Source organism: Alnus glutinosa, chromosome 5, assembly GCF_958979055.1.
Source record: "Alnus glutinosa chromosome 5, dhAlnGlut1.1, whole genome shotgun sequence".
In the NCBI taxonomy this organism is placed as follows: Eukaryota; Viridiplantae; Streptophyta; class Magnoliopsida; order Fagales; family Betulaceae; genus Alnus; species Alnus glutinosa.
In genome coordinates, this window is record NC_084890.1 from 29,965,247 (window position 1) to 30,020,536 (window position 55,290).

Sequence of the window (55,290 nt, forward strand, 5' to 3'; positions counted from 1 at the left end):
GAACATAAAATAGTAAAAGAAAAAGGGAGATGAGTCGTTAGTGCGTGGAAAGAAATCAAACAAAGAAAAAAAAACAATAAAGTAATGAATAAAAGACAATCAATATTAGTATGGGTGTTAAACAAGGAGCAGGTCTTGTCTTTTATGTAAGCGCACGCCACGCATTAAAAGGAGGCAGAGCCTCTTTTCTCTAGGCTATTACGGAAAAACGGTGGCTTTCTCTCAATTTCTCCTTGGTTCTTCGTATAAAAAAAAAATGCTGATCTACGAAAATCTAGCCATTCGATTTTAGATCCGACTTTGGTAACGTGATCCTCAAAGCTCGATCTACGTTTTGACCGAACGTTTTGAGGTAAATCGCTAAACTCGCATTTTTGGAGGTTTTTGATAAATCTTGTAAAAATGAGTTTACCTTGGCGTTTTCTCTAGATTTTCTGTGGTTTGGAGTTGGTAGGAGCTTCCCGAACATTTGGTCTTTGCTTGACAAATTTTTGGTAAGTTTTTCATAGACATTAGTTTTAAGTATTTTGTTAAAATATTATTTTAATGTGATTAACCTTTAATAAATGCTATGGGATAATAATATTGTGTTTGGGGTAGTGATTTATAAATTATGGTTTAAGTTTGGAAACTCTAATTTGATGGGTTAAATTAATTTAGGGTTTTAGTGTTTAAAATCTAGATTATTAATTTGTGGATTAATTGTGGTTATTGTGATGATTAATCCCAAATTAGTTATGAGTTTTGTAAAAATTAAGTATTTATGAGTTAGGTTCTAATATTAGTAAAGATAAATAATTATGGGTATTTAGTTTAAATAGTATTTGTGAGGTTAACCCTAAGATTTTCTTATGGGTTAATATTATTTTAAATATGGTAGTGTTTTATGTAAAAGTTTAATGAGTATAATTTGAAGGTTGATGATATTAAGAAAATATTAATGAGGAATTATTTAGAGATTAGTGATTATAATTTTAGGGCTAATATTATTATAAAAGTATTAGTGAAAGTAATTTACGGGTTTGTAAAATTAATTACGGATTAGAAAGTAATATTATGAGTAGATAATTAAATGGTAATTTTAATATTTAACCATTAGTAAATACTTGGGGTTAGTATTGTTTGAGTTATAGTTAGGGTATAGGATTTATGGGTAGATGTTTGGAACCCTTAAAATATTATGGGTTTTCCATGGGTTAGCTCTTGAGCAATTTAAGAGCTATATGTGAGTCTAATATTAGAAGTTGTCAATAATGTGCAATGTATTGTTTTTACAGTAATGCATTGCAGGGTGGTGTCTAGGAGACCTAGTGCTTAATATCCGCGCAACCAAGGTGAGTATTCTACTCACTGAGAAGTGTTATTTTCATATATGATGAATTGTAAAATATATATTGTTTTACAACTTGAACCAACTATATGTTGATTATGAACTGTTTTGGATGATTTGAGTATTTTTGAGTATATTGAAATTATGATGATGTTTTGAAGTATAAATATGATATGTGATTTTAGAGTGAGTATAAATTGGAGATTTAAGTTATGCAAATTGTCTAAGAAATGATATGCTGGACTATTTATGTTTGATGAAGAAAGCATGTGTTAAAGTCATGATTATGAAATTAAATGTATAGTATTTGAGCACGAGCATTCAGCATGGCACTAAAAGACCAGGGTTCAATTCCCGGGCATACGTACGACACGCACACACTAGCACTAAAAGACCAGGGTTCAATTCCCGGGCATACGTACGACACGCACACACTAGCACTAAAAGACCAGGGTTCAATTCCCGGGCATACGTACGACATGCACACACTAGCACTAAAAGACCAGGGTTCAATTCCCGGGCATACGATAAGAATAAGACCGGGGTTCAATTCCCTTAGGCAAACGTACGACACGCATGCACAGCATTTGTTTCATGATAATTGAATTGTTTTCATGTTTTTGATATATATGGTAGTTTTACTAGACGTATTAATATGCATAAGAGTCTCAATGGAAAGGAACTTATGTATATTTCTATCGGATGGTTGCATGATTTAAATGCTATTGTTTTCTATAACAGAACTTCTACGTATAATCCTAGTTGCCTAGTATGCTTTAAATGTTTTCTATTAGCCGGTGTTTGCTATATCAGCTATGGGGGTTTTCAAACAAAAGTTTATAAAATTGGTGGCTGTTATAGTGTACTCACGACTAAAAAGGGAAAAGTTGGTTCTTTGCGAAAACTCAGTGAATAGTATACCTCTGAGGTCTTAGTATATTTATGTATGCTAAGGCGGTGGGCTCATAATTCCACCTGTACAGATGCGGCAAACCCCCGCAACCGTGCAGACATTGATGCTTTGGTTGCAGGTTCTGCGGATATAGATAATGACTCGTCCACCTAGCGTATGGGATATTATGATTGGAGCACATCGCGACAGTCATATGTCACAGACTCATGGGTAGTCTGCATTTGGGTATTTTATTTATGGCTCGTGTCATACGTGACATATGTATTTATTGAGCCTGTATTTAGTATGTAATTAGTGTAATATGTTTTATAAGCTTTAATCAGTTAGACATGTAAATGACTCTTGTCGTCGATAACAGTTATATATTAGATGTATTTCCGCTATTGATATGTGTTCCGTTGCACATGAATATTTATATTCCGCTGTGTTAGATGTAACTCTGAATATCAGGTACATGTTATGGAACGTGTACCTATGTTGGCTGAGCGGCAAATAGTCGTGCCACTGTGAAGATCCGTTTATACGTTTTCAAAAAAAAAAAAAAAAAAACGGGTCTTCACACCGGGGGTAACCGCGAGCCACCCTAGTGGTGGCGCTCGCCACCTCTGTGAGCCACTCCCCAAACCTCCTATTTTCTTTTTCTTTTAAAAAAATAAATAAGTTTTTAAATTTATAATTATATAAAAATAATAACAATTTAAGATGATATGGCAAAAATGTTGACCTGACACTAACGAAGGTTGCGAAAATAGGAGGAAAAATCATGGAAGGACTTGTTTCAAATTCGCAAAAAAGTTAAGCATCGAATATTGATTTTTAAAAAGTGATGGATCGAATTCAAATGGTGCTCTGACTCAGGGATTTATTAGATATTTACCTAAAAGAAATATTAAAAAACGAAAAAAAAAAAAATGAACATTTTAAAAACAATAAAATTAAAAATTAAAAAACTAAAAAAAAAAAAAAAAAAAAACAAATTCAAAAAAAAAAAAAGAGTAACTAGTTTTAAATTATTATTTTTTTTTTTTGTTTTTTAATTTTGAAATAATTTTTTATAATTTGATGAAAGGTATTTTTGTCAGACTATTTACAGCAGCTTCCCTTGTTCTGTTCCCTAAATTTTAGTGAAAATTTCAAGAAAATTGCCAAAAGCCACCAACAGCCGCTTCCCTATTTCTTGGGAGTGCTACAATACTTCCTAATGCATTAGGAAGCATGTAGCTTTCCCATTCCTTTATTATATTCATAAAAAAAGTTCTCTCCTTTTACATAAATAATCATAACTAAAATAGTATAAAGAAAGAGTAAAGAAATAATATTTAATTAATATAGAGCGAGGTAAATGGAAGCTATTGTGAGGTATTTTTTGATAAGAAAATAAACAATAGTTTTATTCTCTATATTTAGAGAAAGTGATTGGAAAGCTGCTGTGAATGCTCTTATTAAGGAAACATCGACATTTGTTTGTAGTTTAGGAGAGACATTGACATAATTAATAGTTCATAAAAACTTTGACAATGAAGTAATAGTTTAAAGAATATATATATACTTTTTCCTAAAATAAAATTGAGCCATCAATAAAGCAAGTAGTTGCTAGTTCCTTTCAGAAGTCCAGCATGCTACTGCTTGGAAACAAATGACTGCAAAATGCCAGCGCACCATGCACAAATATACCAGAAGCTCTATCGTATCCGGTATCCCCCACCAAATAAATCCTGCAATTTTATGGTCTACTCGTCGATTCCCGTCTGACAAGAAAAATATTTTGACGGATGTATTCATTACTTCCCCTCCAGACCTTGCATTCCGGCAAGCTTTCTGTACAAGTCAATGGCGTCAACACCCAAACCACCCCACCTCTTTAATCCTAAAATCCCATCGCTTTTTCTTCTTAATTTTCAAATGCTGCGATCTCCTTATATTCCAGTCTCATGACTGCCACACTAATCCCAGTACAACCAGCCTGAATTACTCATGGATAGAACTCGTTTTACAATCCTCTTTTGTGTGACAGTGCTCTTGGTACAAAGTTACATGTGTAGCTCAGCTGATGCAGCAATTCTCAACATTAACAGCGATCAATATGCTCTTCTTGCCTTCAAGACTCATATTTCCTATGACCCTCACAATGTTTTGACGAATAACTGGTCTGCCAGCACCTCTGTCTGCAGCTGGATTGGTATCACTTGTGGTTCCCGCCATCATAGAGTCACCGCCTTGAACCTTTCTTACTTGAGCCTTGTAGGCATCATTCCTCCACACATGGGAAATCTTTCATTTCTTTCTCGGCTAAGCATCCAGAACAATAGTTTTCATGGTTCTATGCCTAACGAGATGGCTGGTCTTTACCGGCTGCAAATTTTAGCCTTGAATTTCAATAAATTCAGTGGAGAAATTCCGTCATGGATGGGGTTGTTAAGTAAACTTCAATATTTCTTGTTACGTGGAAATAGTTTTACAGGTACTATCCCACCATCCTTATCTAACATATCTTCCTTGAAAATAATTGATCTTAGATATAACGAGCTTCCAGGCTCCATACCTTCATCCATTTTCAACATATCCAATTTGCAAGAAATTCATCTCACATATAACAAGCTTTCAGGTCCAATACCCCCCATTACCTTCAACATATCTTCGCTGAAAATCATTAATCTCAAATTTAACAAGCTGTCTGGTAGACTCCAAATGGATATGTTCGATCATCTTCCCAACTTACAAATATTTGATGTGTCTTATAATCAGTTTTATGGCAAACTTCCATTCACTTTGTTTAGGTGCAAACAGCTGCAAATTTTAATGTTTCCGTTCAACAACTTGAGGGGAAGGTTAGCTCCCGAAATCGGGAACTTAACCATGCTTTCATGGTTATTCCTTGGCTACAACAATTTTGAAGGTATGCTTAGTCTTGTTTTAGTCGACTATATGTATGGCATCATTGTTTTTGCAGTGCAGATCTCATACTTCTTGATCGTACGTATTAGATTCAGTACCTTTCGGTTGTCATAAAATTTCTTTTGTTTTTAAGTTAGTATTGGCTTTTTGCAAATAATAATTAAACTATTGTACTTTTATCTAATATTGTGATTTGTTTTCATGAATTTCTATAAATTTGACCACTATTAATAACTATAAGAATGTGTATCATAAAGAGAGAAACGTAAATTAGTTTCCCCCACATCCTCTCCCCTCCCCCAAGTTAATAACACCTTATATATAAACATAAAACGCGAATTCAATCATTTTGGTTCAGAGAGAGTAAGTACTGGGGTAGTGCAGTTACTTGATTAAGGTCTCAAACAACCACTGGGGCCACCTCCATATGTGGTTCATGACGACAGCAAATTAGCAATATTGTCCGAGGAGGTGTTCAACTAGCCATGTGAAACCATGTCCTATATATTGGAATAAGATTCTCTACATCTCAAATAATATGGATATTACTTATTTTTATTTTATTTTTTATTTTATTTTTGATGAATTAAAACTTTCATTGAACTATCTCAACATTCTACAACTCTCCAGTGAAAACTGGATTCAACTCCCTCTTAGGGGGAAAAAACGAATACAACCCTCTGCCCACAACTGCAGAACAGATCATCTATATATACACACAACTATACACTAAAACACCAAAGGAAACAAATTCACATCTGTACAAGATTAGCATTCTGTCTAGACAACTTGAATTTTCCTTTAGCCATAATCCTTGTGCGCACCTCCCACTTCATTTGCTTCACCACAGCCTCTTCTGTCCTAGGAGTGTTGCAATGACAAAGATCATTTCTAAGTTTCCACAGATGATAGACTGAAGCAGCTAAACAAAGCTTACACAAGTTCACCCACAGGCTTCCTCCCGTGAGGCTAGACACACTCCACCTCTCCACTTCCTCCCATTCGATAGCAGGATTGATCATACAATCTGCCATAACCGCCCTCCAAACTCTTCTACTGAAGTTGCACGAGAAGAAGTGCTCAAGACTCTCCTGTTTGCCGTAGTAGAACCTGCAGAGAGTATCCCTTCCATAGCCCCAACCACTCATCTTAACTTTAGTAACAATGGCACCTCTAAAAACCAACTACAACATAAAAGAATGTGAAGGGATTGCCATAGGGAACCAAACTAGATTAAACCAGGGAATAATAGGCTTTTTCTCCCGTAAGAATTCCCATGTTTCAGCACAATAATAAGTCCCTTTTTTTGAACTCCAGATCGGTTGATCAGCTTCGCATATAAGAACCTCAGGAAGCCTACTTTGAATCTGAACAATGCTTTCCGATCTTGCAGCTGGCCAATACCACTGTACATCTCTAATAATAGATGAAACACGAGCCCCCATATTACTTCCTGCATCATACATTGCCCTATGCCCATATTTCGCCAATAAACACCCATCAGGATGCCAACTATCCCACCAAAGAAACACACGACTTTCCTTACCAATGGAGAACCTAATTAATTGCTTAGCTACCACTCTAAGCTTCAGCGATTTCTTCCAACACCAAGAGCAGGAGCTAGGAATGGGGATATGCCAGAAACTTCTCCCCTTCGGCCAGATTGTCTCCACCCAAGCCACCCACAAGGAGCCTGCTCTAGCAAACAGGTTCCAGATATGACTCAACATTGCTGCTCTGTTCCAAACCTCCAATTGTTTAATCCCCAACCCACCTTCCTTCTTGGGAAAACACACATTAGCCTGAGACACTTTAGCCTTAGCCTTAGTATCCTTTCCACACCACAAAAACCTATTTAGCTTTTGTTCAATTAACCGGATAATCTTCATGGGAAGAATGAAGACCCTAGCCCAAAAAACTTGAAGACTAATCAGAACTGAATTAATAAGCTAAAGCCCACCAGCAAATGATAAGTGCCTAGACAACCATGATTCAATACGGGCTGTAATCTTGTCCACAAGCACACTACAATCAGCAGCCAGCAAGCTCTTAGAAATCAAAGGGACTCCCAAATACCTGACAGGAAAAGTGCCCTCATTCATATGCATCATGTTAGTGTACCTACCTCAGAGCCTCACAAGGAAAGTCCATCATTGCCCAAAAAGGCAATTCCCAACCATGTAGCAGCAAACTACTCCAGTAGCACAGCAAAGCTGTCTAGCAGGAATTCTGCCGAGCATCTCTCCAATCTGTCTAGCACAGATCATGGCTTAATCAATCTTGCAGCCGAGCATCACTCCAACATCACAGCCAATATGTCAGGCATGAATCATGGCTCAATTAATCCTAGCACAGCTGATAACATCAACAAGAAAGGAAAGAATCACAGCAGTCTAAGGAAAGTGTTACTGCTGTGATCTCAAGGCTACCTATGACACAGAAGGAAGGAATGCTGTCTATTTCAGTTATGTAATCCCTGCAATCGTGCATGCACATTAATTAGGCACATTAGCTGTATCACTCGATATAGGGAGTCTTCTTCCTATATATATGTATTGTATCACTGCTGTAAATAATCAAGTAATCAGCACAAAGTTCTCTCATATTTTCAAATTCTTTCACATCACCTCCAACATCTTCTTCTTATCTTCCTCATTAACCCCTGCACAAAACAGAGAGCTTTTGGCAGGGTTAGCTTTTACCCCCGAAAGGTCTTCAAACTCCAAAAGCACAGTATGATAGTAAGAGACTTCAGTTCAGCAGTAGCAAAGATGAGTAAATCATCCGCAAAACAAAGGTGATTAAACTTCAAGATATTACTTATTTTATGATCAAAATTTAAAGTTTGTGCGTCTAACGGTATATACGAAGTCAATATTATTATGCTTTGTAAGAAAACTTAAATAATGTAGAATCATGTACACCATTATGGTTTACTTTAAATCCCGACAATGAAATAGCCATACTTATCCGGTGGTATTGTGGGGAGGATAGAGATTGAATTGCATGGCTTCTTTATGGTTTACGATATTTGTTAGCTCGTTATAAGTAGTTGTTGGCTTATTAGAAATATGCTCACTTGTACGCATGATTCATTGAAAGCACTTCCTTTTTCTTTTTTTCTTTTTTTGTGGATAATTAATAATGGATTCTTGTTCATATTGTGGCAGGTGCAATACCAAGTGAAATTGGTAATCTACGAAACCTAAAGATGTTCAGTATTGACTGCAACCGCTTTGTTGGCCCAATTCCATTTGAGTTCTTCAATATATCAACAATAGAACTCATTTCAATGCCTTTGAATAGTCTCTCGGGCCATCTTCCATCAAATATAGTCCTACCGAACCTTCAATCCCTTCTTATTGGGGGAAATGGACTAAGTGGAAAAATTCCTAACTCTTTCTCCAATGCTTCACCACTCATTGAGCTAGAGTTAGCATACAACTTACTATCTGGCTTAATTCCTAAAGCACTTGGTAATTTAAAGCTCCTCGAGTTGCTCAACCTAGCAGGCAATAATTTGACAATTGAAACTCCAAAATCCTGGTTTTACTCCTCTTTGGCAAATCTCAAATATCTCAGAATATTAGACTTGTCAGAAAATCCACTTAATGGGATCCTTCCCGGTTCCGTTGGAAATCTCTCTACTTCTCTTCAACAATTTTCGTTAGGTGATTGCAATATTAAGGGTACCATTCCCAGAGATATTAGCAACTTAAGCAACTTGACTCTTTTGAACCTAACGAACAATGAATTGGTTGGATCCATTCCTAATACATTAGGAAGATTCAACATGCTGGAAGGTTTGTACCTTCAAGGCAATAAACTAGAAGGTCCCATCCCACCCGACCTTTGTTATTTAGAGAGATTGGTTGAATTACACTTAGGTTCTAATGAGCTTTCTGAACCCATTCCTGCATGCTTTGATAATCTGACTTCTCTAAGAGTTCTCCACTTAGCCTTCAACAAATTAACTTCTACTGTTCCCTTGAATTTGTGGACCCTTACATATATGTTGGAGGTCAACTTGTCATCAAATTTTCTAGATGGCTCTCTTTCGTTGGATATTGGAAATATGAAGGTGTTGATCATTTTGGATTTATCAGGAAACAAACTATCCGGTGATATCCCAATAACAATTGGTGGCCTCACAGATCTAGTTAACCTCTCCTTGGCAGACAATCGATTAGAAGGCTCAATTCCGGAATCATTTGGTGGACTGGTAAGCTTGGAATTCTTGGATCTTTCCAAAAATAATTTATTTGGAGAGATTCCCAAGTCCTTAGAAGCACTTTCACACCTCAAGTATCTAAATGTCTCTTTTAATAGACTACGAGGAAAAATTCCTGTAAGAGGACCGTTTGTAAACTTCTCCACTACATCATTTCTGTCGAATGATGGACTTTGTGGTGCTCCCCGATTGCAAGTTCCCCCATGTAAAGAAGGTGTTTCTCGACCAAAAAAGTCTGCAGCAGCACATATACTAAAGTATGCATTACCAACAATTGGGTTAACAATGCTTGTAGTTGCTCTTATCTTAGTTTGGAAAAGAAGCCAAAAAAGGAATGTGAAAATTCCAATGGAGGAAAACTCATTACCACTAGCCACATGGAGAAGAATTTCCCAACAAGAACTTTTACATGCAACAGAATTGTTCAGTGCAAACAACTTACTGGGTAAAGGAAGCTTTGGATCAGTATACCAAGGGACACTCTCAGATGGAATGATTGTTGCAATAAAAGTTTTCGACTTGAAAGTAGAAGGTGCTTTCAAGAGTTTTGATACAGAATGTGAGGTACTACGCAATATTCGTCATCGGAATCTTGTCAAAATCATCAGCACGTGTAGTAACATGGACTTCAAATCTTTTGTATTGGAATACATGCCTAATGGAAATTTAGAGAAATGGTTGTATTCTCAAGACCGTTGTTTGAGTGTGTTACAAAGACTAAATATAATGATCGATGTTGCGTCAGCACTAGAATACCTTCATCAGGGTTATTCGACGCCTATTGTTCATTGTGATTTGAAGCCGAGCAATGTCTTATTAGATGAAGATATGGTCGCACATGTGGCTGATTTTGGAATTGCCAAAATGTTAGGTGATGGAGATTCTATGATGCGAACCATGACTCTCGCTACTATTGGGTATATGGCACCAGGTGATGTTCTTAGCTGACAACTAGAACTTGCATGTTTGTCATTCTACTCTTGAATGCACGGATAACTATAGCCTTTTGGTAGAATATTGATTTTAGCACTTTATATCTTTTGAATATATAATTATGTTATCATGCTTATTTTTTAATGTACACAAACAGAGTATGGATCGGAAGGAATTGTTTCTACAAGAGGCGATGTCTATAGTTATGGTATTTTGCTGATGGAAACTTTCACAAGAAAGAAACCAACCGATGATATGTTTTTTGGAGAAATGAGCTTGAAGCGTTGGGTAGAGGAATCTTCACCCCTTTTAGTAACTAAAGTTGTTGATGCCTATTTATTGAGATCCGAAAGAGACTATGCTTCTATGCAGAATTGTATGTCGTCCATAATGGGATTGGCTTTGCAGTGTTGTGCTGAGTTACATGAGCAGAGGATTAATGCAAAAAGTATTTTAATCACACTCAACAAGATCAAACTGAAGTTTCTACAAGATACTCAAGGAAGAAGCTAGTTAGATAAGAACATCAGGTTTGTGTATAGCTTTTTCATGTTTGTGATTTGAAATAATATAACTCTCTCGAGACCTATAACCAGTCTCTTATAAGAGAACAAGAGAAGAGATTTGTTTATAGCTATTGCTTTGTTATGGTAGATAATAGTAACATTTATAAGTGGTATAGCTAATGATTGTAGTGACCTATAATTAGTTGCCAATGGGTATTCTAAGTTAGTCTCAAAGTGTTAAAGGCAACAAAATCATTAGCTTCTCTCTCGGGACACAAATCATACTTCAAGCGCATTAAATGAAAGGGATGGGCTAGATTTGCATTCTGGCTATAGGGTTTGATTCTAATTGAGTGGAGTCAGAGAGGTTTTGTGGGTTGTTTATATTAGTTTAATTACTATCTAGGACTTCAAGTATAACTTCATTGCTTCACCATTCTTCAGAGTGATTTGTCCCATGATAACTTCACCTATATGTTTATCTAAATGTGAATGAAAAAAATAAGACTATTTTTTTTTTCCAATGAATTTTGTAACATCAATTTTTTATCCTTTCGATGGGAACAATCTGCACATACTAGAGCTTATCCATGAAGAGCAAATAGTGAGACTACTCTTTTACTCTTTGAGGCCGATAGTAATTTTGTATCTGTAGTTACTATATCTGCAGGTTATGCTAACATACTCCATTCCTCATGCCAAAAACTTTTGGCATGCTTGAACATAACAAACAGTCAAAGATGTACATTATTTTTTAGAATCTATACAATATTCTAAAGTCATCATTTGATCTATTAGAAGAAAGATGAAGTTTCTCTAAATCTAAATGATGGACAATTTGTTAGTCAACATTCAGTCATTTTAAGCAAATGAGAATTCAAAGGACTGAGTTTTCCCTTTTCCCTGATTATCTAGCAAAAGGATTAAGCTTCCATCATTCTTAATTAGTTAAAATTATTGCTTTTTGTATGGCAAAGTAGAATTGATTTCTTTGAATATTTGTTACATGTTAGTTTTATAATTAAATTACTTGCTTTCATATTTGAGTTGAATTAACTTTCCAAGAAGCCAGATTTGAAGAAGAGCAGAGAGGAAGGTCAAATCTGTGATTTGAGAACCAAATCCTATTGGTCCTATTTTTGGATATATATGATGCTCCAAAGACTGAAGAAGAAGAGAATGTGCATAGAATCCCTCAAAACGACCTGTATCTAAGCAAATCCCAAGGCTAAGGTGGGGGTTACTACTATGGTCTAAGCTCGTGGGTCTGTCTAAGAGGGAAAGAGAGAGCAATTCTTGTGAACTCTCACGGGTATGAAATTCTTGCCAGATTATTTTGATTGAAGTGGACTCTTTGATTTTTCTATTTGAATTTTTATTTGGAGATTTTTATAGAGGACTTTGCTTTAATTTGACAAAGTGTCTGTTCATTTAGAAACTAATTTTAACCCTTCCTTTGAGTATTATTGTTCAAAATGTCTGTGGTACATTATGATGCCACTATATTATGAATTGATGGGAAGAATTGAAGTTTACAGCCACTATCTCATGAAAGGAGATGATAAGAAATAAAATTCTACATCCTGCCATACAAGTTTTATCTTGCTTGAAGCATATATTTTAAAAGCTATTCATTAATGTCTAATACTAATGTTGAATAGCTTTGGGAATTTATAGCATTTTAGAGATCAATAAGGGGAAAAAAAGCCGAATCCATAATTCCATTTTAGAAATAATTCTCTTACTATTAATACTTTGTTCAGTTCTATTTATTTATTTTAAGATTTATTTGTTACATCCATTTACAAAAAGTCTTGACTTCATTCATAGGAAATATAGGACAGTTGCAAGTGTTCAGTAAGGCTATGTGCCCCATATTTTTCTATTAGAGAAAGTAGATGAACCTGAGTATTGTTGGGGAGATATAAATGTGGCATTCACAACCATATTTGAATCTTACAATATATTAAAATCATTATTTTTCATTAGAAGAAATATGAAGTTTCTACTAAATCTAAAGGATCGATGTACAATCAGGTAGTCAGCATTCAATCATTTGAGCAAATGAGAATGCTGGCTGAATGCTAACTACCTGATTGTCCATCCACGACCATCGCCATCAGTGAATTGCGTGACCCTTAAACCCTTTTATTTTTTTTTAAAAAAATAAATTTAAAAAAGGTAAAATAATTTAAGGGGTATAATTATATTTTTACTATCATTTCTGTTCTATATTTAACACAAAAACTGATGGATTTCTCGAATTTATTATGAATCCAAACTTGGACCTCAAATCTTTTAAATTAAAATCTGAAGTCTTGCAGTAAAATGATCAAAAGCGGGAAAATTCTCATTTGATTTTTCTTTTCTGGCCTTTTGGGTCCTCTAACGTAACAAAAAGAAGCTGCCTGACCCATTTAAGAACCCAGCCCACAGCCAGAGCTGGACTCATATAAAAGTTATATATGAAGCCCATCTAATTACCACGTCGAGTCATTACTCAAAAATTGTTTCCTTCAAATGCTAATACGAATTTCAAGTGAAAGTATATTAATATCATATCAACTATGGATGTAAAAGAATTAATATCGTCGCCACATTTTAGACCAATTAATTAATTTTTTGCGATACTAAAAGTTTCGCCAGTAATTTGCCACTCATGTTCGTCAATCGTTTCTCACTCTTCATCGACCTGGCCGGTAGCATTTTCCTTTCGTATTTTCCCTGCCAAATATTAGTTTTCCTTATGTCCAATTGGTGCTAAGGATACAAAATGTCCCGCTTAAAGTAGTTTACTCATCGGAACCTAATGTTTGGTTTCGATGAAAAAACCTTTTCGTCCTGACTTTGCTAATAACCCTTCGATAAACCTCTTTGTTTGATGGTAAGATTGTTTCTGAACAAGCCTGTTTGTTAACAATCTCGATGTCAAGACGAGCCCACTTGATAATCAGAGCATCTTGGGAACAAGTAGAATTCTTGTCCTACATCAAAAGGTCTTCAAATTGGCAACATCAATGATCGCCCACCCAGAAGTTTCGTAGCAGAAACTTAAGACAAACTGCAACATCGTGGCGAGAATCTTGTAAAATCACCACCAGTTGATCATCACTAGTAGGGTGTACATGCGTATGAATATTAATTGTTTGCATCGGCTATCTATTATCTAGTATTCGCCATCTGCACATGCAGATGCGAATAGCAGTTTTAAGATATGCGAATGCGGCTATTAACCGCATTTGCATACCCTTTATATATAATATATATTTTGTAAATTTTATATATATTATATTTAATAAATTCACCAAAACGACATCGTTTTGGATTAGGTATAAGTTATGTTTACATTGGTTCGGTAAACTATGTTCCTTTCTCGTATAACACTTAGCAAAAAAACAAAAATAATATGAAATCAATGTATTTTCAAAAGATTAGGGCTTTAAAAAAAAATTAAAACAAGCCCATAACACTAAAAAATGACATAAATTATTTTTAAAATCGTTTAAAATAGACAATAATAGGGACTTAAATAAGGGCCAAAGGACTAAAATAGGTCCAAAAGACCCATTACCTAATATGTGAATATCAAATAGTAACTGCAATAACCGTGCAGATGTGGTTGGTAAATATTGTGGATGTGGTTGTGATATCTAAAAGTGATATCCACATTTTACAACTGCGAATATTGTAAATAACTAGTTCCGCATGTACACTCTTACTTATTGGTCCTGAATCTAAACCTTTGGTGCAAGACTACAATGGTTGTTTCAGAGGTGGGTACTATTCTCACCATAACTTTCTAGATTTCCTTCAAAGATTGAACATCTCGATTGACATTGCATTGGAACATCTCCATCTTGGCAATTAATTTCTACACTGTAAATGTCTAGCTTGATAAAGACATGGTTGGACATGGAATATCTCCATCGCTTGATAATTAAATCTCGTCCGGATTTTAGACCCTTTGGAGGTTTTGACAAGTCTTCGATCGTATTCTCACAACAATTTGCTAATTAAATGATTGAACATAGGATTGACATGGCATTGTTGGAATTTTGAATTGAGACCTCAAGTTGTAAGAAATACTGAATATTTCAATCTTGACAACAATGAAGATCGACAGAGTTTCAACCACCGCAAAAATCAATTTCAAAATAAAGAAAGCTGTAAAGGATACTAAGATAGATATTTTGGTAACAAATTTAAAACCTTTTTGAATGAAGAGTTCTTAAAGAAGTAAAATCATTCTGAGGTCCACTAGAAGACGTACGTGTTGCATATTGGAGATAAAGAACAGTTGGGGAACACATACTGTTCTGTTTTTAAAATGTATATACTTCTACAAAAATGATGGAAGATTGAATTCTGAAAGCAGAGTCTAGACAAAAGGAGCTCTTTTCTTGTACAAAAAAGAAAAAAATTATGAGTATCACTAGGTCGAGAGGATTGGTGCATATGTTGCCACGTGTTGTCCATAAAATGACTTCACAAAAAAAAAAAAAAAAAAAAAAAAAAAAAAAAAGAAAAAAGAAAAGAAAAGAGGAAGATCAAACCAATGGCTTTCACTTCCGCAATGACCTTGAGAGAGGGCAAAACGGAACCAAGAAAACGATTAAATTAAACCTGACCGCCCAACGTCTTCGTCCCCCTTCCTTCCAAAACTCGCCCTTAAGCCTGATACTGCTTCAAATAAATGATTCGTTAATATTTAGACGGTTAGAATAGATGAAAAATATATTATATTTTCCGTATATTTTTTATTTGGTTGATATTGTAATATTCTCTATTTACAGGTTAATTGTAATCGAATCATGAGGATTTGATTACCATATTAGTATTTATTCTAAACCTTATAAATAGAGACTTTTGTATTGTAGACAAATCAAGTTAATAAAAGCACAATGTAGTCCTTTGGCTCTATAGACGTAGGTCATAGACCGACTTACGTAAATTCTGTATCTTTTATCTCTTTCTTGCTTCGGTTACTATTACAGTTATTATTCGGTCCAATTTAACATAGACCTTCAGAAAACTCTCCCTTAAGCCTAATACTGCTTCAAATAAATGATTCGTTAATATTTAGACCTTCAGAAAACTGGTGCAAGAATACAATTAATGTGGTAGTATTTCCTTCAAAGATTGAACATCACCTACGGGGGAGGAAGGGTGCTCAATTCTAAACTGCTCTCAAGTTTTTTTGCACAAAGCTCATTTGACAATCAGTATGGGGTAACCTAAACTCTCATCTTGTCCTTCAATCGCAAAAAAATGTCAAGGATGAGCTAGATTTGGATCTTGCTATAGAAAGTTATACAATACAATTAATTCTACTTCAACAGATAAGATGTCTGTTTGTGTTTGTGATTTTAGTAAGTAGGATTTTAGAATATGTAATTTGAAATGCGATTTTTAAAGACATAGTTAATTGTCTGATAAAATTACAGTTTGACCTTTAAAAAAACACCATATATATATATCTTGCATGTGATTTAAAAACGCAAATTTTTTGCATTTCTAAATAACAATTTTTGAGAAAAACGTTATCCTAAACAATTCATTTTTTACGATTTGATTTGAAATCACACTTTTTTTTTTTTTTACGAAATTTCAATACCTAACTTACCCGTAGGCCATTCGCATATTTCCGCTTTGGCTCTTTAGCTCTCTATGTACTCTCTTTTATTTTATTATCTTTTATTATTCTCATCATAGATTTCTACATAATATCATAAGCTTCATTATATTTCAACGCTACGAAATAGTTGACAGCTCAATATTATTTCTTTGGAACGATTGAATGTACGATGCAGAGGTCTGCTTCTAGTCCTTCCATGCCGCAGTGATAGAGGGCTTGCGTTGTGCAAATAATATTTCTCTCCATTATTTCACAATTAAGATGGAAAAGAATCACATCAAAATATCTACTTGATCATTTGGCGCAACATATATAGAGGACTTTCGTAGCAACGACTTGAGCAAAGTGGCAAGTGACTGACAATTTCGACAAAAAACAACTGGGTTGATGTTGGGAGTTTTGGCATGGTCAAAAGGTCTTCAAATTGGCATTTGGCACCATCCAGACATTGAGGAGTTTCCTACTCCCAATTTAGTGCCAGTTGGAGATTTTGATGAAAAGTTCAAATCCAAGACATTTTCAGGGGCCCCAAACGGTACATGGAGACATTTCAAGAAAGATAAATTCCCCTAGCATGACCAATTAATTAGTTGGACCTATTCCAACTATGGGAAGATTGCACAAGCTTCACGCTCTCTATCTTGATGGTAATAGACTAGAAGGTCCCATATATCCCATCTGAACTTTGTCATTTGGAGGGCTTGTATAAAATGTTTTTCAGTGGTAATGAGCTTTCTGGACCTATTCCTACATGGGACACAAATGATAGCAATTGTAGAATTGTAATTTTGGTGCTCGTTACAAATGTATCATGGTATTTTGATATTACCCCAACATAGCATGTACGGGCAGCCTCAGCACTCATTTTTATTCTGGAAAAAATCGCTAATTAACCACCTATGACATAACGATTAGTAGTTTTAGGAGTAAGCAATTATAACTGCGAACCACCTACCCATGTATATGATATATTTTATATATTAAAGTATATACAAAACGAGTAATTTCACCCCAAAGTTTGAACTTTGAAGACATAATATTTAAGAAACCCCCACTCTCGTTCTCTCTCGTATCCCATTCCCCCTGCGCCGCTCATTTCCTCGCATCACTCTCGCCTCCCTATTTCTCTACATCCAACGGTTTGTTAATTAATGCAAAGGCTTGGTAATTTATTACAACTCACAAGTTTAAAAAAAAGGCATACCGTTCGTTGGACAAGCAGAAGGTGTAGCTTCTAATGGTTAGGAACCAAGCATCTTTGTCCATAATGACCATTTTTGTCCATAGTGACCTATGTGATTAAAACGAGGCCGACTCTGAAATCTTACCCCAATTTTTTTTGATTCCCAAAACATCTTTGTCCCCACCAAATCCGGTATTTGTTTTTTTTTTTTTTTTTTTTAAAAAAAAAAAAAAGTCTACATACTTTCAAAATATTGTCAATGTACCCTAAGGTCAAGAAAAGACAAAAATGACTTTATATTTTTTTCAATAAAACAAAAAATCCCTATAAATTAAAAACAAAAATTATTTTTTTAAAAAATATATTAAAACAATTAATTTTTTTAGAAGAAATTTTTAATTTGTTTCTAAAAAAAAAAGAAAGAAGTTTTAATTTTCTTTTTTAAATGAAATTTTTTAATTTCTTATAAAAAACAAAAAAATATGTTTTTTTTGGAAAAAACAAAAAACTTTTTAATTTGTCTTTTAATTTTAAAATTTTGCCACCCTTGATTTTTATGTATATCTAACTATCATCTAAGAGCACTTCCAATGGTTTATATATGTATATCTCAATCTAAAATAGCTAGCCAAAATTCACTTTATCTCGTTTAGTTAATAGGTTTTAAAAGGTACCATACATCCAATTATATATTCTTAACTATATATTCTTTATTTATTATTTTTTTTACTTTCTTCATTATCGCATTTTCTTACTGTCCTTTTTTTCAAATGGTTATATTTGGTCATATTTGTCGATGGACGTTTTGTTAAAACGGTCATTTTTCTAACGCAAATTTTTCAACGGTCATTTTTTTCTCAAACGGTCATTTTTTAACAGTCATATTTTTCAACAGCCGTTTTGTTAAATCTGTCATTTTTCTAAAGTCCTCTTCAGCATCTCCCCCCATCCTGTGCAAGGAACAAACTGGTTCAAGGGAAGGGGATCACCAAGAATCACAACATTCTCATCTTTATCTCCATCACTATGAGACTCGGGTTCCCATTCCAAGTCCAACAACAATTCAGGATCTATAGTGGAGTTCCAATCAACTTCGTCAAGCTAAATGCAACTCAGCCATATCAAACTTGAAACAACAATCTAAACAATATCAAATCAAAAGCCAACCAAACACTATTACTACAAGAATCAAATTTTCAACTAGCACTAAAAAACAAGTTATGGTCACAAATCAAACACAATAACTAGGGTAGCAAATAGAACACCACTTCATTCCCTAACAAGGTATAAAAGAAACTATTAATTTCAGATAATTATTGTCTCGGTTAAATCCATTAATTTCATATGAAATGCTGCTTCCCCAAGTAGGTTCCCCCTGCTAGGGCTTGGCTCCACAGCACCTCAAACAAGTTGGATTGAATCATCAACACCATTTTAAAGCATCATCACCAAAACCATGAAATACAATTGAACCAAGGTTGAAAAACAAAAGCACAACACATTCATTGAGAACAGAACAAAAAAAATCTCAGAATGGACCAGTAAGTTCATATTATGATTTAGCAGCATCAACGAGGTTCTCCCTGAAGACGGTCTTGAAACTAAACTAATCTCAAACCGTGGACAAATCATCATTAACTTCTACTAATTAGCCACCGAAATATGAAATAACACACCAAAATAACATGACAGAATCAAACCCACAAAATCTTACAATGATGGAAACCAATTTCAACACAAAGATCATAAATCATTTGAAGAAAAATGATTTCTAATGGGCTCAGAATATATAACAGCTCTATCAATCAAGAGTTTTCTGAAGCAGAACTGGCATTAAAGCTGTAACTTAATCATCACTGCCAATTTGTACATGCAAATCATATTCATACAAATCAAAGAAAATCATAAACTAGGCATTTTTCTGAAACCAAAGAAAATCATTTAACTTAATAAATCATTAAACTTCTCCATAAATAGCTTCCATATCCCAAATCAAAAGCTAACCAAACACCCAAAGTACAATATCAAAAGCATTTACTACCTTGGCAAATAACCACAAAAATAAACCGAAGCAACTCAAAACTTCTCATCAATTTCAGCTACATACCCAACCAGTTACCATCCTCAAACAAATATCAAGAGCCCCAAAAGTCCCATTGGAATTGGCCATTCGGCGATTAACACAATAACCAATCCAAATAAACACCCATCTGTAATACCTTAGTCCAACATGAATAACCCTAAATAATCATCCCCAATCGTCCATGATTTTTAACACACAACAAAGATCTTTACCAGAATCGCAAACCCAAAATCACCAAAGAAACTCCGAGAGCCTCTGATTTTTGTAAAAATTAACACAAGCAATTCACAAATTTCGATCAATCAAAATAAACTGTGACGACCCGTTTTTTTTTTTTTTTTTTTTTTTTTTTTTTTTTTTTTATACAAACATAAACGAGTCATCGCAGTGGCACGACTAAGTGTCGCTCAGCCAACATAGACACATGTCCCATAACATGTACCTGATATACAGAGTTACATCTACAGCGGAATAAATCATGATACCAATACACATAGCGGAAAAGCATAACTATAAATGAACCTGTTATCTATACATAAGTGAGCCATAACACAAATCTATCTGTTTAAAGTTTAACTACATATTACTAATACAAGAGAATGGCTTATACAAAATAATGTGTGACACACACGTCACAAGCCATATATAAAAGTACCAAAAATGAGGACACCTCAGTCCTATCCCACTACGACTGTCGCTACAGGCTTCAATCGTAGTATCCCAAGTAGTGAGCTACCGGATCATCATCCGCCTCAAGAGTACCTGCAACCACAGGAATATCATCTACACGGTTGTGGTGGTATCCACATCCGCATAGGTGAAATAATGAGTTCACCGCCTTAGCATGAAACATACTAAGACCTCAGTGGTATAAGACTAACTGAGTTTTCACAAAGAACCAACCCTTATTTTATTTTTAGTCGTGCGAGCACTATATTAGCCACAATTTACCAATAGCTAATATAGCAAACACCGACTATTCAGAAATCATTTAAAACATACTATATAGCTGTGAAAACATGTAGAAGTTCCAGACATCCCTCCTTGGAAGTTTCTACATATAAACCCGTCTATAATAATACTTTTCAACGGTCGCTCAGACATATGTGCACACGATCACTCCATCACAGATATCACGTATACACATAGGTCTTAAGCAAAGAACATGGCATCTTACTCTTCCGTACTAGGATAACATCCTTCAACAAAACAGTCGCAACACCATCTCTAATCGTATTTCAGCTTCGTGCCTTGATGCCAGTAGATCATGAGAGCACTAGAGTTAAACTCAATCATGCTAACACGTCTTTCCTGATGAACAAGAACAGTCAACATTCCTACTCATAGACATGCCATTACTCGCACCTGGGTAGTCATGTATCCATGTACTTTCAAGTTCAATGTATGATATTAACACATGACTATTCGATAGAAATATACATAAGATCTTTTTCATGAAGACTCTTATGCATACCAATACGTCTAGTAAAACTACTCATAACATAAAAACAACTCTCACAAAACAATGCTATATATGCTATGCATGAACTGGGGCTAATAATGCTGCTGATACTGATATGCTGCTGATACTGATATGCTGCTGATACTGTTATGCTGCTGATATATTGATATTGCTGGTATGTATGCTCTATACTACATGCTCAATGTTCCGTGCTTGACCAGTATATATTTCATCACTACTGTGTCACGCTGAAATTATGCAATTGTTAAATCACGTCCTTTTAAAACTAAACAAATCCAGCATTTTATCCAACACTTTGAAATCAATCAAAACTTAGTTTCTTTATAAAATCTACACAGTTTCAACATGACATGTTCTTAAACAATTTGCATAATTTAAATCTCAACCGCAGAACTCAACACTTTAAATCTAGTCAATACTTTTCACTCTTGCACTATGTCTTAAACATCATTGATATAGTTTAAACATAATCGAAACTAATAAATCATCTCAAAGCATATACATTTCATCATATGGTTGGTTCAGTTTCATAAACAATATATATATTTTTATCAATCCAATACATATAAAAATATATATTTTCTCAGTGAGTGGAATACCCACCTTGGCTGCATTGGACTCTTGACTCGAACTCTACATTGGAGAATCCGTTGGAAGTATCCAATCCGGACACTATCCTGCAAACGTTGGTATCGTTAGACTATGCTATTGAACCCCATACTTTATTACACATAAACTACCCGCATACTCACACGTCGCATTACTCTATCTCTAGAACTAATTAAGTTCCTTTAACTCTTATTAGGTCAATTCTCGCTTGTAGGTTCATATTTTATCACACTTATTTATCTTTAAGATACTTCTATTATTTTACTTGTCTATTTATTATATTAACAATGTATATTTGATTTATATACATTTATATGTATACACATACAACACTTAAACCTAATCCGATGATACACAAAAGTACTATGTATATATAGATAGGTGAATTAGTTACTAGGTTGCTACATAATTGATTTATATCACATTTATATGTTCTATAAGTCTATTAGCTTATACATATTAACTTAGGGTTATTTGGATAGTTTACATCATTTGTCTCCTATGATATTAGTCTTAGGCTCTAGGTTTATATCTTAATTTATTTCTTATCCTCAAACATCATTGTTATTACATTCAACGCTTTTATCTTTTATTAGCTACTAAACATCTAGGTAGTTTAGGTTATAGAACATAAATCTTATATAATATATCAATTTAACCACTCATTTTAGATTATGTTACAATATATATATACATACTAACGCTTGAGGCATATACATAGATTTTCTATTAAAACCACATAGACACATACATTCTCCAAAACTACACCCTTCTCACCTAAAGCATCTCTAATTAGCCACATACAAACAACCATCAACAATCTAACACAATATCTTATGACCATCCACTTAGGAGCTCTTCCACAATCTCTACAAACTCAAACTTCAAGAAAACATCATCAAATAATCATAACATAAACCATCTCTAATAAACTTCCAAGTCTAACTATCCTTAGGCATCCACCAACATGAAAATCACCCAGAATTCCAACAACAACAATACCCAAACACCAAACAATCATCTATAAACATTAATCTCAACCCTTAACAATTAATCATTAGCCAATTATCGCTAAACTATCAATCCAACCAGATTTGGTTCTACCAAAACATCCATCAAATTAAAATGTCAAACCACTCCAATATCACATTAAAGCCCCAATTGGTTAAACCAATCCCTACAACAATACATCCAAATATCATTTAAACAGAATATCAACAACAAAGCCCCAATTGGGACCTTCCAAAATCAAACTATTTTTGCTTAGCATGAACCCTAACTTACAAGCACAATCAATAACCCATAAAACTCTTAAGATTTCAACCTAAATCAACCCAAAATGCACCACACCAAATCATCCCATTAAAATTACCCTAATCAGCCCATCATCAGAAAACATTCAATAAAAATCACCAAAGACCCATTCAGCCACCTAGAAAATCATCAACAAGCCATAACTAAAATCAATCCCAAATCAGCCCTACAATCTCCAATAAACCCCCATTCATTTTTTTGCAACCAAAAATCTTAAACATTAACCACTGAAAATCAACCCAAATCAAAACCCATAAGATTATTCATCAAAATGAGTAGCTTTCAAAACCCTAGAATTTCATCTCAGCCAAGACCCAATCAAAACTCTAAAAATAAGATACTAATTTCATGCTATTAAACAATGGGTAACTCAAAACACAAAGAAATAGGGTTAGAGATTTTTACCAATTTCTGATTTCCCTTCCATCAGTCAAAACCCACGAAAATCACTGAAAATCGCCACTTCTAGCCTCACCGGCATCATTAGCTCCAACCCACCGACAACCCACTCCAAAAATCGCACCTCACGGCCTCACTCATGGGATGGGCGTGTGTGACGGAGAGAAAATGTGGAAGGGGAAGTGCTGTGCGGGTTTGTGGGTGCGAGAGAAAAACGAGGAGAGGAAGAAGGAAAAGGGGAAGGGTTCTACTGGCTGAGCGTGACCGAAGAGGAAGGAGAAGAGAAGAAGGGAGAGGGAACCGGGTGCTGGAACAGGGGAGGGGCTGCTGTCCACTGAAAGAGAGGAGAGAAAAAGAAAGAAAAGAAGAAAAGAAAAGAGGAAAAAGGGGGGAGATTCGGGTGGTCCACATGAGTCAAGGGGAAAGGATAAGGGGATGTGTAACATTACAAAAATGCCCTCTAGCTTAACTAAGTATAATATTATGAAATGGGCTATAATGGTAACTCAAGGTTTGGATTTAAAAGACATTATTTTATTATTATTTTTTTCTTTCTTTTCTTGGCCTATCATTTACAAGTCTATAGGATAAAATAAACACTTTGTTTATTTTACCACATTAATTAGGCTTATTTTTATTTAATTCTAAAAACCCATTAATAATATTCTACCATTTTCTCTTCACTTTTCTAAATTAAATTCTCAAATGTGATTTTACCACACTAAATGGGCTTACATTAATTTACTTTCTAATAAACTCATTAAATAATTTTTTGGATATTACATAAACAGAGGACAAAGTTCTCATCAACCTGCCTATTTGGCAATTAAAATTTTCTCCATTTGGTAAATTTGCTTTCCCCATAAACTTATCAAACTTTTAATTGGTCTTCTAAATCATAATCGTGAATAAGTTGTGTTGCGATTTATGGGGAAAGCAAATTTACCCGCATGAAACAAAATATTAAGTCTTTACTTTCTTTTTTTTTTTGGTGATTTTTTTGGTAATTGTAAATGGTGCATTTCAATTCAAGGTAGATTTGTCACTCAAAAATGCTTCATTGTCACGTCTCGTGGATTCCGTCAATTTTTATGCCCGAATCTGACTTAGGGTCCTACTCGTAACAAAGTGGTAGTTTAGAAGAGCGAGTTGCAGTGAGTAGTAGTTTAAGGGTATAAATGTAAATGTGGTAATATTTTAATGGAGAAAAATGTAATTCAGAAACTTGAAACAACTAGAGCGTGAAAACTCTAAATAATTAGAGTTGGAAACTCTGATTTGTCCATGCATACTCCAATTCTGTCCGGGTCTATTGAGAGCATTGACTACTTGTAATGAGTCTCCTTCCAAGATGATCTTGTCCATACCCCTGTTGCGGCAAAACTCAGCAGCTCTCAAGGCTGCAAATGCTTTTGCAACCATCGGATTCACCCTTGCTTCCAGCAAAAAACTAGCAGCTGCATGAACCTAGCCGTTAGAGTCTTGCACAATGAACTCGCTAACTAGTATTTATTGGACTATGCAACACAATAATGTAAAGATAAATTAAGGTCTGAAATTCGATTGATTAGCGCTTACGGTTAGCATGAAAAAGTAGAAATATTTAGTCCAAAAGTTGTGAGCATAAATAAATAACTTTCCCTTCAAAATTATGTAGAATATGTCATAATCAACAATTTGATTGTCTCCTTTACTTTCTTTTTTCTCATAAAAAAAACTCATAGACATAATGTTATTGTTCCCAAGTATAATTAATTGCCTATGTGTCTTGAACTGAAAAGCTGAAAGTTTCAACCACAAACCAATGCTAGTAAAATTAGTTATCAAAAAATTACATTTAATAATCCCTTCTAGAAATATATATTTTGTTTGATGCAAAATCCCCATTCACTACACCCTGTTTTTCCAAAAATCTCCAGCTCGTTTTCCTATTTAATTTTTGGTTGTTGCAATCTGCTTATATGTTTCTTCATTTATTCATATTTCTTAAAACACAAACATAATTAACTCTCTCCATGGTTTGTTGTAATTACAAAGCATTGATGGTCATTTTAGTTAGTCGAAAATTGCATCCAGTAAGGCATTCGAGAAATATTTTGTCTAATGTTAAACCCTTTAGCTTGAATAAAATACTCCAAAAACATGTTGCTCTATTCGTGTATATCGATTCACATCTCAAGGCTACGTATGTACTTAAGGATTTATATGGATATAAAAAACAGAGAAGGAAAAGACATGTTTATTAGACATTTGTTCTTTGAAGTTTAGGTTTGTTTAATAGACATTTGTACACTTGTATGTACGAAAATTTTGGGGCACATAATTTTTTTTTTTTTTTTTTTTTTTTCTTTTGAATAATAATGCATGGTTGTCCATATATATTGTGGCAGGTGCAATACCAAGTGAAATTGGTAATCTCCAACACCTTAAGTTATTAGATACTCGTTTCAATAACTTTACAGGTCCAATTCCATTTGAGATATTTAATATCTTAACAATAATAGAAATTGATATGTCTTACAATAACCTCTCAAGGCATCTTCCATCAAATGTAGGCCTCTTCCTTTCAAATCTTTATGGCCTTTATCTTGAAGGAAACAAACTGAGTGGAACAATTCCAAGCTCTATCTCCAATGCATCACAACTGATTTTGGGGCTTAATTTCTAAATCACTTGGTAATTTAAGGCTCCTCGAGCAACTCACCCTATCAGAAAATAATTTGACCCTCGGATCTTCCACTCCAAAATTCAACCTTTTCTCTTCTTTGTCAAAATTGGCATATCTAATAGCTTTAGATTTGTCAAATAATCCACTAAATGGCGTCCTTCCGAGCTCCATTGGAAATCTCTCTACTTCTCTTTAGAAACTTCGCATGGATAATTGCCATATTAAGGGCAGTATTCCTAGAGATATAGGCAATTTAAGCAACTTGATCACTTTGGAGTTACAGAACAATGAGTTGACTGGACCTATTCTAGCTACATTGGGAAGATTGCAAAAGCTTCAAGGTTTGAGACTTTATAATAATAGACTAGACAGTCCCATCCCATCTGATCTTTGCCATTTAGGGAGCTTGTTTGAATTGTTTTTAGGCAATAATGAGCTTTTTGGAGACATTCCTGTATGCATGCATAATATGACTTCTCTAAGATATCTTTACTTAGACTCCAATCGATTAACTTCAATGATTCCATTGAGCTTGTGGAGCCTCACATATATCTTAGTGGTTTACTTGTCATCAAATTCTCTAAATGGCTCTCTCCCATTAGACATTGGAAATTTGAAGGTCTTGAGAGTAGTAGAGTTATCAAGAAATCAATTAGTATCCCAACAACAATTAGTGGTCTCAAAGATATAGCTAATCTCTTGACGGATAATGAATTAATAAAAGGCTTAATTCCTGAATCTTTTGGTGCATTGGGAAGCTTGGAATTCTTGGATCTTTCCTGTAACAATTTGTCCAGAGAGATTCCCATGTCCTTCAAAGCACTATCACACCTCAAATATCTGAATGTTTCTTTCAATAGACTACGAGGAAAAGTTCTTGTAGGAGGACCATTTGTACACTTCTTTGCCGCATCATTTATGTCAAATGATGGACTTTGTGGTGCTCTTCAATTACAAGTTCTCTTATGTAAGGAAGGTGTTTCTCAATGAAAAAAAGACCACAGCCACACATATACTAAAATATGTATTACCAACAATTGGGTTAACAGTGTTTGTAGTTGCTCATGTTAGTATGGAAAAGATACCAAAAATGGAATATGAAAATTCCAATGGAAGAAAAACTCATTACCACTAGCCACATGGAGAAGAATTTCTCAACAAGAACTTTTACAAGTGATAGAAGGGTTCAGTGCAAACAACTTACTTGGTGGAAGGAGCTTTGGATCAGTATACCAAGGAACACTCTTTGAGGGAATGATTGTTGCAATAAAAGTTTTCAACTTGGTAGTCGAAGGGGCATTCAAGAGTTTTGATACAAAGTGTGAGGTACTACGCAATATTCGTCATCGGAATCTTGTAAAAATCATCAGCACGTGTAGTAACATCGACTTCGAAGCTTTTTTATTGGAATACATGCCTAATGGGAACCTAGAGAATTGGTTGTATTCTCAACACCGTTGTTTGAACATCTTACAAAGGCTAAATATAATGATTGATATTACCTCAGCTCTGGAATACCTTCATTATGGTTATTCAACATCTATTGTTCATTGTGATTTGAAGCCCAACAAAATCTTATTAGATGGAGATATGGTTGCACATGTTGCTGATTTTGGAATTGCCAAACTATTAGGTGATGGGGATTCTATGATGCGAACCGTGACTCTAGCTACTATTGGGTATATGGCACTAGGTAATGTTTTTATCGTACAGCTAAAACTTGCAAGTCTATCATTCTAGTCATGCATACATGCATAAATATAGCCTTTTCATAGAATATTGATTTTAGAACTTCATATCTTTTTATTTTTTTATTTTTTTATTCACTATTGCACAGGATTGCTAGTATGAGAGCATCAGGTTTGTTTATAGCTCTTTCATGTTTGTGCTTTTGAAATAATATAATAGTCTTGACACTCCCTTAAAGAGATTTGTTTATAGCCACTACTTTGTTATGGTAGATAATAATAGTGACATTTATAAGTGGTATACTTACTGATTGTAGTGACCTGTATGTAATGAGCCGAGGAAACTAGATGAAGACCAATGGAAGAACATATGTTGATCAAGTTAATAAGCCCTTAGTCAAGGAAACCATGTCAGATTTTGATCTATGAGTATGGAAAGCGATGAAACCAGACGAAGAACAATGGAAGAACAGTTTGGAGAGAAGAGATGAATATCTTGTTGTATTAAGCTTTGAGTATTGAACTTACATATATTAAACACATGAATGAAATACAATAGAAAAACAGATTAACTAATCCTGCAAACTCATCTAAGCTGTTCACTAATTTGCTGACTTGTAACAACTGTCAACACTATGAACAATCTTGAGCTTCATTCTGCATGGAGAAATGCTAGCCTTTGATATAGTGTCCACTGTTTTTCTACCCCCCTTTTCTTCGAGAATGTCCTTTCCACTAAAAAGAGTAGTAAAAATAATGCTCAGACTCATATTGCAACTACAACAATGCTATAAACAATTCGCTTGGTTCAACCATTTGAACAACGGTTGAAATCTGCCCCTAAAAGAAACTAAACAAGAAAGCTTGACCAGTCATATTTTCATTGAATAAGGTTTTACATAAACATGAAATGTACCAAGCAATTTCATTACTTAGGAAGAAGAGGAGGATGTGTTTTTGTGTTTAGAACCTTAGCAGTCTCGGGTTGTCCTGTTTTAAAACTGCACTCTAAAACTGCATTAGGCTCCGATCCCCTTTTACTAACTTTTGGATATCCCATGAATCTTTCCAAACCCAATGTTCGACTGTATCTGGATAATTCTAAACTCTTCCTCATCTATTTTTATAAAAGTAATTTTATTTAGTAGGCTCATGCATAACTGTATGGCAGTTGCACATGAGTCTATTAAATAGAATTATTTTCTTATAAATCACTCTTTTCTTTTGTTTGCAGTCATTTCTATAATGAAAAGATTTCAACATCATCCAATTAAACTCAGGTTTTCAATGATAATTTCCCAAACAACATAAAGAAAATTCTTATTTACATATTTTTGTGTATATCTCACTTATATTGTGATTTTAATTAAATTAAATAGATATAACAATTAAATGTAATAATTAAAAATAGAAAGTTGTAACTTGTTGAGAGTTTCCTAGCCTGATCCCTTTATGTTGGCAGAGTAATGCTACATGTCATACCCATGTCCCTCTTGTGTCCCTCTAAAAATGAGGTGGCTTTTAAAATCACCATTGAGCTTGTGATTGATCAAAATTGAATTTTGATCACATGGTGATTTTAAAAATCACATCGTTTTTAGAGGGACACAAGAGGGACATGGGTATGACATTTAGGCCTCGTTTGGTTTGCGGATTAGACCCATGGAAAGGAATAGCTATTCCTACGGAATAGCTATTCCTTTGTTTGGTTGTATATTATTTAAGGGAATAGTTATTCCCACGGAATAGCTATTCCCTTATGAAGAGGAATATGTATTCCACTCAAAAAGGAGTGGAATACCTATTCCTTTCCTGTGGGAATAAATAAAATTCGTCTTTTGCCCAAAAACCCCAACCCTCTCAACACCCAAGTCTCTTATCCCTCTCTCTCTCTCTGTTTCTCAACTCATGGTGTGTTTGGATACGAAATTTTGACAATAAAATATAATTCTGATTCTACTTTTTTCAAAAATAAATCATATTTTATTCAACTTTTTAAAAAAAACAAATTATATTTTATTCAACTTTTTATAAACAAATCATATTTTATTTAATTTTTTTCTAAAAAGTCAAATCTCAAAATTCGCAAACAGAATAAGAATTTAATTCTGATTTCAAAAATTCATCACTCAAATGCACCATCAGTATCTCTCTCCATCTCTGCAATTATATTATCATCCTCCTCTCTCTGTTTCTCAAACAACTTAATTTGTTGTGGGGTAGTCTTTTTTTTTTTTTTTCCTCCTCCTATGATTTAGCTTACAGAATGCACTTAGACGTAGCAAAACGAGTACCTCTTAATATTGGGGGGACTCCAATTGTCTTGTGAAGGTTTGAGAAAAACTTTGTAAGCAAAGAACGAATGTTTGTTGCTGAAAAACAAATAAAAAATAATAAAATAAAAAGGGCTTTGTAGATGGATTTTTTTTTTTTTTTTTCTTCTTATAAATCATTTTACTTTGTAAGCAAAGAATGAATGTTTGTTGTTGGAAAACAAATAAAAAAGAATAAAATAAAAAATGGCTTTGCAAATGATCTATTTTATTTTATTTATTTATTTTTATGATGGTGATATGATGATTATGTCTGTGTGTGTGTGTGTATGTTTTTTTTTTTTTTTTTTTTTTTTTTTTTTTTTTTTCTTATAAATCATTTTGTAGCGTAATTGTATATGAAAAAAAAAAAAAAACCATGAACTCTATGAAATTAAAAAAAAAAAAAAAACAAAAAAAGGTCATAGTATGATTGTTTATGTTTCTTAAATAAATAAAAAAAAATGTCCTTAAGAATATAAATTATATTTGTATTATAAGGGTATTTTAGAAAATTTGATTATAATATGATTTCATTCACCAATGCATTGCACTGTACCAAACAAAAGAATACATATGCAATGTTCTATTCCACCGTTACAACCAAACAAAAGAATAGGAATAGTTATTCCATTCCACCTTCATCTATTCCCATGAATAGTTATTCCTTTTCCTAATGGAATAGACATTCCGCAAACCAAACGAGGCCTTAGAATTACTCATGTTGGCAAATGGCAATATAATCCATGGGCTCTCCAATTTATTATAAATCTTCTTAATAAGCTTAGTCCAAGTCCATGAGTCACAAGAGCCCAAAACGAACACTCAAAGGTTCAATTTTTGAAAGAAGAAGCATAAGCGTAAAACCAAAGAAAATTCGAAGTGATTCAAAAACAGATTTAAAAGATCAAAATAACCTAAAAAAGAAAAATAAATAGAGTAATGCTACTCATGACATCTATTTAGCACTGTAGCACTCTCATTTCACATCAGCTCATTTGGCATATTTTAAGTGGTTATTCATTTGTTAGAAAGCCACTTAAAACACGCTGCATAATTAACTGATATAAAATATATGTAATAAATTGACGTGAAGAATAAGATTGCGTAAATAAATAAGTTACAGAAAAAGTAAATACTAGAATATTAAGGTATGAAACGACACATTGAAATCTCTCTCCCTCTCTAGGTTCTTTAAGGAGAAAAATTGATATAATGATGATTGTGGAGATGAGGAAAGAAAATAGTAGTTTGAGACAAGTTAGATTATTATTATTATTATTTTTTGTTTGAGTGGACGCGTTGGATTTGGTTATGAGTGAAATGAAGAGATAACTCATTTGAGTGTTAGTCACGCTAATGGCCTCCCAAATTCAAATCCACTCTTCTACTTTTTCTTGAAATAATTGCTTCAATTTTCCTCTTATTATTATTTTTTATTTTTAATACAAAAAATTATCTTTTTCACAAGACTTAGTGGAGCACTATGGATGTGGTAATCACTGATGTGCACATCCTAATTAACAATTCTAAAAACATGATGAAGATGATAATCATGTGCTTCAGTGTCAAATGTGGGGAAGCATGGAGTGATAATTATTGAAGTAAGCAACACGAAATGTGTTCATAATTATTATCAAAAAATTGAATAAATATGATGTTTTAAATATTGAAATAATTTGAGGAACATGGTCTAGTTATGCCATTTTCATTTGGATCTCAAAAAAACTTGTAGATGGTATGAATTTAAGTAAATGAAATACAAAATTTTAAATTACTATCTTCTTGCAATTAAATAAGTATCATATATTTGGATGTGACCATAGTAATATTTACTCCCGGGAAACAAATGACAAAGGGAGCCTAAACGGACAGGGAGACTGTAGGAACCCAGCCCCATCAAAGACACTAGCGACACTCAAACCAACAACGTGAAAATATTAAGGTATGAAATATCACAATGAAATCTCTCTCCCTCCCTAAACTCGTTAGGGAGAAACATTGGTCTAACAATGATTGTGGAGATGAAAAAAGAAAATTGTCGTACGAGTGAAATGAAGAGATGAGGAAAAAGTTTTATTTTGTAGTGTTTTTTTTTTATTTGAGTAATAATAAAAAATTATTGATGTGATATAAAAAGTAAAAAAAAAAAAGTTGGAATGTTTTGAAGTTGATTTTTTTGAAAGAAGTAAAAATAGAGAGGGGAAGAGAAATAGTGCCAAACGGTGCCGAGAAGTCCGTGTTGATTTGACTCATTAGAGTATTAGTAACACTAATGACTCCGTTTGGTAAATATTTTTGTGAAATTTTTTTTTAATAATAATAAAATATGATCAATGTGATTTAAACTAGGAAAAAGTTTGTAATTTTTTATATGGAAGAAACTTGGAGGATCTTCACCTTGGGTTTTCCGTTATTTATTTGAGAAAACTAAGCATATGCCTCTAACCCAACTTGACCAAGGAGCACATCCATGAAGAAAAAAAAATAATAAGACTACTCTTTTGCTCTTTGAATTTGGAACTTGTAATTACTATCTCTGCTTCTTATGCTAACATACTCTGTTCCTTGAACATAACCAACACTCAAAGATGTAACTAATTATGTTCTTGTAGACTTACAAATAATGGTCCCCTTTGAAGTTCACAGATTGAGTTACAAGTTAATTTCGGCATATAATCATATATTTTCTAGAATCTATACAACATATTAAAATCAGTTTTTTCCATTAGAAGAAAGATGAATTTTTTACTAAATCTAAAGGAGGACAATGTGGAAGTCAGTATTCAGTCATTTTAGCAAATGAGAATTGAAAGGACTAAGTTTTACCCTCTTCAATCCCCTGATTATTTAGCAAAATGATTAAGCTTCCATAATTTTTGATTGCCCATCCACGACCATCACTATGAGTGAACTGGGTGACCTTTAAACCTTTTTTTCTAAAAAAAATAAAATAAAATTTAAGAGGCAGAATTAATTTTTAATCATTTATGTTCTCTATTTAACACAAAAATTGATGGATGTCTTGAATTTATTATGAATCCAAACTTGTATCTCAAATCTGTTAAATTACAATCTGAAGGCTTACAGTCAAATGATCAAAAGCATGGGGATTCTTGTTTGATTTTTCTTTTCCAGCCCTTTCGGCCCTCTAAGGTAACTAAAAGAAGTGGGTTGGCCATTTAAGAACCCAACCCACTGCCAGAGCCGGACTCATATAAAAGTTATATATATATGTATGAAGATCATCTAAATACCACATGGTTGTTGTTGTTGTAATTGGCCGGTCTTCTTCCTCTTACTAATTACACATTAGATCGTGTTTGAATGTTAGGTAATGTGGAGTTATACTCCAAAATTGTTTCCTTCAATTGCCAATAGAATTTAAAGTCAATTTATGATCAAATTAACAGTAATTAAGAGTGTACATGCGAATGCATCTATTTGCAATGATTAATCTTAAACAAACTTTAATTCAATGCCATAATCTAGCTAGTGTCACAACTACGGCTTATACCAAAACTACCAAAAAGCGAATTTGAGTGGATTGATCAAACACGGCAGCTAAATTAGGATTAGTTAATTCTTAATCCAACCAGGGTGTTTAATGTTTAATTTTTATTTAATTTGAGCAACATTACCAACTCAAAAGTGTTAATCTGGGTGAATTTAGTTTCATAGCGTCCTTAGAAAGAAGAAATAGTGTGGTGGAGAAGTCTAACAAAGGCCAGGTGTACCATCCTTAGCGTTTAATAAACGAGATCATGAGGGCCTCAATCGTTGATGCTCATGGAAATTTGGTGAGAGTAGTATTGACGGAATTTAAAAATATCAATGCATATTATTTTTGTGCAAATAAAATTTAATATTTTGCTGTCTCTTCTTTATTTTATCTTTTTATCCATTATCATGCTCTGTTAGTATTGAGTTTATACGTTTTTGTGTTAGAATATATGAAAATATATTTGATATTTAGTTGATAATGAAATATTCTTTAGATATATTTCCCTAATGTTCTTGTTATTTGAGGTTTACTTGTTCATTACTCTCTCTCTCTCTCTCTCTCTCTCTCTCTCTCTAAATAGAGAGTTATATAATACAATTAATTATACTTAAATAAACAAGATGTCCATTTGGGTTTGATATTTTAAAATGTGATTTTTAAAAACGCAATTAAGTGTTTAATAAAATTGTTATTTGACCTTTAAAATTATAGTTTAGTTTTTAAAATTATACGTTATCAAAAAAATACGCTATTGCCTGTAATTTGAAAACGTATATTTTCTGTGTTTTCAAATCACATTTTTTTTTTTAAAAAAAAAAAAAAAACTCAATTCTAAACAATTTATTTTCTTCAATTTAGTTCAAAATTACATTTTTTGTCCACAAAATTGCAATTCCCAATGGACCCGTAGTCCACACGTACATCTCCACTTCAACTCTTCCGCTCTCCCTGTTATTGTTCTCGTCATAGATTTCTAGATGATAACAAACCTTTCTATACAGTTTTCTACATGGTATCAGAAGCTTTATTATATGTCGAGACTTTGAAAAATACTTGACAGCTCAATATTTCATTGGAACGATGGAATGTGTGGTGCAGAGGTCTGCTTCTAGTCCTTCCATACATGTCGCAGTGTTAGAGGGCTTGAATTGTGCAAATAATATTTCTCTCCATTATTTCACAATTAAGATGGTAAAGAATCACATCAAAATATATACTTGATCATTTTGCACAACAATCAACATAGAGGACTTTCGTAGCAACAACTTCAGCAAAGTGGCAAGTGACTGACTACTTCGATAAAAACAACTTGGTTGATGTTGGGAGTTTTGGCATGGTATACAAAAGGTCTTCAAATTGGCATTTGGCACCACCCACAAGTTTCAAAGCAGAAACCCAAGACGTGCGTGATGCGCCAACTTCGTGCACATGACATTGACAATGCTGTCAAAGTCATCACTAATTCACTAGTGGGTTCCGGTCATCACAACTGACAACATTGCATTTGAACATCTCGATGTTCTAAAATGTCATGCCTATTTCTATACCATGGTGCACGGCATTCTAAGCCAGATGAAGACTTGGTTGCACATGTCAAGACAATTTTGTCAAATTCATCACTAGTTGGTGCTTTAACACACTAGTTTGGAAAAGTGTAAAATGTCATGCGTATTTCTACACCATGGTGCACGGCCTTCTAAAGCCAAATGAAGACTTGCTTGCACATGTCATGACAATCTTGTCAAATTTATCACTAGTTGGTGCTTTAATAGGAGTTTGGAAAGGTGTAAAATGTCATGCCTATTTCTACACCACGGTGCACGGCATTCGGAAGCCCAATGAGACTTGCTTGCACAGGTCATGAAAATCTAGTCAATTTTTTTTTTTTTTTTTTTTTTTTTTTTTTTTTTTTTTTTTTATATATATATATATATATATATATATATATATATATATATATATATATATATATATATATATATATATATATATATATATATTTCAATTTGGCTCCCATATTCAGAAGGCTGGTTCCGCCACTGCTCCAAAGTGAAAAGAGTGAACATGTCATGAAATTCCAAAGGAAAGTCATGATATTGATGATGATAGTGAATTAGCGATGGATCTGTTAAGGAATAAATTTTGGGGACAGATCGATAACCATTAAGCACGGTAGATGATTTACAGCTTGCAAGGCCCATACTTAAGATATTCCAATTAATGAGCTTTTAATTCTTGGACCTGTCCCATACTTAATAGTGTACCTAGAAATTCATTGGTTGCCTATTTATACTCCCTGTAGCATATACACGACATTCTTAAGCCCAGTTATATAGTTACTAAAAAAGAGAGGGTCGATAAACAATATGTCACAATAAGTAATTTGCTTGATTCAAAGAGAGAGAGAAATGACTACTTCAAAAACCTAACTATTATTTTATTTCAATGACATATTCCACGAACTAAGCCAGCCCTTAATATTTTGCTTTAGACAAAAAGTTGCTCAAAATATCATGAATAATTTTTTTTTCTTCATATTATCAATTTAGGAAAAATAACACCGTTGGAAACATCTTATTGTCAATTTTCTTTTGTTCTTTGAAAACAATTTTCTAAAAGTATTCTGTGAAATTTTCTTTTGTTCCTGTGTATACTATCTATGTATTTAGAGGCGCCTTATGCCTTTTTAATGAAATTTTCTTACTTAAAAATAAAAAAATAAAAAAAACACACACACAAAACACAACCAAATTGGCCCTTAGATTAATTATCAGTCTTTAGAATTTTTCCAGTCAAGTAATGTAAATTAAATCTTGCTTGACTTTCATCATCTTTCCAAGATTTATCATTGACTGAACGCAACATATTTGTGGCGTTAACAGCACTTTTACATATCGAACAAGGATATCATTTTATAATTGAAAATAACATCAAAGTAATCTACCCTTATTGTTAGAAAAAATAATAGAAAGCAGAAAATTGAGAAATGTTCTTAAGGTGCGTTACAATGTTAATTTCCTTAAGAAATTATTTTTGCTTACTAGAACTGTTATGCAAAGGGTTACAACAAATATTTTCTTAGAATACAATGAAGCCAATAAATCTTTTATTCTTAATTGCATTTTGTACAAATAAAATTAAACCTAAATATTCTCAGATTTTCTATTCTAGCAGACTCAAATTTAAAGTACAAAAGGTGTTTTGAGAGAAACAAAAGAAGATATTTTTTTTTTTTTTTTTTTTTTTTTTTTTGTGTGTTTTTAAAAGCTAGACTGCATATGACTATGTATAGCGTTAAAAATAGCAATTATTTATGTATTTTCACTAACAGTACTTAGTTTTGAAATTGACAGTTATAAACTGCAAATCTCAAGCACTTAATTCTGACCGTTAGATTAAATTATTATCAATGACAATTTAATTATAACTATTATATCATAATTGTTAATAAAGTAACTATCATTTAATCACAATTGTTAGGTCAAAGTTTATTTGATCTTACAGTTGCCGTTACTAATAGTTTAGTATATCAAACCACTCAATCTATCTTAGAAGCATTCTATGGTCTAAATCAAATCATTAGATCAAATGATCATGACCATAAAAAATGAACGGTCAAGATTTGAACGACCATCCAATTGTGCTATCTAGGCATACCATTAGCGCCTAATAGCCCACTGCCAAACACACGTGTGCAGTATTTCACACCGTACTATAATCTACACACAAGTGTATACATATAAGCATTACTCTAAAGTAAATGCTTGAAGTGAATTGAACCTTTCAAAAAATAATAATGCTAGAAGTCTCCTCCTGTCCGTCTTGCTTCTTTCGAAAAATGATTAAACTTTTAAACTCAACAGTTGATTTGTAATAGGTCACTATTGAATTTTGATAAAACAATAATTTTAAAAAGTCAAATTGTTTTCGGAGGGACACGGGATAAACTTCTAGAATTACTCTATTTTAAATGTCAATTTGGTGGGAGTATTATTGATGGAATTTGAAAATATGAATGCATATTTTTTTTGTGCTAATAAAATTTGATATTTAGCTGTCTTTTCTTTATGTTCTCCATTTTGCTAGCTAGTATATATCATGCATGCTATATCAGTATTGGGTTTATGCGCGATGAATGAGTTTCCTTCCTTTGTACGGTTTGTGCAAGTTGTGAATGAGTTCCTTGGATTTTAATTGTCATTTTTTTATATTTTATATTCTTCTCAAACGATTTCCAGAGATCATATAAGTTTTTCATTTGAGAGTTATTTCCTTCCGAAAATTTGATTATGTTTTTCGTCTTGTGTTGAATAAAGTGAGCTTGCAATGCCCATAATACTCTAGCTGCATTGGGAAATTCCAATGACTCGACTATTTGGACGTGTCCCATAATATTCCAAATGAAGGTTCTTTCAAATACTTTACAGCCCAATCTTTTATAAGCCGATAACGATGCATTGTGTGCTGCAGCACGCTCTGCTTCAATTAATCCTTCCATGCAACAACTTAATTAAGCAACTAACTAACACAACTCAATCTATCTTGGGCCGGTAAGAGTACTAATAATAATTTCCTTTTGATTTTTCTTAAATTTAGGAAACAAAATTACTTTTTGCTTTATTATCCAAATATACTTAACAATAGCTTTCATTATCTTTCTCTATTCCATTAAAATATTATTTCTTTACAAAATTCAAGTTTCCTATCTATCTTCATTTTATTTACAAAATTTAAACACAATCCCCACTGAAAGGCAAAAAAATGAGAGGAGTGAGATATTTTTTGTTAAAATAAGGTATAGGGAAGCTAAAGTGCTATTCAATATATTGGGTACCGTAGCACTATTGAGATTTTTGCTATATTTAAGGAAAAAAAGAAATTATAGATAAAAGCTGTTGCTAAAGCTCTAACGATGCATTGTAAGGTGTAGCTCTACTTCCAAGTCCTTCCATGCAACAACTTGAGCAAGTAACTGTCATGATTCAATCTTTCTTGGGCTGGTAACAACGCATTGTGTGGTGAAGCTCTGCTTCAAGTCCTTCCATGCAACAACTTGAGCAACTAACTGACACAGCTCATTAATCTTTCTTGGGCCGGTAACAATGCATTGTGTGGTGCAACTCTGCATATAGTTATGGTATTTTACTGATGGAAACTTTTACAAGAAAGAAACTTATTAATGAGTTTGAAGTGTTGGATAGAGGAATCATTGGTGCATTTAGTAACTAAAGTGGTCGATGCCAATTTGTTAAGAACCGAAAGAGATTATGCTTTTGTGGAGAATTGTATATAGTCTATAATGGGATTATCTTTGTAGTGTTGTGCCGAATTACTTAAGCAAAGAATTAATGCAAAAAGTATTTTAATCACACTCAACAAGATCAAAATGAAGTTTCTACAAGATATATACTTAAGGAAGCTAGTTATACGAGAACATGAGGATTGTTTAATTTATAGTTTTTTCATGTTTGTGCTTTTAAAATAATATAACTGTCTTGAGACTGCCACAAAGAGATTTGTTTATAGCCATTACTTTGTTATGTTAGATAATAATAGTAACATTTATATCTGGTATGGTTGATTGTACGTAGTGACTTAGAATTAGCTACCAATGGCTAAGTTAGTCTGAAAGTATTGAAGGCAACAAGATCATATATTAGATCGATTTGTTCTCGGTACGTACACAAATAATTGCAATTTGTGGGATTGTAGTTACAGATGTATGCTTGTATGTGGATATTGCCCCCAGCATCGTGTTAGGGAGGAAGGGGCCGGGTTCAATGCTCATTTGAAAATCGGTATTGGGCAGCCCAAGCTCTCATGTTTTCTTAATTACTTCAAAATCAATCCCATATCATGTTAAGAAGTCATCAGTCAAGGAGACCCGTTTCTTTGCCATGTTGTTGTACGTATTCCACACAAGAATTGGAAACCTTTGAGGACCTTTACCTGAGTTTTTTGTTATTTATTTTAGGAAACTAAGCATATTGCTTCTTCACCGAACAACATAATTTTTTCTATTTCTTTTTTATTTGATTTTATTTTCATTATTGTCTTTATTTTTCTATTTGTTTATATTTTCTTTCACTTCTAACCCAAGTTGAACAAGGAGACTCTACGTTATAAATTAGAATTTATTATTTGCTGTACACATTGGATTTGGTCATGAGTGAAATAAAGAGATGAGAAGTCCGTATTGGTAATGCCATTATGACAATCATTGATTTGAGTGTTAGTCATACTACTTTTTCTTGAAATAAATACTGATTGCTTCAATTTTTCTGTTTTTTATTTTTTAATACAAAAAATTATCATTTTCACAAGACTTGGTGGAGCACTAAGGATAATGGATGTAAGCACATCACAAGAAGTCTGAAAATGCTAGACCTGGTGGCACACTATGGATGTGGTAATCACAAATGTAAACGCGTCCTAAATAATAATTCTGAAAACATGATGAAGATGATGATCATGAACTTCCGCATCAAATGTGGTGAAGCTTAATGGAGAGGTAATTATTGAAGTAAGCAACATGATATGTATTCATAGTTATCATCAAAAGATTGAATAAATATGAAATTTTAAATATTGAAATAATTTGGGGAACATGGCCTAGTTATGCAATTTCATTTGGATCTCAAAAACACCTATTAAATGATATCAATTTAAGTAAATAAAATACAAAATTTTAAATTACCATCTTCTTGCAATTAAATAAGTAAAAGTATGACATATTTGGATGTGATTATCATAGTATTTTTTCGCTAGAAACCAATGATAGAGGGGGCCTAAACAAACAAGAGACTGTATGCACCCAGCCCCATCAAAGACAGTAGCGATACTCATATATCAGTGGCCTGAAAATAATTTCGAATGCTTTCCAATTTGAAATTCGATCATGAAACCTTCCACCCACCAAACTTTTTAAGAATTAGCCCAAATATCACATTCTTAGTGCACGACATTCTAGAGCCAAGACCGGAGTGCATAAAATTCTATAAAGAAATGGTTGGACATGTTGCTGACTCTGATATGAAAAAACTCTTGAGTGAAAATAATTAAGTCGATTTACAACACAAACGATGTAGATCATATAGACAAACACGTAAATGTATTGTGTCCCTCTCTTCTTATTCTATAAACTTCGTTTATGTTTATTAGGTTTATCTTTTCTTTCACCTCCATGCCGCAGTGATAGAGCTACACTTGAGTTGTGCCAATAATACTCATTTGTAATATTTCTCTCCATTATTTCACACTTGAGTAGCAACAGCTTTAGCAAAGTGTGCCAAGTGCAGAGAATACAGAAAACATAAACAAAAATCGATTATACAACAAATCTAATAATTGAGAAGCTTACATGAAGAAGAGAGAGACGGGTCTCCGTGACTAAAAACCCCATTTTCGTGTTTTCTGCTGTCACCCACTTCAGTCGTACGTGTTTCTCTCCGTCTTTTAGTTGTTTTAATTAATATTAGGGTTAAATACATATTTGTCCTCCGTGCTTTACGACCTTTATTTTTTACCCTCTCAGTTTCATTTTTTATCAAATTTGGTACCTGTGGTATATGAAAAGACAGAATTGGTACCTCCGTCTGATTTCCCGTCCAAAACTAACGTCCACCCACGTCATGTGAGTAATTTTTTTTTTTTTTTTTTTTTTTCACTTTTCTATATCACTTTTTTTTCACTACAATACAACCCACATGAGATGGGCCCATGTGATGGTAGGCCCTACCTCATGTGAGTAATAATTGTGTAAAAATTATATTAATTATTGGCCTTGTTTGGCAAGAGAAAATTTTTTTTTCTCTTCCTCTCTTCATTTATCTAAAAAATAATGAACTTTAAAACATTTCAACTTTATATTACATCAATAATTTTTTATTATTACTTAAATAAAAAAATTCACTACAATACAAAACTTTTTTCACTTTTCTATACAAATTCCTTTTATTTATATTACATCTATCACTTCTATCTCTAACTACCGTTCTTCGTCCTTTACCAAACAAAGCCATTGTTTTTCTATCACTGCCCAATGCTATTTTGTGGGTTTCAGTAATGCCCATTTCTACACCGTGTTGCACGGCATTCTAAAGGCAGATGAAGACTTGGTCCCACATGTCATGGCAAACTTGTCAAACTCATCATTATTTGGTGCTTTAGTTAATAGGAGTTTGGAAAAGTGTCTGGATTCTCACACCAGTTTTCCTTTCTTTGGAAAAGTGGTCGGATTCTCGCTCCAATTTTTCTAATTTTCTTAATGTCTACAAAAGATTGGACATCGCCATTCACATAAAGTTCAATATCTTCATCATGGCTATTATTATTATTGATTATTTTTAATACAAAAAATTATCTTTTTCACAAGATTTGACGAAGCACTATAGATGAATTAATCGTGAAAACATGAGAAGATGCTGATCATGTACTTCCAGGTGACCACGTTAAATGTGATGAAGCTTAATAGAGACTATAGAGTGGTAATTATTGAAGTAAGCATCACGAAATGTGTTCATTGTTATTAATCAAAAGATTGAATAAATATGAAGTTTTAAATATTGAAATAATTTGAAAAACATGGTCTAGTTATGCCATTTTTATTTGAATCTAAAAAAAAAACTTGTAAATGATATGAACCGAAGTAAATGAAATACAAACTTTTAAGTTAATTACAATCTTCTTGCAATTAAATAAGTAAACGTACGATATATTTTTACTTACTGAAAACCAATGACAAAGGGGTTCTAAACGGACAAGGAAGCCGCAAGAACCCAGCCCCATCAAGGGCACTAGCGACACACAAATCAATGGCGTGAAAATAATTTCAAATTACTAGACCATCACCCTTATTGCACGGCATTTTAGAACTAAGATCATGGTGCACAAAATTTTATTAAGACATGGTTGGACAAGTTGGTGACTGATATGCAAAAACTCTTGGGTAAAAATACTTAAGTCGATCTACAACACAAATGACAAAGATGATATACAAAAACACGTAAAATTCTTTTGTTTTTCTTTTTTTATTCTTTAAACTTCTTTTATGTTTATTTCAGATCAAATTATTTAAATATGACTCTACCAAAAATATTTTTCAGTTGATTCCTTTTAAAAACTCAAAACCCAAAAGCAATTTCCAAATGCTACACCAAAAATTCTCATAAATTACAAAAACAATTAAAACAAGAGGCTAACACAACAAAAAAAGTGCAGAGAAAATTACAGAAAACATAAACAAAAATCGATTACACAAAACTTTTCATAATTGAGAAGCTTACACGAAAAAGAGAGAGAAAAGCGAGAGTTGTCTTGTGAATGGTAAATGCTGCCCGGTCTTCGTGACTAAAAATTCCATTTTTGCGTTTTCTGTTGTAACCCACTTCAGTCGTACGCGTTTCTCTCTATTTTTTAGTTGTTTTAATTTAATTAATACTTCTTTTGAAAAAAAAAAAATTAATACTATTTTTTTATTAAATAAATAGAATAATAAAAGTAGATCGAGTAATGCTATTTAGTGGTTCCAGTCATGCCCATTTCTACACCATGTTGAACGGCATTCTTAAGCCAGATGAAGACTTGGTCGCACATGTCATGACAAACTTGTCAAACTCATCACTATTTGGTGCTTTAATTAATAGGAGTTTGGAAAAGTGGCCGGATTCTCACACCAATTTTCCTAATTTTCCTATGTGTGTTTGTTTTGATCGGACGTATAAGAGTGAAAAAGGAAGAGAAAGAAATACCAAACTTCTATTTTCTTTGATGTAATTTCAGATTAAATTTCATTGATTTACCCGATAAAACTATTTGCTTCCTCCTCTGTTAGCAAATATACCACGCTACATCAAAAGCAATCAAATTGCACTGTTAATTGGCTTTGCGTATACTGAAAGCCACAATATTCAAGTAAAGGGTCCTCTTGAAGGATTTCCAGAAGCTACACTGATCCAAAAAGAGAGCCTTACTGTGACTGTTGTGGATTCAACAAATGAGAGATGTAAAAGTAGATTCCTCTACGTGGATCTTGGCAGTTGGTATGGAAAAAGCTACAACTTTTCTTAATCTTAATCAGCTAACCCTAATCTCTTGAAGCCGGCTCTAAAGAGAATGCTTTTAAGTCAGGTGCAATATAAATGGCTGGAAATCCTTCTAGCAAATAGCATATCTCTTATTTGCTCACTATTCTTTCTCTCTCTATAAATCGAAAGTTATATAATACAGTTAATTATACTTAAATAAACAAGATGTCCATTTGGGTTTGATATTTTAAAATGCAATATTTAAAAACACAGTTAAATGTTTGGTAAAATTGTTGTTTGACCTTTAAAATTACAGTTTAAATTTTAAAATTGTGTGTTTTAAAAAAAACACGCTTTTGCCTGCAATTTAAAAAGGCATATTTTCTGAGCTTTTAAATTGCAATTTTTTAAAAATTACATTTTTGGTTTAAAATTACATTTTTTGTCTACGAAATTACAATGCCTAACGCACCCGTATTCAATACATATATCTCCGCTTAGACTCTTCCGCTTTCCCTGTTATTATTCTCATCATAGATTTCTAGATATATAATAACTAACCTTTCTATATAGTTTTCTACTACGTGGTATCAGATGCTTCATTATATGTCAAGACTTTGAAATACTTGACAGCTCAATATTTCATTGGGACGAAGGAATGTGTGGTGCAGATAGAGCTCTGCTTCTATTCCTTCCATGCCGCAGTGATAGACATGCAGCAGTGATAGAGGGCTTAAGTTGTGCAAATAATAAGCTTGTTTGGTAAAGACATGTACAAAACAGAGTAATGGGTTGTTAATTTTGAAATTAATAAAAAGTGATGATGTGATATAAAGTAAAAAGAATTTATACAAAAAAGTGAAAAAAAGTTTTGTATTGTAGTTAATTTTTTTATTTGAATAGTAATAAAAAAATTATTGATATGATATTAAATGTGAAAATGTTTTGATATTGATTGATATTAGGAAATGAATTTATTGTAATTGATTGTAATTTCCCATAATCAAATTTGATGCTAATCTCTTATTTATATTATTGTAATTGAAGTTGATAGTAATCAAATCAATCATATTTGGTTATCCTACTTTTTTATCTCAACTCTCCTTTAAATAGAGGTCTTTTGTATTATAATATTATCAAGTGAATAAGAATAAAAATGTAGCATTTGGCTTTATCCTGTGTATTAAGTCATAGACAGGACTACGCAAAAAAAATTGTCTCTATTTTATTATTCTTATGTTTTCTTTTTAATTTCTATAGCCTTATGTTTTCTTTCAATATATATGTGTGACACTTTTGAAATCATATTCTAAAAGTTTAAAAAGTTGCAATCCCGGGTTCCCATGTTTAAAAATTTTGCAATGTTACCTCTTGCTAAGATTTTTTTTTTTTTTGTTAAAACTTAACGGATGATGCAAAAATGCCAAAATACCACCGTTTTTTCTTTTTCTTTTTCTTTTTATTTTTATAAAAAAAAAAAAGGGGAAAAGAAAAAAGTTTGCTTTAGCAACCCACCACCTTGCCAGACCCATGGTGGCAATTAGTCGATCTTATTCCAACGAGCTTCAGTTTTTTGAAGTTTTTTTTTTAAAAAACTTTGTTTTTAATTGAGGATAAATTTATATATATTTTTTTATAAATATTTTAGGGGTGTAAAATAAACATTTCACTTGTTTATAGTATGATTCAACTCTAAACTCTAGCAGTAGGGTTGACATTGAAAAAATTTTAATTTAAACATTGAAACTGACATTGCAATTTTTTTTTGAGAAATACTACATGTACTTAAAACTTTTACAAATGGAATCTTACTAATTGATGTGGAGCTTATTTATTGGAGATAATCAAAATAATTAATAAAAATAAATGCTGCGAGTACTAATGAATAAGCTCCACATCATCTTAGTAAGGCTTTATTTGTAAAAGTTTAAGTACATATAACATTTCTTAATTTTTTTTTTTTATTATTATTTTTTTAATTTTAAGGATATGATTATGAAAGTGCCCAAACACGAGGGAGTAAGTAAAATTTCTTCAAATAGTTTTGAGTTTTTTTTTTTTTTTTTTGAGAGAAAAGTAAGAAATTTTTTTTCGTTTTTGTGTTAATTTTTTTTATTATTATTATGGAAATTAAAAAAAGAAAAAAGAAAAAAAAAAGTAGAAGTTTATCAAACAAGCTCTTACTTTTCTGCTTGGAGACCAGTAGCAAATGGAAAGGCTTGACAGCAACGATCGTCAGGCGTAAGAAATAACTCCCAACTAACAACACCAAGCAAGTTGTTTTGCTCAATTGAGTTGTTGGCACGAGTCCGCTATGTTGTGAATAATTGAGGAGTTTCCTACTCCAAATTTATTGCGAGTGGGAGAATTTGATGAAAAGTTCAAATTCAATACATTTTCACAGGCCCCAAATGGTGGAGACATTTCAAGAAAGATAAATTTCCCTCGCATTATCATTTCAACAGAGACTTTTTCAACATCAACTTCTAAAACCCGGCCAACTTGTTTTGGTGGTAATTTAAAAGAAATTATAAAAGGTAGTTCATGAAAACTATTTATTTTATTATGTCTTACATTAAAGAAAAAATAAAAAAATAAAAAAAGCCTACAACTTTTTATTACTTGTACTTATTTCAACTTTTAATTTTTATTTTTTTTAGACTTTTACTATTATTGTTGTTATTTATTTATTTATTTTTGGCTCGGGAGTATTTTTACTTCATTTTTTAATATAAGCTTAGCTGTCAATAAGATCGAGTTGATATTTGTGGAAAGTCAATAAGTCATGATATGGATGATGATACTGAATTAGTGAGGGATCTGTTTAGGAATAAATTTTGGGGACAGATAGCAATTAAGCACGGTAAATGATTAACGCTTTATGAAGCGTGATTTCCAGTCGATTGAGCTATCCCTTAGAGCAATTCATTGGTTACTTGAGCATGCCTAATTCTACATCCTATAGCGTATGACGTTATTAAGCCAATTTATTTACTAAAAAGAGAGGATCGAGGAACAATATGTTGGAATAAGTAATTTACTTGATTCAATGACAAAAACGGAATGATTATTCCGAAGACATAACCATTATTTCATTCCAATCACCTATTCCAGGATCTAAACCAGCCCTTAATATTTCAATCTAGACAAAAAGTTGCTCAAAATATCATGACTAAGTAATTGGTAAAAATCTTTTACGTTGTTGAATATAGCAAGGCTCACCAAACATTAATAAAGAGAGACAAGTTTCAATATCACTTTGACAAGAAACGAATATTTCTAAAACGTAGCTTGATTTGAAGGTACGTAATTAAATCATTTATTGGGTGGATGTTGTGGGTTCATGAAAATTATTTATTTCATTATTTTTTATTAAAGAAAAAATAAATAAATAAAAGAAGAGAAGATTTTCATATTACCGTCGGCTCCATCATTAGCTTAGGATCAAGGAACATTTTTCTTAAGACTGAATTTTTGAGATCATTAAATGGGTAGTCAGGTAAGTAAATAGAACCACAAAACTAAGGATAAGTATTTTTTTTTTTTTTTTTTTTTGATTCAAAAACTAAGTATGATCACAAAACACTGCTTTTCGATGATTTTTTTTTTTTTCTTTTGGCTTTTACTTTTCTTTTTCTAACGGTCAACGAAGTCAATCAAAGCCCAAACCACCCCCACCCTCTTTTTCCCAGAGCCAAAATTTTTCCTTAGAATTTTTTGATGCTCAAATCAACTTATATATTGGTCGCACTTGAGCTCTCACTAATCCCCAACACCTCAACCATCAAACACTACTCATGGAGAGAACTTGTTTCCCATTTTCCTTTTTTGTGGCACTTCTCATGGTGCAATGTTACATGGCAAGCCTAGATGTTGCAAATGTTTCTAACATTACAACCGATCAATCTGCTCTTCTTGCCTTAAAGGCTCAAATTTCTTATGACCCTCGTAATGTTTTGTCAAACAACTGGTCTATTGGCACCTTCGTTTGCAATTGGGTTGGTGTTACTTGTGATTCTCGCCATCAACGAGTAACCGTTTTGAACCTTTCTTACATGGGTCTTGTAAGTACCATTCCTCCACACATGGGAAACCTTTCGTCTCTTCTTAGTCTAAACATCGAAAACAATAGTTTTCACGGCTCTCTGCCCAACGAGTTGTCTCATCTTTACAACTTGCAACACTTATCATTTGGATTCAATAACTTCAATAGAGAAATCCCATCATGGATGGGGATGTTATCCAAACTTCAAAATTTGTCTCTGTTTGGTAATAGTTTCACAGGAACTATTCCACCATCTCTATCAAACATATCTTCATTGCAAGTAATTAATCTTAGTTATAACCAACTTTTGGGCTCCATTCCATCCTCCATCTTCAACATATACAACTTGCGAAGAATTGATCTCAGTGATAATATGCTTTCTGGTCCGATGCCCTCCATTATTTCCAACATGTCATCACTGCAAATCATTAACCTAAGAGGTAATAATCTTTCTGGTCCACTCCCAAAGGAAACTTTTGATAATCTTCCCTCCTTACAACAGCTTCAAGTATCTTATAATCAATTTTCTGGCCAACTCCCATCTACTTTGTTCAAGTGCAAACGACTGCAATATTTATCATTTATGAATAATGATTTCACTGGAAGTATACCTTCGGAAATTGGAAACTTAATCATGCTCACAGAGTTATACTTTGACAACAACAACTTTGAAGGTATGTTTAGTATATCTGTGTGTAAGTACCCGATTGATGACACATAGAACTTCATAACTGTCAAAGTTTATGGTTATATACCTACGTACCCATCTCTTTTTATTGTTACATTCCCCACTCTTTTCCTCTTTTGGTTAGTCTAAATTAGATTTCTTGCTTCCATTGTTTTGTTTTCTTTAATTCATTTTAAGTTCGGAGGTCATTGAATATGATGCAGATTGAAACAAGAATAAATTTGTCATTTTAGTTTATTTAGATTATTAGTTTTATTTGAATTTAATTATGGGTTTGGCCCAAAGTTTTAAGTTATTTGTAATTCAATAATGGACTTAACCCAAAAGTGAGTCACAGTAGCTTAGTTTATTTGTTATTTATTAATGGGCTTGGCCCTTGGCCCAAAGTGAGTCACATTAGGGTTAGGGTTAGGGTTTAGTCTATAAGCTTATTTAAGCATAATATTCTATTGTAATATACAGTTTATGATGAACAAAGAAAACAGTTTTGTTCCCTTGAGGTATGACTCATCTCTTCTTTCTTAGTGGTGAGACGCTGGTTTGTTCTTTCATCTTCGTTAATTTGGTGAGACTCTGAATTAACGTAAGGTTTTTATTTATTTTATGTTATTTTGTTTTTCCCTGCGTCAGAATATATCGACAGTTGATCACTTCACCAATGGAATTGGTGGCAGATAGCAGATGGTGGAGTGAGGGAAGACAAATGGTTAGAAATAAAGTTTGAGAAAAGAGGATGGCAAAGTGAGAGAAATAGAGGACATTGAAAAATACTAAGTGGTGATGGTGAAGGGAGATCACAAGAGTAACAGAAAATTTTGAATGAGGGAGGGAGAGGTTGACTGTTAAAGAGGCGGCGAGGTAGTAGATATCTATTTATTTTCATAAACAGGGTTCGTTTGGGTGATCGATTTTTTCAAATCAAGCAATATTGTACTATATTTAAAATTGTGAATACCAAGAAAATTCGAGTTTTGAAATTATGTTTGAATGGTTTAGAGAATCTGAAACAAAATTTGAAAAAGATGTTTGAGAGTATGAATTGAATTGAATATAATTGAGAAAAATATATATAAAAATGATTTATTATTATTATTATTATAAAACTAAAAAACAGATTTAAAAAAAAAAAAAACAACGTTTAATATTGGGGTGGTTTTCAAACCATCCCCAGGGGTGGCTCTACCACCCCCAGCAGCTGTTTGGGGGTGGCACAGCCACCACAGAATTTGACAGGGATGGCCAACCACCCTCGAAACCACTTGGGGGTGGCCGAGCCATCCCTAACAGCTCTTTCAGGAGTGGTTGAGCCATAAAATGGGTAGTCAGGTAAGTAAATAGAACAATAAAACTAAGGATAAGTATGATCACAAAACACTACTTTTTGATATTTTTTTTTTTCTTTTGCTTTTACTTTTCTTTCTCTAACACTCAACGAAGTCAAAGCCCAAACCACCCCACCCTCTTTTTCCCAAAACCTATATTTTTTCCTTTGAATTTTTTGATGCTGAAATCTCCTTATATATTAGTCGCACTTGAGCTCCCACTAATCCCCAACATTCACTACTCATGGAGAGAACTTGTTTCCCATTTCCCTTTTTTGAGGCACTTCTCATGCTACAATGTTACATGACAAGCCAAGATGTTGCAAATGTTCCTAACATTACCACCGATCAATCAACTCTTCTTGCCTTAAAAGCTAGTATTTCTTTTGATCCTCATAATGTTTTGACAAACAACTGGTCTACTGGCACCTCTGTTTGTAATTGGATTGGTATCAATTGTGGTTTTTGTCATCATCGAATCACAGCTTTGAATCTTTCTTACATGGGTCACGTAGGCACTATTCCTCTACACATAGGGAACCTTTCATTTCTTGTTAGCCTACGTGTCATAAACAACAATTTTCATGGCTCTGTGCCCAACGAGTTTGCTCGTCTTTACCGATTGCGTCACTTATCTTTTAAATACAATGACTTCAGTGGAGAAATCCCATCATAGATGGGGCTGTTATCCAAACTTCAATTTTTGTCTTTACTTGGTAATAGTTTCACAGGGGGTATTCCACCATCTCTATGTAACATATCTTCATTGGAGATAATAAGTTTTGGATATAACAAGCTTTCGGGCTCCATTTCTTTGTTCAAGTGAAAATTACTGCAATATTTATCTTTAAGTTATAACTATTTCACTGTAAGCGTACCTTCAGAAATTGGAAACTTAATCATGCTTACAGAGTTATACCTTCACAATAACAACTTTACATGTATGTTTAGTCATGTTTTAGTTGATTGATTATATGGATGACATCATTGACTCAACATATTTGCCTTAATTAATTGCCTCCAATGTGGCAATATGTTGCATAAATTCTCAAATGAAATTTCAAAGTAATATTACTAACACATAATTTTCCAACACAACTCTCAGCTACCGAATCAAGTGTAGCTAAGTGACTAAACCTCGTTTGCTTCTTCCTTAGCTGAGTCCTCAGAAAGGTGTTGTTCTTCCTTAACCAACACAGCATAATCGTCTTTGACGCTTCGACTGAATCCGTAATTGCTCATACTTCAAATTCTTCCTTCCGGAACAAAACGGTTTGTTAGCTCATCCTAAGAAATCACCAAGCTTAACTTGTAGCTTGTTGGGGATGCTCTCACACTTTAGCTTGCATCATCGATCAAACTCTAAAACAGTGTAATTTAACTAATTTAAGTTTAGAATTTACGAAGATTTTAAATTTAAATTTAAGATTTCTATATATTTTTTTTGTTTTCAAATAAATACTTGAAGCTGAAATGAAAGTTTGAAAGTAGCGAACTGGTTCACGGTCTTCATAAAAAGCTAGCACCATGTTTTCTGTGAATGATATTGGTTGGTGAATTGAAGGATAAAAACAGAACAGTCTGAACAGAGGAATAGGAAAGTGGGCCCTCTCTGTTCTCATCCAAAGAAAGCAAAGCTATATAGAATCAAGGCACATTTGAAGGGGTAGAAAATGACCCCTGTTTACGCACATGAAAGGCCATCTTACTTTTGTCCCAAAATCTATGGTAAAGACAACATATATAGTAAGGACTTGACATGAGTTTTTTTTTTCTTCTTTATTTTGGTTCAATTCATTTCAAAAGGTTGGAAACTACATTTCTTCATAGAACCTGTGGTATCTCATAAGTCTAGACTTTGGTGTAGCAATTTTTCTTTTTCTAAATGATGGATTAGGAAGGGTGCTAATCAATTATTTAAGATAGAAAAGAAAATCAATTAGTATAGGCTGAAGAGCAAGTGATTTATTATGTTGGAAGCCTTTTGTCAAATTGGCATTGTTCTGTATTCTCTAAGGTTTTTATAAGATATAACAATGATTATGTTGACTAATTTAACGATGACTAATAAATGGGTATGGTTGGAGAGAATGAACAATATCTACAAGAGATAATTATGTTCACTGGTATCCTCAAATTTGCAAATGTTGTGAATAGGTTCAAGAATATAAATGATAAATTGTGGCTAACCCCACGCCCCCCCCCCCCCTTTTGTTAGATTTTTTTTTTTTATTTTTTTTTATTTTTTTTTTATTTATTTATTTTACAAACTTCAATATTTGATTGTAAATGGTAATTGTTTTCTAGGTCCACTCCCTTCCGCTTTGTTTAACTGCAAACAACTACAAATTTTATGGATGTCGTCCAATAGATTCACTGGAAGTGTACCTTCAGAAATTGGAGGCTTAGGTATGCTCACAGAGTTATACCTTTATAACAACAGTTTTGAAAGTATATTTAGCTTTGCTTTAATTGACAGATTATACATATGGATGACATCAGTAATTGAACTTATTTGTTTTTTTTTTTATTATTGCATGAGGTTATGGTTGTTGTTGTTGGCATTGTTCTGTATTCTCTGAGGTTATTATAAGATATAACAATGATTGCGTTCACTAATTTAATGATGACTAATAAATGGGTATGGTGGAAGAGAAGGAACAATATCTACAAGAGGTAATCATGTTCACGGGCATTCTCAAATTTGCAAATGTTGTGACTAGGTTCGAGGAAATAATGGATAAATTGTGACTAAGCCCTTTTTTTTATTATATATTTTTTTTTTTTACAAACCTCAATATTTGATTGTAAATGGTAATTGTTTTATAGGTCCGCTCCCTTCCGCTTTGTTTAACTGCAAACAACTGCAAAGTTTATGGATGTGGTCCAATAAATTTACAGGAAGCGTACCTTCAGAAATTGGAGGCTTAAGTATGCTCACAGAGTTATACCTTGACAACAACAGTTTTGGAGGTATGTTTAGCCTTACTTTAATTGACAGATTATATATATGGATTACATCAGTAACTGAACTTATTTGTTTTTTTATTGCGTCTGATGGTACATTTCAACTGGAATACAAAATATTTTGTCCAAACCACGTAAGGAAACAAAAGGACCAAAGAAATTATAGGACAAAAGAAAATTCTAATGGATAGTAATGTAATTGTTTATTCTTGCTAAAATTCGAATTAGCGCTTCTAAGTGACTAAACCTCGTTCGTTTCTTCCTTAGCCTCGTCCTGAGAAAGGTCTTGTTCTTCCTTAATCATATTCACAGCGTAAGCCTCTTTGACGCTTAATGCCACCGAATCCGTAATTGCTCATACGTACTTCAAATTCTTCCTTGTGCAACAAAACGATTCATTAGCTCATCGTAAGAACTCACCAACCCTAAATTGTAGCACAATGCCTGACCCAGGATTCACACTTAGCTTGCATCATCACCTACTAAACTTGTCCTATATATTACTCACCTATACCTATCTATGATCACAACCTTATATCTGTTTTATATGGTTCAAGAGCCCAATTTTCTAATCCCACATGTAACATCTCTCAAATTTAATTAATTTAATAATTAATTCAATGGGTTTCCTAACACCTATTTGCCAAGAATATATCTCTCAAAAGATCTATCTATAGTTCACCTGAATTAATTAATAAAAGTAATTAACATGGAGAGCTAAAGCATAATTTTTCACGTCAACTAACAGTGAGCTAATTGGGAAATACTACCATAAACTTGGATATGCAATTTTTGACACGGCCTGTGAATCCGTCACAAACTTGACACGATATTAAAAGGTTGTAGGCACCATTCCTCCACGCGACAATTTTTGAACCTTTCTTACATGAACATTGTGGGCACCATTCCTCCACACAACATTTTTTGAACCTTTCTTACATGAACATTGTGGGCACCATTCCTCCACATGTAAGAAACCTTTCATTTCTAGCTAGTCTAAACATTGAAAACAATAGTTTTCATGGCTCTCTGTCCAATGAGTTGTCTCATCTTTACCTGTTACAACATTTATCCTTCGGATTCAATAACTTCAGTGGTGAAATCACATCATAGATGGATATGTTATCCAAACTTCAAAATTTGTCTCTAAATGGTAACAATTTCACAAAAAGCATTCCACCATCTCTATCTAACATATCTTCATTGCAACTATTAAATCTTGGATGCAACAAGCTTTCGGGCTCCATACGTTCCTCCATCTTTAACATATCCACCTTGCTAAAAATTTATCTAAAGTTTTGCATGACGACACAAGCTGACCGAGCCGCGGGGTGGAAAACCGTAACGGTTACTAGAAGTTTTATGCACGCATCAAGCTATATAGCCTATATACCCTATACCCTATACATTGTAAACCAAATTATTATTAGCAAAAAGAAATTGATTGGCACGAGTTTGCATGGGGGAGACAAGTTCAATTATATTGTTTATTCAAGAATTGACACGTGATATGGCTTATAAGAGTTACGAGAAACCGTACAACCACCTATTTTATAACATTCAGTTCTGGCAGGCTTATCAAATTTTCTTTCAATTTTCGTTTTTGTTGTTTTTTTTTTTCTTCTTAGAAAAAAAGGAAAAAAAAAGAAGCAAAAATTCACTCTTTATTAAACCATCTACATCGTATTCAGCATTTTAAAAGTACTTTTATTGTTTTATCTAACAATTATTTTTTTTTAAAATTTTTCTATTCTTTCAACAATCCTATTGCGCTGCCCTATATATTTTAATTTTATTTATTTATTTATTTTTAGTAAGGAAACAATATTCACCAAAAATATCACAACTAAAATGAAGAACCTTTTCTCCCCGTTTCAACGTTGGCTAGTCAAAATAGCCTGCTTTGAGTGCTTGGTCTCAAATGAATTTACAAAATAATATTACTAACACAGAATTCTCCAACACAACTCTCAGCTACCGAATCAAGTGCATAGCTAAGTGACTAAACCTCGTTCGCTTCTTCCTTAGCCGAGTCCTCAGAAGGGTGTTGTTCTTCCTTAACCAACATAGCGTGATCCTCCTTGACGCTTCCACTGAATCTGTAATTGCTCATACTTCAAATTCTTCCTTCTGCAACAAAACGGTTCATTAGCTCATCCTAAGAAATCACCAAGCCTAACTTGAAGCTTGTTGGGGACGCTCTCACACTTTAGCATGCATCATCGATCAAACTCTAAAACATTGTAATTTAACTAATTTAAGTTTCGAATTTACAAAGATTTTAAATCTAAATTTAAGAATTCTATATATATATATATATATATTCTTCAAAAAAATACTTGAAGCTGAAATGAAAGTATGAAAGTAGCGAACTGGTTCACGGTCTTCATAAAAAGCTAGCACCATGTTCTGTGAATGATATTGGTTGGTGAATTGAAGGATAAAAACAGAACAGTCCGAACTGAGAAATAGGAAAGTGGACCCTCTCTGTTCTCATCCAAAGAAAGCAAGCTATATAGAATCAAGGCACATTTGAAGGGGTAGAAAATGACCCCT

General features: G+C 33.2%; 3 protein-coding genes, 2 long non-coding RNA genes and 1 other non-coding gene across 7 annotated transcripts in view; 4 read left to right on the forward strand and 2 right to left on the reverse strand.

Moving 5' to 3' along the window:
• The window catches only part of LOC133868625 (uncharacterized), a 2,790-nt gene extending 16 nt beyond the window's left edge, over positions 1–2,774 (forward strand). The window contains exons 1-4 of one of the 2 annotated variants that reach the window (XR_009900367.1): positions 1–352; positions 430–494; positions 1,278–1,334; positions 2,314–2,774. The exon at positions 1–352 is cut by the window's left edge and continues 16 nt beyond it. This is a non-coding gene — a long non-coding RNA (uncharacterized LOC133868625). The remainder of the gene's footprint in view (positions 353–429; positions 495–1,277; positions 1,335–2,313) is intronic. The other variant, XR_009900366.1, reaches the window with a different exon arrangement.
• A 1,443-nt stretch (positions 2,775–4,217) lies between these two features.
• LOC133869237 (probable LRR receptor-like serine/threonine-protein kinase At3g47570) lies at positions 4,218–10,824 on the forward strand. Its single transcript, XM_062306192.1, has 3 exons — positions 4,218–4,912; positions 8,445–10,300; positions 10,460–10,824. Exons 1-3 carry the CDS (start codon positions 4,218–4,220, stop codon positions 10,813–10,815), a joined length of 2,907 nt encoding a protein of 968 aa, XP_062162176.1. The 3' UTR covers positions 10,816–10,824.
• An 8,575-nt stretch (positions 10,825–19,399) lies between these two features.
• On the reverse strand, positions 19,400–19,491 carry LOC133869978 (small nucleolar RNA Z223). The gene has a single exon (XR_009900602.1). It is a non-coding gene; the product is annotated as a small nucleolar RNA Z223 (small nucleolar RNA).
• A 719-nt stretch (positions 19,492–20,210) lies between these two features.
• Positions 20,211–23,891, reverse strand: LOC133869658 (uncharacterized). Its single transcript, XR_009900490.1, has 2 exons — positions 23,521–23,891; positions 20,211–20,492 (listed from the first exon to the last, which is right to left on the reverse strand). It is a non-coding gene; the product is annotated as an uncharacterized LOC133869658 (long non-coding RNA).
• Positions 23,892–26,387: 2,496 nt separating this feature from the next.
• LOC133869238 (receptor kinase-like protein Xa21) lies at positions 26,388–27,922 on the forward strand. The gene is made up of 3 exons (XM_062306193.1): positions 26,388–26,523; positions 26,802–27,139; positions 27,299–27,922. Exons 1-3 carry the CDS (start codon positions 26,388–26,390, stop codon positions 27,920–27,922), a joined length of 1,098 nt encoding a protein of 365 aa, XP_062162177.1.
• A 19,647-nt stretch (positions 27,923–47,569) lies between these two features.
• Positions 47,570–49,123, forward strand: LOC133869239 (putative receptor-like protein kinase At3g47110). The gene is made up of 3 exons (XM_062306194.1): positions 47,570–48,431; positions 48,908–48,945; positions 49,076–49,123. Exons 1-3 carry the CDS (start codon positions 47,570–47,572, stop codon positions 49,121–49,123), a joined length of 948 nt encoding a protein of 315 aa, XP_062162178.1.
• The last annotated feature ends 6,167 nt before the right edge of the window (positions 49,124–55,290 follow it).

What these genes read in the sequence shown, in the direction of transcription:
- LOC133869238 (XM_062306193.1), top strand. Translation starts at nt 26,388, where the DNA reads ATGGATAATTGCCATATTAAGGGCAGTATTCCTAGAGATATAGGCAAT. An exon ending in AAGATTGCAAAAGCTTCAAG is followed by an intron (nt 26,524 to 26,801) that starts GTTTGAGACTTT and finishes GGAAATTTGAAG; the next exon opens with GTCTTGAGAGTAGTAGAGTT. An exon ending in GTGGTGCTCTTCAATTACAA is followed by an intron (nt 27,140 to 27,298) that starts GTTCTCTTATGT and finishes TTCCAATGGAAG; the next exon opens with AAAAACTCATTACCACTAGC.
- LOC133869237 (XM_062306192.1), top strand. Translation starts at nt 4,218, where the DNA reads ATGGATAGAACTCGTTTTACAATCCTCTTTTGTGTGACAGTGCTCTTG. An exon ending in ATTAATCTCAAATTTAACAA is followed by an intron (nt 4,913 to 8,444) that starts GCTGTCTGGTAG and finishes GCCTTTGAATAG; the next exon opens with TCTCTCGGGCCATCTTCCAT. An exon ending in TATTGGGTATATGGCACCAG is followed by an intron (nt 10,301 to 10,459) that starts GTGATGTTCTTA and finishes GTACACAAACAG; the next exon opens with AGTATGGATCGGAAGGAATT.
- LOC133869239 (XM_062306194.1), top strand. Translation starts at nt 47,570, where the DNA reads ATGGCAAGCCTAGATGTTGCAAATGTTTCTAACATTACAACCGATCAA. An exon ending in TGACAACAACAACTTTGAAG is followed by an intron (nt 48,432 to 48,907) that starts GTATGTTTAGTA and finishes TGTAATATACAG; the next exon opens with TTTATGATGAACAAAGAAAA. An exon ending in AACAGTTTTGTTCCCTTGAG is followed by an intron (nt 48,946 to 49,075) that starts GTATGACTCATC and finishes TCCCTGCGTCAG; the next exon opens with AATATATCGACAGTTGATCA.